Genomic DNA, 72089 nt, shown 5'->3' with positions numbered 1-72089 from the left:
AGAGGTTGGTCAATGGGTACAAAGTTATGGTTAGAAGGAATAAGTTCTGGTGTTCTATTGCAGAGTATAGTTAATAATCATGTATAATTTAAAATAGCTAGAAGAGAGGGTTTTGAATGGTCTCACTGCAAAGAAATGATAAATGTATGAGGTGATGGATATCCTAATTACTTTGATATATTACACAATGTATCCATGTATCAAAACAATACACTGTAATCCATAAACTTGTACAATTATTATATGTTAACTAAAAACAAAATAAAACTTTCAAAAATACATAGGTTTATGACATTACTTAGAACACCATATAGGTTACGTGGGGTGGGGGAAAGGGGGCAGGCAGTAAAACAAAATGTAAAAAAAAAATTATTATCACTGAAATTTAAAATTCGGTGAATAGATTACACAGCCAATTGCATACAACTAAGAAAGGAAGCAAGGTCTTGAAAATCAATCTAAATACTAACCCAGAAAACTAGAGACAAAAAGAGTTACATATAAATAAGAAGTTAATAGACTTGGAGGATAGTACATTATATCTAACTGAGATAAGAGAAACAGAATAGAATAAAGGGGCTTTATGAAAAAATATAACTGATAATTCAGATTGAAAAATCACAGTAAATAACAAGAAGAATAAAGAAAAAATCCACACCTAGACAAATCAGGGTGAAACTTCAGAATTGCAAGGACACAAAAGAGAGATTATTAAAGCCCAAAGGTATAACAAATTGACAACAATAGAAGCCTAAGGACCATAAAAACATCTTTATACTATTGAAATACAATAGCATAAAATTGCATAACCAGCCAAATTATGATTTAAAAACAAGGATAAAATAAACATTTCTTATTTAATCAACATCTCTAAAGATTTACTTTCAACAGATCTCCCTAAATTAAGTTGCAAACAAGTACTTCAGAAAAATTGAAAATGTTTTGAGACAGAATACTTGGGAAGCAAGAAGAAATAAAGCAAAGAAATTAATAATAGTAGATAAGATGGGAAATTGTTGACTATTTAAAACAATAATACATCACCTAATTGTGGAGTCTAAAAGAAAGTAGAATTAATACTCAAAACAAAAATGTATGCCAAACAATTGGGGCTCAACGAAGTTTAAGAGTTTAAATATCTTATACTGTCCATGAAGAAAGCAGGAAAAATTATTAACTTCAGATATTGTCAACATTTACATACATACTATTAAAAAATACAAGAATAAGCACTTTGATAGACCAATTACATAGTAGGTTCATTGACAGTTGTTAATTTCACATAACTCCTTGAATTCATTACTTCGATAATGTTCTCCCACACTTACTTTGTGCTTGCCATATTACTTTTTTTGGCCAGTAGGACAATGGCAAATTTGATGAAAATAGAGCCTTTTAAAAGTTACTTGAGTGTTTCTTATACTTCTTCTTGTCCCTTCTCCTCCCCCCGTTCTTCTTCCTCTTCCTCCTCCTTTCTTCCTCCTCCTCCTCTTCTTCCTCCTCCTCCTCCCTCCTCCTCCTTCCTTCCTCCTTCTCCCTCCTCCTCCTTCTCCTTGTCCTTCCTCCTCTCCTTCCTCCTCCTCCTCTTCCTCCTCCTCCTCCTCTTCTTCTTCTTCTCTTATCTCGCTCTCTTTCTTTCACTTCTCTGCAATTGCTATGAGAACGTGCATGAGTGAGCCTGAAAATATGCCTAGACTAGCTTGCTGGATATAAGATACATCGAGAAGAACAAATGTATTTCAGGTGAAATCCTACACCTGTCAGCTCCTTTCCTCTCTCTTCCAAACAATCTGCCTGTTGACCATAGAAGGATTAGCAAAACTAGCTGAGACTGGCTCAAATCAGCAAATCACTCTGCTTGCTAGAATCATAAAAAAAAATAATGTGTCAATAGTAACTTAATTGTATATTTTAAAATAACTTAAAGAAGGTAACTGGATTGTAACTCAAAGGATAAATGCTTGAGGGGATGGATATACTATTCTCCATGATGTGCTTATTTCACATTGCATGGCTGTATCGAAATATCTCATGTACTTCATAAATATATATACTTACTATATACCCACAGAAATTAAAAATAATAAATAATAATAAAAGTGTGTTACTTTCATCCACTAAAATTTGGTATAGTTTGTTATACAGCAAAAGCTAAGTGATACAACCACAAAAGAGAAAACACTTTCCAAACTAATAGAGAAAAAAAATTGCTCCTAAAATATCAATTTCTGTGAGACAATATCAGAAGTTGTAATGTACATGTAATCTAAAAGAAAAACATTGAAAGGGGTCAAAGAAATATTTGAAATCACAGTGACTGAGAACTTTTCAAAATTAATGACAGAAAACCACAGATCTGGGAAGCTCAGAGAACACCAAGCAGGATGAATACCAAAAATATCACAGCTAGTCATATCATATTCAAACTTCAGAAAATTTTAAAAAGAGAGAAAGAAAAGAAAAGGAAGGAAGGAAGGAAGGGAAAGAAAGAAAGAGAGAGAAAGAGAGAAAGAAAGAAAAAGAAAGAGAGAGAGAAAGAAGGAAGGAAGGAAGGAAGGAAGGAAGGAAGGAAGGAAGGAAGGGAAGGAAGGGAAGGAAGGGAAGGAAGGGAAGGAAGGGAAGGAAGGGAAGGAAGGGAAGGAAGGGAAGGAAGGGAAGGAAGGGAAGGAAGGAAAGGAATCATAAAAGCCAGAGCGGGGCCAGGAACGGTGCCTCACACCTGTATCCCAGCACTTTGGGAGGCCGAGGCAGGCGGATCACTTGAAGTCAGCAGTTTGAGACCAGCCTGTCCAACATGGTCTCTACTAAAAATACAAAAAAATAGCCAGGCGTGGTGGCGGGTACCTGTAATCCCAGCTCAGGAGGTTGAGGCAGGAGAATCGCTTGAACCTGGGAGGCGGAGGTTGCAGCGAGCCAAGATTGTGCCACTGCATTCCAGCCTGGGGGATAGAGCCAGACTCTGTCTAAAAATAAAAATAATAATAATAATAATAATAATAATAAATAAGAAAAGAAGAAGTCAGAGAGATTGAGGGTGCAGGGGGACACCAACTATCTATAGAAGAATACACGTAAGAATTATAGCAGCCTTTTTGTTAGCAATAATGCCATCAAAAAGAAAGTGGATTAAATTTTTTTGAAGTTGAAAGAGATAAAACATAAGCCTAGAGTTTCATATTTAAGAATTATTTTGGGCCGGGCACTGTGGCTCACACCTGTAATCCCAGCACTTTGGGAGGCCAAGTCGGGTGGATCACCTGAGATCAGGAGTTTGAGACCAGCCTGGCCAATGGCAAAACCCTGTCTCTACTAAAAATAACACAAGTCAGCTGGGTGTGGTGGTGCACACCAGTAATACCAGCTACTCAGGAGGCTGAGGCAGGAGAATCGCTCGAACCCAGGAGGCAGAGGTTACAGTGAGCCGAGATCATGCCATTGCACTCCAGCCTGGACAACAAGAGCGAAACTCCATCGCAAAAAAAAAAAAAAAAAAAAAAAAAAAAGTTATTTCTAGATATCTTAAATCTAAAAATCGTCTTTCAAATGTGGAGGAGAAACCAAGACTTTCTCAGACAAACAAAAATTGGGTGAATTTATTGCCATCAAATCTTCCCTGTGAGAAATGTTACAAGAAGTTCTTTAGGCAGAAGAAAAAATGATAGCGGTCAGAAACTTAAATCTACATAAAGAAAGAGGAAAAATAAACTATTCAACTTACAGAATCCATCAATTTTCTTATTCTAAATTGATCTAAAAGATAAATATTTGTTTAAAGTAATTACAGTAACAATGTATTAGGTCATTATTAGCATATGGATAAGTGAAATGTAAAAGAGCAATATTACAAGAAGTAGCAGGGAGGAATTGACACTGTTTAGTTATAAGATAGGTGCCCTATACATGAAGTAGTGTACTGTTATTTGAAGATAGACTTAGATTAGCTAAAAGTATATTATAAACTTTAGGACAAGCATCACTTTTTTTCAAAGAAGTATAATATTGTATAAATAGATAAAATTAATAAAGTACATAATAAAAAGAGATTAAAAGGAGGAAGATAAAAAAACAAGGAGTAAGTGAGTGAATAAAAAATAGTTACAAACATGTTTGATATAAACCCAAGCTAATAGCAATATATCATGCTAACAGTAATCAAAGAACGCTGGAATAGCTATACTAATTTAAGACAAAGCAAACTGTGGGCCAGGGAAGATTGTTGTAGATAAAGAAGGGTACCACATGATGATAAAGCAATCAATTCTCTAAGAAGAAATAAGAATCTTAATATGTATGCACCTACCAAGACAACAATAAAATACCTTAGGCAAAAACTGGTAGAACTAAAAAGAGAAATTAGACAAATCCACTAATATAGTTGGAGACTTCACATACCCTTGTCAGTTTTGACAGCTCAAGCAATTGAAATATCAGTAAGGATATAGAAGACCTGAATAGCACTATTAGATAATTTGATCTAAATATCACTTATAGAATATTCCATCCAAGAACAACAGAATACACATCATTTTCAAGTTCACAGAAAATATTTCCAAGACAGACCACATTCTTGGCCATAAAACACAACAAATTTAGAAGAAGAAAAATCACTCCAAATGCATTATCAGGCCACAATGAAATTAAATAATCAGTAACAGAAAAATAGAGGGAAATATCCAAATATTTGAAGATTAAACAAAATACTTTTAAATAATGTGTCAATGAAGAAATCTCAAGGAAAACTAAGAAACATTTTAAACTGAGAACATAAATTATAATAATTTGTTGAATACAGTGAAAGCCATGCTTTGTGGGAAATTTGCTCCATTAATTACAAAGCGAATGGTAGTGTTATTATTCAATCCAGCAATCATACTCTAAGGTGGATTTTTTTGTTTATGTTTGTTTTCAATATGCAGTCTTGCTCTGTCGCCCAGGCTGGAGTGCAGTGGTGGGATCTTGGCTCATTGCAACCTCCACCTCCCGGGTTCAAGCAATTCTCCTGCCTTAGCCTCCTGAGTAGCTGGGATTACAGGTGCACACCACCATGCCTAGCTAATTTTTGCATTTTTTAGCAGAGACAGGGTTTCACCATGTTGGCCAGGCTGGTCTCAAACTCCTGACCTTGTGATCCACCTGCATCAGCCTACCAAAGTGCTGGGATTACAGGTGTGAACCACCGTGCCCGGCCTACTCTAAAGTTTTTACCCAACTGATTTGAAAGCTTTGGTTGACACAAAAATTTGCATGGAGATGTGCATAAATGTTGTACTCATATGTAAATTATATCTAAATAAATTTAATTTTAAAAATTACTATAAAAAATTAACTTTATTCCTATACCAGGATCAACTGTCTTTCCAATGGACCTAAACAGAGAGACATACTATGTTCGTAGATTAATATATTCAATATTGTTAAAGTGTCCACAAGGTATCTATAATTCAAAAAAATGCAATATTAATACAATCTAAAAATGTGTGAAATATAGAAAAAATCTAACACAAGATGTGCCATATCTTAAGAAATAAATATAAAATTTTATTAAAAGAATTTAAATAAGACAAAGTAAATGATTTATCATGTTCATAGATATAAATATACAATATATTTAAATACCACTTTTCTCAAAATTAACCTATAACTATAATGCAAAAATCCCAACAGAGGTTATTTGAAATTCTGCAAGTTAATTTTAAAATATACCTGTAAGAACTGGGATCAATAGTCATAATATTTCTGGAGAAGAAATTGTTAGAGTATTAGCCCTTTCGGATACCAAACTTTATTATAAAACTAGAACAATTAAGATACAGCCATAATGACATATGGATGATCAAATCAATAGAACAGATGAAAAACCCAGAAACATTTATGCCTGTGTATAAAATTGCTCTCCCAATGCAAATTTGTGAAGAAAGGGTAAACCAGTCAATAAATGGAATCAGTATAATTGGTTCTGCTTAAAAAGTTAGATCTCAATGCCCTACCTTACACAAAGATAAATTCCAAAGGTATTAAAGAACTAGATGTGAAAAGTAAAATTTTAACATAAAATAAAGTCTTTTTGATCCTAGAGTAAGAAAGGAATTCTTTTAAAAACACAAAGATTGTGATCCATAAAGAAGATTAATTTGACTGTATTCAAATTTTAAAATGTCTGTTCATCAAATGACACCAAACAAATTGAAGAAATAAGCCATAATCATGAAGAACATATTTTAAATACATATAATAAGAAAATAACTTATATTCAGGACAAGAGAAAGACAACTTAAAATGATCTCGTAGTAGAAAAATGAACCAAGTGTAGCAGTAGGCAATCCACAGGAGAAGAAAGCAAATGGTATACATGTTTAAAAAGATGCCCTCAACCAGTGACAAGGGAAATATGAACAAAAACCACCCTGAGGATTCACTTCACATAGTAAGGTTTACAAAAATAAAGTTTAAAAGTTCAACGATACCAAGGGACATTGGAGAACAACAGGAACAATGCTGGTATGAATATATATCGATGTAAGCACTCAATAAATGCATTTGGATCTCCTAAATTTGAAGATGCACATCCCTTAACCAGTGGCCATTCCACTCCTAGGAAATGTTAAGATACATACAAAGAAAAAGTAGTTCCAAGCAGCATCCAATAAATGGAGTCGACAAAAAACATCTACCAATTCATGATCTACTTATCCATGGGTCATGGATAAATTACCTATGCCATACTCTTGCAATGGACTACAATATATAATTGTAAAGTAACTCTAGGATTAACATGAATAAATCTCACAAAAATAATGGAGCAAATTCCAGAAAGACATATATAATCTTTACATAAATTTGTAATGTATATACATTTTAAATATTTAATTCTAAGCAATCTAATAATATATTGTTAAGGAATAAGCTGACATATAGTGAATAAATATATAGGAAAAATACAAAATACTGAGTGACTTTCTGGTGGGAAAAGAGGATAATGTGATTGGGTATGAGATAAGAACACACAGGGCTTCAGTGATATTTGTAGTGTTTTTAATCTCTTAAGCTAGTATGTGAGTTTATGAGTATATACTATATTAGTTATGTCATTTTTTAAATATAAGATTTTTATAAAAATAAAGAGCATAGAATATAGAATCCATGTGTCAATCCCAGCTCCATCATTACTTAGTTACTTTCAACCAACTTATTAACCTGTCTAAGCCTCAGTGGTCCAATGTAAAATAGTTACAATAATACCTAACTTACAGAGTTGTAAGATTTAATGCACTATTGTTACCATATTTAAAGCACATAGCATAAAGCCAAATGCAGAAATCACTTAATAAATGGAAGCTATTATTACCTGCATGTGGCTCATTCCCTGGAGAGTTGTCTCTTGAACCTAATTATCACAGAATCATGTCTATATTGTAGTGCAGATAGGGTTTTCTCAAGAGGGTACACACTAGTTACCATATAACTACTGGGGCCTTTAACTCCTTGTCACTCATGTCTTTGGGGAAAAAAATGTACCACATCTAAGCAGTCTAGTGACATCGAGTTAATTTTTGAATATACAAGCAAAATTATCAAAGAAATTCCACTTCTTTGTTAATTGCAAAATAAGCAGCTCTCTAGTCAAGAACAAATTCTAAACTAGCATTTAAGCAAAGTAGGTAAATGAGCTATTCATGGAGCCTTAGAGGTTTTTAATAACTTTCCTCTTCTCCAATAAATTAATGTGTGGCTCTTGGGAGTACTTAAACTTTGCACTAACAGACAGCTTGTAGGTTTTTTTTTTAATTATTGTACCATATTTTCTAAAGAAAAGAGACAAATATACCCTCTAAAGATAAGTAAGTCAATAGAGAAAATTCTTTTTTGCTCTTTTGACCCAATCTAAATTTTTGAGAACCCAATCTGGTTCTCAAAAAAATATCTGATAGTATAAAAGGAGCAAGGTCCTTTCACATGCTTCATCAGTACTGCCAATTTATGATTTTTTTTTTTTTGGTACTTGATTTCATTTCTACTTAACAAAGAAAAAATCTTTTTTTAATATTAGCATGCCAACCACCATGATATTCTATTTGTTCTTGGTCTATCTAGTCTCAAACAAATATATAAAAATGGTTAAGAAAAAAAGTATTAAAAATGACCCCTAGACACATTACTGTTAATTCAAACTCCAAAAGCAAAAGCAAAGACACTCTTACTGGCCCATGAGCAAACTGTACATGTTCATCTTACCCCTTCCAAATCTACAGGAAATAATAAAAATCCTCAAAAGACCATAAATGTTAACCAGAAAATCGTAATTACTAGTTTCAGTTCCAATATTTTTTTCTTCCCTTCACTTTTCCAATGTTTTGCTCTTCTGAGAGAGAATGAGACTTTCTGTCCTGAAATTATGTAGTCTGGTTGGAACATGAATCCAAACCGACTAAGTTAGGAAAAAAAAAAAAAAAATACAACCTGCAGTTCTACTGGCCAAACTGGAAATAATGTCACCTCAGGTAAGGCCCTTCAGCATGAATATCCCAGAAGGAATGAGACATGAATCCATCCCACCTCACTTATCACGTTCTGCTCTTGAACCAGAGAATCTCTCATTTCAAGGCTGGCTGAGTTCCCTTACAGTCTAATGAGTCTGCCATTGCAGTAGGACAAAGACATAACAAACAAGTATGCACTTAGAAAAAAGCAGGCCAGGTGTGGTGGCTCACACCTGTAATCTCGGCACTTTAGGAGGCTGAGCCGGGTGGATTACTTGAGGTCAATAATTCGAGACCAGCCTCGACAAAATGATGAAACCCCGTCTCTACAAAAAAATATAAAAATTAGCCAGGCGCGGTGGCCCATGCCTGTAATCCCAGCTACTTGGGAGGCTGAGGCAATAGAATTGCTTGAGCACAGGAGGCAGGGTTTGCAGTGAGGAGAAATCACGCCACTGCAGTCTCAGCCTGGGTGACAGAGTTGAGACCCTGTCTCAAAAAGAAAAAAAAAAAAAGCAGGGATTATTACATTGATACTAGAAAGAATATAGACAAGTGTGCTAAATGTCAAAGGACACATTATAACGTTGAAGATTTTAGAGCTATACTATCTTACTTCGAGGGTTGTATTTGGTCTTTGGAAGGGTGTGTGTGTGTGTGTGTGTGTGTGTGTGTGTGTATGTATGATCACTGGAAAAATGAGTAGAGTAGCTTATATCTTTATCTCACTCTGGCAAAGACCTTGATAGAGACTAGGTGAATTACAGCACAGTCTACCAAAACTACTCAGCTGAAATACTCCTCACCCCCAAATTACTCATTCATTGAATAGCTATATGTGCCAGGCACAGTCCTAGGACCTGGAGATACAGTAGAGAACAAAAGAGATGCCACCTATCTAATGACATTGTTCTAATCTGCTTAAATTCAGACTTTGAGAAATATACTTCAGGAGTTTACTGCATCCACAGATTGCCTCATGGTAGGATGAGATCAGTTTCAGAGTAAGACCAATGCCTGTGGATAGTAGGAGAGGGCTTTTCTACAAAGGAGTAGGAATTCTGTTAAGACTTCAGCAAAGTCTTATGCAGATTAGCATAGTTTCATCAAGAAGTCAGCACTCCAAATTTGTTTTTCTAATTTAAAAAAATTAAAGATCTCCTTACAACACTAATGTTTTTCTGAATGTCGCTGTTTACTACATGCTGTAAGTTAGCTTGTATTTTGTACATATATCAAAAAAGAATAAGCCAATTCAAAATGTGTGAAGTCATTTCATATTCACATGCTATTGTAACAGCTTTCATTCCTTAGTAGAAGTCTTTCAGAACTCAAAATAACCTCTCTTTTTTGTTTGAAGAATTTTTTTTTTGTTAAACACATTGTTAATAGCCAAAGAGCTCAATATTTAATTCTCCATGCTGCTAATGTAATAAAGATGAACCTAAGCAACTTATTTGACTAACAAGGTATATAGAAAATATGTAGCCCTTTGTTAAGGTAACTCATCAGATGGAAGACTTCACGGATTTACTTAATAGCATTACTTTTCACATTGAAAAGAAACAAATGTATGAATTCTCTCTGGGGTACTGTTATTATGGTAAATCATAAGAAAAGATAAATAGAAACATATTTCCCTTTCAGGAGGAAACTGCTATGTCTATTCTGAATTGTTCCTAGGCTAAGTTTCAGATAGTGGTTGATTTCCACTCTCTCTTTCCTCTTCCTCTTTCCTGGCTATTTTGATATGTCAGATGTTATTCTAAAAAGGGGTAGGAGAAAAACAGGCTATTTTGCTACTTGATAGTTGTTCTTACACACACACACACACACACACACACATGCACACAAATCCTTTGGAGACAGGAAAATTGAACATACTGGAGAAAATACAGTTGATGGATTTATAACAGATTTAATGTTCCCTATCACCTCAGATATATTCCATATTTATGTTGATGTGAACTCAAATATTATTTTTACATACTTGATTATACTCAAGGATACATGATGACTGAATAAGTTCTTTATTGGTACTCTTTTTGTCTGTTTTTCCTGAACATCCATTATGTAGTAGTTGTGAATTATATACAGATAGATAGATGACAGATACATAGATAGATAAATAAATAAATAGTGTAAACCAAAAATAAAATTCTAAGGCCCTCCAACCCCCTGAATGGACTCCTTCCTTCCTCTTAGCCAGGGCACTCCAAAATTAACCTGAAAGACTGGTTCAGGCCATGACAGGAAATGGGTTCAGCCATGCCTCACTATGCCCTCCTCCCTTTTGGGATTCAGGATAAGCTCACCAGCATTTAACATCAGTGCAGACCTTAAGTCTAATAAGAAACATTTACAATCTATTCTGTCTGAAGTCTGCTACCTGGAGGCTTCATCCACATGATAAAACTTTGGTCTCCACAACTTCTTCTTATAACCCAGACATTCCTTTCTATTGATAATAACTCTTTCAACTAATTGCCAATCAGAAAATTTTCAAATCTACCCATAGCCTGGAAGGCCCCCCACCTTCAAGTTGTCCTACCTTTCTGGACAGAACCAATGTATATCTTAAATGTATTTGACTGACGTCTCACATCTCCCTAAAATGTATAAAACCAAGCTGTGCCCCGACCACCTTGAGCACATGTTCTTAGAATCTCCTGAGGGTTGTGTCATGGGCCATGGTCATTCATATTTGGCTCAGAATAAATCTCTTCAAATATTTTATAGAATATGACTCTTTTCAGTGATGATTAGATAGATAAACAAATAGAAGATAAATAGATTTGAATCGTGAAATCACCATTTTGTAGGTCAAAAAATAGTCAAATGTACATGGAAGTTATCTTATGATTGCTTTTATATGAAAATAAAGAGAAGTACAGAAGTTCCTTTAGAAACTAGCAAACAGTAAATTCCCAACATCTATTGAATAAATGAGAAACATAAATAATGGTGTAAACCCACTCAAATTTAGCAAATAAATCAAATAATGTTATCCTAAATTATTTTTAAGACACTAAGCTGAAGGCTATGTTACATAGACAATATACTTAAAATCACCTATATTTTCTACACTGTCCAGTTTGTATTTTCATTTTAGGACCCCAAAATTATTCTTCAAGTTTAGAAAGCAATAAATTTACTACTGCAAATTCCAAAAACATGATGATAGTAAAATGACTGCTCTTCTTTACTTGTTTCCAGTGGTAGTAATAAGAATAATATTTTTAATTGAAATTCTAAACTATGCCCCAAATTGGAAAATCAGTTTGCAAAACAAAACAACAACAGTCTACTATCTAATAATCCTGTGCTTTTTAACCTACTGATATGTCAGCCTGCATTGTTAAGCCAAAGTCGATTATTGTTCCCAAAGGTAACATATAGACCAGTGTCATATTAGTTTTATAAAGAAAACTTATAGTCAAAGGAGGAGAGTGACTTGTTTAAGGTCCTACTTGAATTCTCTACTAACAGTCAGGTTTATTCTCCCGCTTCCAAGAGATTATTTTTTTCACTATGCCACACGAGACGGACAGGCTTCTGCAAATGGACTAGAAAAAAATAATGAAGTTCTTCGCTTCTTCAGCTTGTAGAATAGGACGAGGAAATCTTAGCTTTTCCTCTAGATTTCCATTTTCAAGCTGATACATTGTATTTTTTCAGCCCTCTTTACCTGATTGTGGAATATTAGGCAACATTCATTATGAAAAGAAGCTCATAAGTCCTCATTCATCTACTTTGCCTGTTCTTTTCTTTGAAGCAGATGCTGTATGAAGCAGCAATTTGGGAATGTTTTTGAAAGTATTTTTTAAGGCAGTGAGATGAATTTTAAGAAAGGATAGATCTCGAGGCCACTTGTTTCATCTACTGTTACTACAAAACTCTTTTGGGTGAATGAAAAAGTGGCCATTGGACATAATTTATCTCTCCCACTCAGTAAGAAGCCCAGTCGAATATCCTATTGATTTCACTGACCTACCTACCACAAAGATATTTAATGAAGTTGGTAGTCAGAGAGGACAAGCCACAGGATGTGTGCCATAGACCAAATACCTCCAGTACAACATTGTGTCAGCTCTGCCTCCATCATGAGATGATCTATTTCAATCACATGTGAGAAACAATGGATCTTGCAGGTAATAGATAACTCCAAAGTAATAACATCCAACAAAAGCAGAACAGAAATCACTTGAGTACCAGCTTCTAGTCCCTGGGATTGAAAATGAGCTTTCATGGGAGCCTAAACCTAAAAAGGATACATTCTTGTTCTCCAGCATACTTATAAAACTACTATACTTTAAAATGTGTGTATGTTGATCAAAGACAGAAAAAGCAATGACATTTATTATATGTAAACTGTGGCAATGCTAACAGTATACCTGAGATTGATGGGCTAAGTCTCAAAATCCTAGATGTAATTTTCCAGCACGTTTGACTAGCTAAATACATATATATAAAGAGTTTTGGCAACAGTTTTCACTTCATTGTCAATGGTTTTTAAAATATCGACAGAAATAGAGAGGAAATCCTGAAAAGAATGAAATCATTACAGCAAGTTCTACTTGTATATTTTTAGACAATCAGAACAATTCTTTGAAGGCAGTTTGTGGTAATAATTTTACGCACGTTTCCTATATTGCCTGTGCCTGGAATCCACCCTGATCTGGCTTCCTGGCTGGCTGCCCTCCTGTAAACACTGTAAAAATGAAATGCTGCCACAAGAAATTGTCTTCAAGGCAGGTCACTCTACTAAAGTCCACGCCACAGTGGCAGTTTGAGTTAGGAAAACAAACTACTTCATCAGATTCTAGAAATTCAAGGAATTACTAGGAAATGAATGTTGAGCCTTTTTTTCCTTTAGGAATAGTAGAAATGACGAGGATGATGAGGATGACAATATATTGAGCACCTAATGTGAACATATTGATAAAAGCACTGAGTTACACATTGAATACATTTAACCCCTTCCTTGTAACAAGACTACAGGACGGCTTTATTCTCCCAAATTTGCAGGTAGAATTACAAAGTCTGATAGGGGTGAAGACGTTTGCCCAAACTTTGATGGCATGAGGCCTGTCCCCAGCCCAGCACATAACCAGCAGAGCTAAAATTCTAACTCATTCAGCAATCAGCTAGCTGACAGGCTCCTCAAGTCAGCAGCGGCAGTCAGTTGAGTCCTGAACAAAATAAAGCATGATAGAATAGTGCTTTCAACGGAGAATGAGTGATTTCTACTGTCATCTATCTTTCAAACCAGTTAGCATGCCTCCCAAGAAGTTGCCTAGGTCTCAACAAAAACTAGAGAAAGGATAATAAGAGAAAAGTGTGAAGTATGTTGACACGAAATCCAAAAAGAATATTTAAATGAACTTTGAAAAATAACCTTTAATCCTATCCAAGTAAATTATATCTATCCTTACTGAATGTGACTTTTGCTGTCCAATGATGAGAATAGAAAAACATGTGTATATATGTGTGTATATACATATATATATATGACAATTTGAAATAAAGTAAAATGTGACATGACCATCAGCCCATACAATCTTTGTTTTCAATACAGAATTACATAATTTTAATCAACACAAAATCAGTTTCTACCAAACACCGCCAGTTGAATGATATTTTTTAAATGTCAGTTGAGAGAAGTTCCAAATTATTTGGAAAGCAAATGACAGTTTCAATATCTTGCTTTAGCCATTTATTATGTACTCTTTCATTCTACAAAGAGTTATTGAACAGTATCATTATGCTAGCATCTCAGGATAAAATCATGGGCAAATAAGCATGAAACAAGATCTGTGCCTTTAAGGAGCTAAATGACCCGGTGATATCCATTTTTCTTACTTAAAAATGTATATAAAAAGTGTGAGCTGGGCGCCGTGGCTCACACCTGTAATCCCAACACTTTGGGAGGCTAAGGCAGAAGAACTGCTTGAGCACAGGAGTTCCAGACTAGCCTGGGCAACATGAAGAAACCCAATCTCTACAAGAAATACAAAATTTAGCTAGGCATAGTGGTGCGTCCCTGTAGTCCCAGCTACTCAGGAGGCTGAGGTGGGAGGATTACCTGAGCCTGGGAGGTGGAGGCTGAAGTGAGCTGTGATTGTGCCACCGTACTTCAGCCTGGGCAATGGAGTGAGACCCTGTCTCAAAAAAAAAAAAAAAAAAAAAGTGTGCATTAAGTTCTTTCTATGTGCAAAGTATTTTGTTTTATCCTTAGACCAGGAAGGGGACATATTCACAATGTATACTTGAAATTATGTCTGCTAAAGGCATAAAGAAGGAAATCCAGCTGCAGTGAATCAGGAAGAGAAGATGGAGCTGGTATGGAGTACAGATTAAAGAGAGGTGTAGACAGTTCAGAGATGGGTTGTGGGCAAGCAAGCCTGTTTGAGACTCTCTACTCTTCATTCTGTTAAACTAAATTTGGCCTGACACTGCCTCCTTACTTTGAGTTTCTATGTAGATAACTACAACCTAGTTTAAGAGTATAGTCTTGTAACAAGTAGTTGAGTCTCAGATGAGCTTCAGCCAATCACATGCTGCCAACTATCAGAACGTGTCCATATTAGGCAACTGCCAAGCTGTAACCAATGTAGCTGTTTCTGCACGTCACTTGCTGTTTCTGTCTATAGATACTCCCTGCTTGTATTGCTGGGTGGAGCTCTCTGAACCTCTGCTGGTTCTGAGTGTTGCCTGATTCATGAATTATTCTTTGCTCAAATAAATTCTGTGAAGTTTACTTTGTCTGAAGATTTTAACAATCCCAACCTACAATTGTGGTTGATGATGAGCAGCAAAACCATATTGTAGAAAAAATGTAAACGTTTGGTAAGGAAACCTGGGCTTTAGTCCCACTGCCTCTGCTAATGTACTGTGACATCCAGCACGAGTACTTTCTCCCCTTTGTGTTCAGTCTCAGACGAAAAGTGAGAGAACTTGGACTAGGTGATCTATAAGTTCCCTTCAATTAATTTAAGCAAGTAAAACTTTATGTTCCATTTTATTCTGAGGAGGAATTACGTATGTAAATACATTTTTACTTCTAATGTCAGCAACGTTACTGTCCTTAATAGAAAGATTTAGTAATCCATAAGTGTCATTATCATTTCCAAAACACCTTTTAATGCTTGTTTGCAAATGGCAAATGAGCTATGTGTGAATAGAGTGTAAATATTAATCAGGTAATCTCAGTCTGTATTATATTGAAAGATGAATGTGAAAGTAAAAGATTCAACTGACTATTCAGGTATTTTATAAATACCATGCCTTCCAGAAAGGGCTTTACTCATATGAGGTGACATTGGCAGTCACCTACTTACTGTGATTTGAGGGATCTCTATTTCTAAATTACATGCATCACTATATCTGAAATTCTACCATTGCTGCTTTATTTCTTCCTGTTAAGACTTTGAGATTTCTCATCCAAGATGCAAATGCCCCTTAGAGAGTTCACTGCAATAGGCCATAAGCAGAGAAAGACATTAATGGGAGAAAATATAAAGCATGTAAGTTTTCATTACCAGGAGAAAAAAAAAAAAAAGAAGATGTGAAGTGGGCTGCCTTGGAGACACTTTCTACAAAGAAAATCCTGGGCAATTGGAGGCCATATGAAAGCATCGGGTGTGTCAGAAGGGAGGTTTGGCTGTGTCGGGAAAAGAAATGCTGAGCAGGGTGGGAGGATGCAAAAGACAAATTTTGTCCTCTTTATCATTTTTCCAGGGGTTAGCCTTGGTGGCAGATGTTTGTCATCTAGTCAATAAAACTAGGGGTGACTGAACTCTTCATAGTTAATCCTGAGACATTTTAATTGTTTAGATATGTTCACAAACATGTCAAGAGTGGTTGAAATTAAATGAGATAATGCACATGAAATGATTTGTATCAACTAAAGTATGAAACAGATGTTATTGTTTTTATTTGATAAGGAAAGCAAGGGCAAGCGGCTTTAGAGGATAAAGGTTAAGGGAAGTAGCTATATAAATATGTAAAATTATGTCTGCCATCATAGGCTAATTTAGCCCAAAAAGTAATTTTGCCCTTTCTTAATCATAACATCAATCCCTCTCTTCTGAACCGAAACATTGGAACTTTTAGAGAAAACCTTTCCCTGCCTGAACACAGTAGAGAAGTAACACAGAAGACAAGGCTTTTATCAGGAAAAGAGGTTCTAGAAGCCGTTAACCCCCAGCATGCTCAGAAGACACTGGGGTTTCATAGGGGAGAATTTCCATTCTATTTCAAGTAGAAAAAAAAGTGATACAGATTAAGTTTCAAATATCAGCTAGAATTAACCCATTTACCCAGAATCCATTTAACCAATGATCTGTGAAGGACAGTCATTCTGAACTCACCTTTGAGCTTCCCATTTACGGACAATAAGTTGTATGTAAATTTCCATGTGTTTATCCAGCCACGGTGTCGGCAATAATTAGAGAATGATTATAAAACATTACTATTTTCCAAAATTGATCACAGGATTAATTTTGGCGTAGATGAGGACCAATTCTCTATTCTCAACTATGTGTGATGGTCAGCCTCTGAAGCCCCTTTGGATCATAAAAGCATAATAAACATAAAGTAGCTCCAACCTCAAATAGGAAAGAGACATCTTCTAATTTCTATATGAAAATCTGAATAGTTCTCTTCCACGATTTTCTGGTAATCTGAACTTATGCTCATGAAACTTGACTCCCCAACATAGTTTCAAGCATCAAATCATATTATTCTAGACTCAACTTCCCTGTTTTTCAAACTTGATTCTCTTTGTTCCTTCTTTTAACATTTTTTTCCTGTTGATATGTAGAAAGAACCAGGTGTTTGTCCTGATTTCAAAGAAAAAATAATAGCCAGAATATTGCACTCATGCATCTCCATAGAGTCAACACTTTCTACCTGAGGGTGTCTTTAGCAGAGAAAATAGCCTGGAGACAGAAGTACCCCTGGGAGCAGTTAAGTTACGGCTAGGGGAAGACAGAACACTGAGGTATGTTATAGAGAGATGCAAGCTCAAAGATCAGGCTTTCTGCATATTTCTGGCTGATTACTACCTAAGTCCCCAGAAAATTTCTGACCAGCCATGGACGTTTTATGAAGGTTGAGTTACTGGAGTGACACAGCCAAGCAAACATTGTTCCAATTTACGCAACCACATAGGATCTAGGTAATCTCTTACCACAACTTTTGTGCCATAATAACATAAACTAAGCTTTTGAAGGGATAGGGATCAGAGAAGAAGAATCTTCCCCCAACCGTATCCTTCTTTAATGGCCACAGAAGAATAAGAAATGAGAGCCTCGTGGAAATTAGAAACAGAGGCAGCTGGTTTAGCTATTGTCATTCCTCTGTCAAGGCTCTTGCTGATCATGCCTGGTAAAACCAATGCAATAGCATTTTATACCGTTAAACTGGCAAAAATTAGACAGCTGACAATGCCAAGTAAAGACAGTGATAGGGAGGTATAAGGATCCTTGTGCACTGCTTGGGAAGAGGTAAAATGGTTTGACATTTTTAGAGAGGATTTGGAGCACTTAATCAAAATACAAGTTCACATTCCTCAAGATCCACTGGCTCTGTGTGTGTGTGTGTGTGTGGGTGTGGGTGTGGGTGTGTGTGTGTGTGTGTGTGTGTATGTACATAAACTCTCACATAGGTCCCGAAAAAGGCCTGTAATGAGGATGTTTATCTCCAAGGCAACTTGAGTATCCATTATCGGTAGAGTGAATAGGAAGAAGATAGTGGATGCCCACATTGATTTAAGCAACAGATTATATGTACACGTAGTAACATAAATGGATCTTATACATCTAGTTGGGAAAAAATAAGAAACAGAATAAAATAAATATTGCAATACCTTATGCATAACTCTAAGATACAGCTACACAAAACCACAATATATATTTAGAAACAAAAATTGCAAATAGAAAGATTCACATTAAAACACTCTAGAACAAGGGTCCCCAGCCCCCAGGCCATGGACCAGTACTGTTAGGAACCAAGCCACACAGAAGGAGGTAGTGGCAGATGAGCAAGTGAAGCTTCATTTGTATTTACAGCCACCCCTCCATCATTTGCATTACCCCCGAGCTCCGCCTCCTGTTAGATCAGCAGAGGCATTAGATTCTCACAGGAGCACAAACCCTATTGTGAACATGCGAGGGATCTAGGTTGCATGCTCCTTATGAGAATCTAATGCCTGATGATCCGTCACTGTCTTCCATCACCCCCCAGATTGGACTGTCAAGTTGCAAGAAAACAAGCTGAGGGCTCCCACTGATTCTACATTACAGTGAGTTGTATAATTCTTTCATTATATATAACGGTGTGATAATAATAGAAATAAAGTACACAATAAATGTAATGTGCTTGAATCATCCTGAAACCATCCCCTGATGCCCTGCCTGGTCTGTGGAAAAACTGTCTTCCACAAAGCCAGTCCCTGGTGCCAAAAAGGACTGCTGCCTGTGGGGGAAGGGAAGAGAATAAAAGTAAGAAATGGGGATAAAAGAGAAAAAGGAAGAAATGATAATTCTAGAATCATGATAATTTTCCTTGAACTTGGAAATATGTTTAATATAATCATCTGTATCTGAGTCCAAACAACATTTCATCTATGGAGTTTGACTCGTATAGTTCTTCTCATTCTTTGTTCTCTTCCTTTATATCAACAGTCTTTTTCTGACATGATATAAAATCATGTGCTTATGACATGCATTAAAAAGGAGAAGTGCTGGATCCAATATCCTTGGTCTAATGGATCCCCTTGCAGAGATACAGGGCTCCCTACACACACTGGGATGTCTAGGTACAAGCCCAAAGTTCATATACAGACTTTCTAAAATCATTGTATTTAAAAGCAGAAAAGTGCCGGGCACAGTGGCTCACATCTGTAATCCCAATACTTTGGGAGGCTGAGGTGGGTGAATCACCTGAGGTCACGAGCTCAAGACCAGCCTGGCCAACATGGTGAAACCCCGTCTCTACTAAAAACATGAAAAACAGCCAGGCATGGTGGCAGGTGCCTGTAATCCCAGCTACTCAGGAGGCCAAGGCAGGAGAATCACTTGAACCTGGGAGGTGGAGGTTGCAGTGAGCCGCGATTGCGCCATTGTACTCCAGCCTGGGTGACAAGAGCAAAACTCTGTCTCAAAAGAATAAAAAATAAAAATAAATAAATAAAAGACTGTAGATATCAATCAAAACCCTCACATCTTATAAATGAAGTGGCTAGAACAAGATAACAAGTGACACAGAGAGAATGCATAGCACTTAACCCAGTTAGGAGATTCTCCACTATATACTTGTACAACACATTACATATTTGAATTACTACTGTCTTGTATAATTTGCCACTATTTCATCCTATGTTTTTCAGTGCAGTAGCAATTTTTTTTTACCTCTCTCACTGTGTCCAACTCAACAAAAATGTTTATCAATGAATAGAAGCTAATTCATTGTACAATATTGATTAAGCTACCCTGCTATTGGTAAAGGTATAGGGTCAATAACTGCAAGAACTAACTACTTCCTTCTGGAAATGTATCTACTGGTCATTGTGGGATCTGGATTCACAGCAGACCTTTATGAAAATTAGGTGAGTCTTGATTACATCAGTGAGTTGGTATCATAATGAAGAAACAAATTATCTAAGAGGATTCTTGTTTCACCTCAATTCTCACCCCAAACACAGCAAATTAATTAAACCACAACTCAAGATAGAGTTCAGTACTTTCTACTTGTTAAATCCTTTAATCTAATATGGAATTAACCTCATTGGAACCTTGTCACATTGATTTCTCTGCAACTAACGTGTCACAATATGACATGCAGGAGGTAGCAAACAAAACTCTTACATACACTCTAGTTATAACAGCATTTGTCATATTCCTGCACACCATGTTGGTCCACACCTCTGTGCCTTTGCCATGTTACCCAGCAGCCAGGAGGTTCCCAAGGCCTGGTTAATTTTTACTTATCTTTTAAGACTCAACTCAAGTATCATTCACCCAGGAAATCTCCTTGAGCCTGCATTAAATATTCAAGAAGTAATCTGAGGCCAAGCGTGGTGGCTCAGGCCTGTAATCCTAGTACATTGGGAGGCAGAGGCAGGTGAATTGCCTGAGCTCAGGAGTTCGAGGTCAGCCTGGCAAACGTGGTGAAACCCCATCTCTACTAAAATACTAAAAAATTAGCCCGGCATGGTGGCCCGTGCCTGTAGTCCCGGCTACTCGGGAGGCTGAAGCATAAGAATTGCCTGGACCTGGGAGGCTGATGTTGCAGCGAGCTGAGATCGCGCCACTGTACTCCAGCCTGGGCGACAGAGGGAGACTCAGTCTCAACAAAAACAACAACAAAAAGTAATCTGTGTGTTTGTCTCTTATGCTCAGCCCAGTCAAAGCTACCAGAATGCAGGAACTGAGTTTTTTTCTATATTCCCTATATTCATCTACCCAATTCCTAACTTATAATAGGGGCTCAATAATTGAACAGAACAGATATAAGAGAACTAAGAAAGCCAAGATCAGGGACCCAATTAGATTTTTCAGATATATCAATCCAGAGGTTACAGTCCAGCCTGGTCCAAGTGGAATGGAGTTTACAACTAATTAATCACAGCCAGTTACGGATTTATGTTTTTCCCTCTCCACTGATATGGTTTGGATCTGTGCCCCCACCAAATCTCATGTCGAATTATGATCCCTAGTGTTGGAGACGGGCCTGGTGGGAGATGATTGCATCATGGGGGTGGCGTTTTCATGAAGAGGTTAGCACCATCCCCTCAGTGCTGTTCTCGTGATAGTGAGTGAGTGAGTGAATTACCATATCTGGTTGTTTAAAAGTGTATAGCACCTCCCCCTCTCTCTCTTCCTCCTGCTCGTACCATGTAGGATGCCTGCTCCTGCTTTGCTTTCTGCCATGAGTAAAAGCTTCCCGAGGCCTCCCCAGAAGCAGAAGCTGCCATGCTTCCCGTACAGCCTGTAGAACTATGAGCCAATTAAACCTCTTTTCTTTATAAATTACCCAGTCTCAGGTATTTCTTAATAGCAGTGCAAGGATGAATTAATACAACCACTCCCACAGCTTTACTTAATTAGTCTTAAAAAAAAAAAGGTTACAGTCTAAGGGATAGGGTAGTACCATAGGTTCAGACAGGCAAAAACAGCTCAGTTAGGTCAGTGTAGGGTAGAAGGTAAGCTGTTCTCTCAGGTCAGAATCTGGCAAACGGTTCACGGTTCACGAGTGTAAGTTTCAAGCAAGAGGAAGCAGTTACTCAGGTTCTGAACCTAGGCAACAAAGTGTCAAAGACTCAGGCAGGATACCAGATAATAAAGGATCAGAATACCAGGAAATTAGAACTGGCTACAAAGCCAATAACTCTAGCCAGGGCTCTCTATAAACTTCAGGTCAAGTACAGTCTGGTCTCAGAATATAGGCCAACCCAAGATCCAAGTTGGCAATAAATCAAAATAGGTCGCTAGTAAGAACAGCAAAGAGATCAAGAACAAACCAGCTTTTAAATAGCTTCCATGTCAATCAACATGAATTCGTAGGACAAGGCTACATCCTAATATCTCTATCTAAAATGCCTAAGATTGGAGCTCTTATAGTAATACAACATAAGCAGAGTATATTCTTATAAAATCTCCCAGCTTGGTTTCAATGAATATTCTTATGTATGAAAGTAATGCTATCATTCCAAAACAACTGTATTCACAATCTAGAGAGGGGCCAGGCACGGTGGCTCATGCCTGTAATCGCAGCACTTTGGGAGACCAAGGCTGGTGGATCACCTGAGGTCAGAAGTTCCAGACCAGCCTGGCCAACATGGTAAAAACCTCATCTCTACTAAAAATACAAAAATTAGCCAGGCGTGGAGGCTGGCACCCGTAGTCCCAGCTATTCAGAAGGCTGAGGCAGGAGAATCGCTTGAACTCAGGAAGTGGAGATTGCAGTGAGCCGAGATCGTGCCACTGCACTCCAGCCTGGGCGACAAGAGTGAAACTCTGTCTCAAAAAACAAAAACAAACAAAGATTTAGAGAGGGCTTTAAGTGCTCCCACTACCAACAACAATGGCAAAAATGTAAAGTAACTCATATGTTAAGTAGTTTGATTTAGCCACTCTACAATGTACATATTTTAAAACAACATGTTGTGCACAATAAGTTTACATGACTTTTGTCAGTTAAATAAATATATAAATGAGATCTACAGAGGAAAAATGTTAAATACTTCAGAAGTAGTATTGTCTTATATAAGCCTTCTGATAGATTTCTAGGAAATAGAATTTTAATTCTCATATGAGAATACTGCTTATTTGACTAAAATGTCAACCTAAAATTTTAAAATGTATAGTTATTGTTATGTGTTAACATATGACTTTAAATCTTTAGATTTAAAGCTGCAGGTTTATTTATCAGAAAATCAATCTCAAAAGTAAAATTATAGCTTCCAAAGATGCTATCTAATAGCCTGAAAAGTTGTTATTTTTGCAAAGTCGGCTTTCTCCACAGTCACCTCAGTTTGAAACTTTGTTGGAGGATCGGCCCTTTCATCAAAGCCCCATACGGGGAAGCTTCTCAGGCAGATGTCAAATGACAGCTTTTCCGGGATGCCAAGGAGTTATATCCTTCCCCGAAAATATTTTAGGAGAAAAAAATTACCTCAGTATCAGTGGATAATGTAGTAGCAATGACAAAAAATGATTTAAAAATTTTTCCAGACTGGGTTTTTTAAAATAAACTTCCAGAAGCCATTACCAAACTTCCTTCCCCAATAAAAGCATTCTGATATAAAAGAACTAGCATGGGTATCTCAGGCTTTGTTTCATAGAGGAATGATTGCCCTGTTAGAGCAATCCACTGATACTTCAGCAAGAACATTCTTGAAGACTTTAGATTACAGAGGGTGGGTGATTGGAAAAGAATTTAAGATGTTAGAATGTTTACTGGGTTATCAGAGATGGGAGAAGTGGGATAGGATTTAGGGCAGAGAGTCAGTCAAGTGTGCAGCTTCTTCCTCACTTTTACTTAACTGAATAAAATGAGGAAAGCCAGAGAAAGGCTTTAAAATTAACTAACAAATAGTAGCAGAACTGGTTTCTTCCAAGGCACCCTTTGACAGTAGCAAGCATTCTTTTCTCTCCTTTGACATGGATTTGGGATTCTTGTTTTGGCATTACATACACACAGTGCATTCTTCATGGGAAGTAGACATTTAGTCCCAATTCTAAAATTTTGTTCTAATAGAAACTTTGTCAACATGCAATGTGGTGTCCTAGACGAAATCATGGAAGAGAAAAAAAAAAAGACATTTGTGGAAAAACTAGAGAAATTTGAGTAAAATCTGAAGTTTAGTCAATAGTAATGTGCAAATGTTGATTTCTTAGTTTTTCTAAATATACGAGGGCGATATGTGATGTTAACAAGGAAAATTGGGCTATACAGAAACCCTCTGTAAAATCTCTGTAAACTTTGTATATATAAAATTACTTCATAATAACAGGGGTTTTGTTTTTAACTCTACGCTATGTTTGTCAATAAGAAGAGGATAGCAAATTTACCACTCTGTACAAAACTTATTTCACCCATGCTGCCTTTGAAATGCACATAAAATACATTAAATCTCCTAATAGCTAAACTAATAATTCTAACTTGTTTCAGAAGAACAGATGTATAAATGCATCTGGAACTGCTGTAAACTCATTATAAATCAAGTTATAGATGAAAAAGTATTCAAAAAATATAAAAATGTGAAGATATAAATTCATATGGCTCTTGAAAGTATAATAAATTCAATTAATGAGCATTGCGAATTTCACATTTTTGTAGGAAAGTAACTTCTATAAAAGCAATGGAAAAGCTAAGTTATATAGTAAGTCAGTCTGTAGGAATTAGGATTAAAAATGTTGGAAATGGTTAGCATAGGATAAACAAATTGAATAATTATTATTTTTTTTTGAGACTGGTAGTATCATTACTCCGTTGCCAAAGTGAATGCAGTGGTGTGATCACAGCTTAAATATTTTGATGAATGAGATTCACTGATATTATGTCTATGCATTTCTGTACATGCATACTAAAAGGCACATGTCTAATTATTCACTGTTGTATAATAAAATACGCTGAAATACAGATGATCTTCAAATTACAATGAGGTTATCCCCCAATAAACCTGCTGTAAATTGAAAAAAAAAGCAATGAAAACTTCTTTTCACTATTACTTGCTAAAAAGAGCAAATTATTAATTAATTTCAATTTAATAAAATTTTATTAATGGTCGGTGACCCACTGCTCTGATATATTGGGGTAGGGGTGAGAGATACTGAATAAACATAAAAACATGATACTGAATATTTGTTGATTCACAAAATCTGCAAGAGCTTTTCCTGAATATATGTCTGTGGCTTGAGCCACTGAAAGAACAAACTTGGTAAGTAAAAATAAATAGCTATATAAAAAATTAATGTGGAAAAGGAAAATCCAATTTTACTTTATAAATCTGCCACTTAAATATTCCTTAAAATGAATTCCTATTCAGTCTAAAGGCAAGAAATAAATGTGGTAAGATCTAACAGAGTGATGATTAGAGATGCAACAAAAATACAGTAATAGGTATTGACAGATGCCACAGGAAACAGCGTCCTCATAGAGATTCCCCAGGAACCACCGTTACGATCCATCCTCCTGTTTGCACTGGGCTAATCTATAATCACCATAGATAATTAATCCTGTTCCTATTTTTAAAAGGTATACAGAAAGGACACTCACACGGACTCCCTCAGTTGTACATTGCAACATTTAGCAAATCTCATTGCTGAAGTTTTTCCTTACTTTAGTTTCCAAATCACTATGTAATTCTATGAAAGAAAAACAGAGAGGATATTAGTACATTAGGATCTCTAGCAATCTTTTCTGTGTTGCTATAGAGTTATCAATCCCTCAGAGATTGATGGCTTCTAGATGAATGAATAAAGTAAAGCTTCTGATACTTTGCCCCAGGATATTGACAAACCAACTTCCCCAATGTGACTCCCATTCTGACTCACCCCAACATATCCCAAACTGGAATAGCAGACCTATGAAACTGATGCTGAAACAGCCACTGTACTCTTCTTAATGTCACAGTGCTCTCTAATACAATATACATACTTACAAAATATATAGAAACATCATCAATAAGGTTGGATATGGCTGCCTTTTTGAGATTTGGATTAGAATAGGAATACATTAAGAAAATAAAATCTCTTTGTGAGATCTAATATGATATAAACTTTACATTAGTAAAGTTCCACAGTAATACCCCAAAGCAGGTAGCTCATTAAGAAAATATTGTCCCATAAACAATTTATCCATATAACTTATTATTTTTATGTAAGTTTCATATGATTTCTTTAAAATATATTTTTCATACTAAGGAAGTTGAGAAATTTACTCAGACACTAAAATTAACAAATTACCCTGGATTTGCAATTCAATTAATTGTCCTTTCTTTGTGTTTCTTGGCAGGCCCAGAATACTTTGTAAAATTTAGCTCTAACTAATGTTGACAAAATATTTTAGGCCACTGGAAATGTCAGTAATGTCATTTTCCAGGCCAGTTTCAAATTGAAAACATGTTCATACTTTGCACACAGTTTTGTCACACAACTTCTCCTCAGTGAACTCACGGCAATTTAAATATTTTTAAATACAGTTATTTGTGGATACTATATGGCAATTTTTGATCAACCAAGTGAAAATAGATTTATTCGAAAATGTTTATTTCTTTGTATTAAAAATGTTTAAAGCATTAATATTAACTTTATAAGGCAAACTATATAATTTTTTTAGACATTACCAAATTATCCTCACAGTACCCAGGCCAGCCAGTATTTTCTCCATTGTATCCAGAGTTAATAAAAAGCAGAATGGAAAAGTGATCTTGTGCCTTAAATTCTAGCTTAGTGTTATGCCCATAAGATCCTTTTTCATAAGAATAATGTGAATTTTTCATTATAGTGAAACTTGTAGATAGATTGAGCTACCTATAGCTTGAGCCACTTTCTTAAAGAATGAACTTGGCAAGTAAATATAAAGTAAATAACTGTATAAAAATCAATACAGCAAGGAAAAATCAGGTTTCGTTTAATGAATTTGCCTTTTAAATCTTTACCCAAACAAATTCTTCTTCTATCTAAAGGCAAGAAAAAAAATGTATTGAGATCTAATAGAGTGATTTGGAGGAACAACAGTGAAATAGTGGTAATAGGGATAGGATGGAAGAATGAATTTAGGAATACTTTGCCCCTTGGAAAACCTGAGTCTTCTTGTTAGATAATATGATTCCAAAACTCTGCCTCCGGGTAACAGTTTCTTCCACTCACTCTTTAGTTTTAGTTCTACCTGTGAGAATGACTGAGAAGTTTTTCCTAAAATCAAGTACAGCAGCCCCTCCTTATCAGCAGGGGATACGTTCCAAGACCCCTAGTGGATGTCTGAAAGCTCAGATAGTATCAAACCCAATTGCCATCAATAAGAACATGTTTCTGTCCATGCCTTTCACCCACAAATTTGATGCCTTTTCCATGTTAACTAATCACTTACCATGTACTGTGGCTGAAACGCACAGTTTGAGGTGCAACAGCAAAATTAGCATGAAACTCTTTTTCCTTCTTCAAAATATCACAGATGGAAGCTCTGTTCTTACCCACAGATGTTAGCAACCTCAGCATGCCATTTTTTCCTTTCCTTATGAAGCCAAGAACTTTCAGCTTTTCACTCAAAAGAAGTATTTCACAGCTTCTCTTTGGCATATCCAAACTGCCAGCATCACCACTCTTGCATGTTGGGGCCATTATTAAGTAAAATAAGGGTTATACGAATACAAGTGTTTCCATACCGAGAGAGTGGATCTGATAGCCAAGATGGCTATTAAGTGACTAAGGGCAGGGTAAAAGAAAAGAATGTACAGGTAATGTGTAGACAAAAAGATAAACATGGGGTTGGCCTTACAGAGACATGGAAGGCTGGATTTCAGTGGAAGACAACAGACTGAAAGGATTAGCAAGCACAGAATTGGGCCTGGTCTGGAATGTCCTGGGGGACTAGGCAGGTTATCAAAGTGGGGAAACAAGGAGAGGCGTAAAAAAAACTCACTCTCTAAGTGCTATTCAGTGGAAACAGAGTTTCAGTTATACACGTTGAATAAGCTCTAGAGATCTGCTGTATGATATCATGCCTGTAGTAAACAATACTGTATTGTTATGCCTAAAATTTTGTTCAGATGATAGATTACATGTTAAACATTCTTACCACAGCTAAAATAATAATTCATTCACTGGACAGGACAGAGGGGTCTTCATCACTGAGCAAGGCAAGGAAGGCCCTGCCATTAGAATCAAGATATAAATTCAGAGCACTGAAACATCATCAATTAATGTTGAATAGAAAGAATCAGTGGTCCAGCAAAGGATCTGTAGTTTCACCTTTATGCTTCTTTTTTTCTTTCTAATGTAATCTACTCTCCCATCTCCTTATCAAAACAGAAACAAATCTGTTATCATTCATACTCATACTTTATGTGTAAATGTTTCAGATATATTCCATTTAAATTTTTGTTTCTGATTATAGAAGGAAAGTCTTTGAATACTGTTAGTGAACAGCTCTCACAAATGGATAAGTCAGTTTTCTAACTCAGGAAAGACTCAGCTGATTCCAAAGATTCACCTGGCTTGCCATATCAGACTTCTTTATTTTAAGGCAGAGTCTTGCTCTGTTGCCCAGGCTGTAGTGCAGTGGTACAATCATAGCTCACTGCAGTCTTGGGCTCCTGGGCTCAAGCAATCTTCCCGCCTCAGTCTCCTAAGTAGGTAGGACTAGAAGCGCATGTCATCGTGGCTCACTAACTTGGTGTGTGTGTGTTTTAAATTTGTAGAGACAAAGTCTCACTATGTTGTCCAAGCTGATCTTGAACTCCTGGCCTCAAGTGATCTTCTGGCCTTGACCTCACCAGACATCTTTGATATGAGAAGTCAGCTGTTGCATCATTGTGGAGTTTAGGAAGCCTGAGAAGATCCCCACCTCTCTTGTCTCTTCATTTTTTTCACTGAAGCCCTTTCATCATTCCTCCTTTTCAAATCTCTTTACTTTTCAATATCCTTGATATATCAGTTTAAATTTCATTCCTAGCAACTTTTTCTTGCCCCTGCATTCATTTGTTGCTTTTGTGATACCTAAAATTCCTTTACTATCATCATGCTATGTTAAAATTTCCTGTTTACTTGTCTATTCTCCATTAGACTACAAATTTAAAGAAAGAAGTGGCCAGGCTTATTTATGTACAATTGCAGCCTCAGCACCTGGACTAGTGTTCACCATTTAAAAATAAGCATTCAAGACATATTTGTTGGAGAAAAGAATAACCACATAAGCCAGGGATCCAAGTTCTGCTCTCTCCTTTTACCTGTAACTCTAAGTCTCTCCTGCAATTTTATCTTTACTTCCACTCACTTCAAAGCATAGTGTGTAATCCAGCAACCCCATAGCATTATAGTTTAAAATGTCTACTGCCTCAAAGACTGGCAGGACTGTTCAATTTCTTTATCGACACTGCCATCATCCCAAAGCAGGCCACAGTCTCCCCTTTCCTGAATCATTGTAGTAGTAAGCCAAGGTCTCCTTGCCATCACTTTTGCTCATCTTCAGACTATTCTCCCTGGAGGAATGAGGGTCTTTTGAAATCGTAAATCACATCCTTTCTCATTTCCTTAACACTCTGGAATGGCTTACCAAGAGTTATCTGTGTATAGAACAGATTCTCAGGATTTCATCTGGGTGGTAGGGGAAGAGATATTGATCTTTAAATAATCAGAGGAAGTTCTTCATCTCTCTGATGCCAAGTTCTGCCCAGCCACCCTACTGCACTCAGTGTTTCTGATCAGCTCAGCCTCTCTTTGTTGATCTCATTCACCTGATTGTTCACCGGGCACTGGTAAGGCAACATTCTAAACCTACTAATTCAATGCACAACTTGATGTTTGAAGAGTCTCTGTTCTATTTTCTCTACTAAGAACTCTCCCACTGACTAAAGCCTACTAATATTTGAAGATTCCATTCAGTTGTCCTCTTATCTAGGAACCTTCACCTGAGCCCCCAGAATAGATCAGATGCCCCCTTTGTGCTCCCTCAGCACCTGATACATAGCTCTTTCAGAATTCATTGCAATATAGTGCAATCATCTTTATTTTTGTCTACGTCCTTTACTAGACTGTTTCTTCATTCATTTCACATGTACCCACCAAGCATCTATTATGTTCCAGAATTGTTCTGGGTTCTTGGAATGTCTTGGTGAACAAAATATCACAGCTCCCTGACCTAGAGGAACTTACACTCTAGCAAGAAGAGATAAATGTCAATCCACTTTAAAAATAATTAAAATATACATTATGATATAGTTTGGATGTTTGTCACCTCAAATCTCATATTAAAATGTGATCCTCAATGTTGGAGGTGGGGCCTAGTGGGAGGTGTTTGGGTCACAGGGATGGCTTGGTGCCCTCTGTACAGCAATGAGTGAGTTTTTACCCTTGGTTCACAGGAGAGTTGATTGTTTAAAAGAGCCTGGCATCTCTCTTGCTATGTGATACAGCAGATCTCCTTTTCTTCTGCCATGAGTAGAAGCTTTTTGAGGCCTCACTATAAGCCTAACAGATGCTGGATGCCTTTCTTGTACAGCCTGTAGAACCATGAGTTAAATAAACCTCTTTTCTTTGTAAATTACCCATCCTCAGGTATTCCTTCATAGCAGCACAAAACAGACTTAACACACATTATCATAAGAGAAAGTGAGAGCAAATAGAGCAGGGAAGGGAATCAGGCACATGTGCAGGAGGTAGGGGTGAAGACAGGGAGCAGTATTGGATAGTGTGGTCAATGTCAGACATTGACAGGGTTATGGGAGAGCAAGGACATGAGGATATGCGAGAGTAGCCCCAGAGCAAGAGCATTCCAAGTGAAGAGAGTAGTTAATGCAAAGCTGTTAAGTAGGAGCTGCCTGATGTTTTCAAGGAACAACAAGTTGGCCAGGGTACTTGAAGTAAAGGGAGTAAGGGGAGAGTGGTAGGGAAAGGAAATCATGGAAGTGTAATGGGTTTGAAATAATGTGAGGTCTTATAGGTTATTACAAGATTTGTGCTTTTACCCTGAATGAAACAGGCAGCCATCTCAGGATTTTCAGCAGAAACAATGACATAGTAATTTACTTTTTAAAAAATGTGTTCTGGCACCTGATTTGAGGTTAAAGTAACAGGATGGAGACAGGAAGCCCTGTTAGAAGACTATTTTAGTAAGAAAAGAGATGACGGTGACTCAGACCAAGAGTGGTGAGAAGTGGGCAGGTTATACTTTAAGACTTTAAAGACAGAACAGACAGCATTTCCTAACAGATTGATGGGCAGAGGGAGGAAAAGATAGGAGTCAAGTATAATTGCAAGATTTTTGGATCAAGTAACTGAAGAAAATAAAATGAAATTGGCATCAACTGAGATGAGCTCACCAAGAGAGTCCATGTAAATAAAGAGGTAGGTCAAGGTCTGAGCCCTGCAGCCCTTCAACACAAAATAGCAGGGGAAAAGAGTAGGAACTGAGGAAAGACATCAAGAAAGAATGCCAGGAAGACAAAAGGAAAAGCAAGCATGTCTGGCCTGCAAAAGCCTTAAAAGTATACTGCAGAAGTTCTTCCTGTTGTGTGTATCATAAGAACATTAATATGACATAGCAAGAGATTTGAAGTGGAGTTGGGAAGGGGGAATGCTTTAGTCTGAATGTTTATGTCCCTTCAGAATTCATTTGTTAAAACCTGACCCCCAATGTGATAGTATTAAGAGATGAGTCCAGCCAGATGGGGTGGCTCACACCTGTAATCCCAATGCTTTGGAAGGCCAAGGTGAGCGGATTGCTTGAGTCCAGGGGTTTGAGACCAGCCTAGGCAACATGATGAAACCTTGTCTCTAAAAAATACAAACATTAGCAGAGTGTGGTGGTGCATGCCTTTGGTCTCAGCTGCTAGGGAGGCTGAGGTGGAAGAATCACCTGAGCCCAGGCAGTAACAGCTGCAGAGAGCTGTGATTGCGTCACTGCACTCCAGCCTGGGTGACAGGAGGGAGACCCTGTCTAAAAAAAAAAGAGTCCTTTGGGAGATGACTAGGTCATGAGGGTGGAACTCCCATGAATGGGATTAGCATTCTTATAAAAGAGGCCCCAAAGAGCTGCCTCGGTCCTTACACCTTGTGAGGACATGGTGAGAAGGTACCATCAATGATAAATAGGCCCTTGCCTGACACCAAATCTCTGGCACCCTGATCTTGAACTTCCCAGTTTCCAGAAATGTGAGAAATAAGTGTCTGTTGTTTTTAAGTTACCCAGTTTGTGGTACTTTGGTATACCCGCCTGAATGAACGAACAAAGGAGGAATAGATGACTTCTATAACATGATAAGCTTCCTAGCCTTCTATTTTTCAGCTATTTAATTAATATTTGTGCGTATGCCTGTGCCACATCTAAATGGTCATAATTAGTATAAGGGCAATTTATTTATGTACTTTACTTTTTTTTTTTTTTTTGACACAGGGTCTCACTCTGTCACCCAGGCTAGAGTACAGTGGCACAATCACTGCTCACTGCAGCCTTCAACAATCGGGCTCAGCCTCCCAGGTAGCTGCAACTACTGGCGCATGCCTCCACACCTGGCTAATTTTTTGTATTTTTTGTAGAGACAGAGTTTTGCCATGTTTCCCAGTCTGGTCTCAAGTAATCCTCCCAAAGTGCTGGGATTACAGGCATGAGCCATCACATCTGGCTGTACTTTACTTTTAGGTTGGCCATAAAACCTTACTAAATATCTCCCTTATTGCTTTTGTAGAGGTCTCCTTAACCTTCACAGATATAATTTCCCTGTCCTTATTCCTTTTCAGGTTCTCCAAAAGGAATGAGTTCATTATGTGAAAAATATAGTAAGGCCTTGAACAAAGGGGACGAATGAAAAACTAGAAAGAACAGTGAAATTCTAAAATATTAAACTTAACAGATACTCATAGATTTTTAAGTTAGAAAAAAAGTAATACTGTATCAGTAAATAACTCAGTACAGGCAATGTACTGAGTTTTGGTAGGACATTTGAAACACTGCACTATAAAGCCCTCCAAGAAAATGTTTTCAAATTGATTTGGTTACGCAACCTGTCACTGAGACTGAAATAGCAAATAATAAAAAAATGGCAACACCCTGAATTGACAGAAGATATTCAATGGGATGGCAAAAAGGCCAGGAGCAAGTCTTGTTTTATGTAGCATCTTAATTAATTATTTGAAAGGAGGAGTGAACATTTACAGATTATATTTGGAGATGGCACTGACTTTGATGATGCTACAAAAATGATTAAGGAGGAAAATAAAATGCAACAGGGCTTGGAAAATTTGGAAATATTAGAAAGCAAAAGAAAAAAGTAGAAGTGAATCAAAAATAAATTTTAGAAACGTTTGAAGAATAAAACTTTGAAAGCAATAATCCTAGGCATTTTTAACATCTATAGAAGCTAACATAGTTTTCTCAGTATAATAAATGTGATGAATACAGAGCTCAGCAGCTCTTGTTTGACACATTCGAAGACAAAATGGTTATAATTCCTCTTTGGATAAAATAGAATTTAGAAAAAAAGGTTAAAAATTTGCAACACTTTCAACCTTAAACTGATATGTACTTACTAATGTAATAATAGAACTTGGCATGGATTGTAAGTACCATGTCAGGTAAAACAAACAGAGAAGTAATGAAATTATCATGATCATCATGGTGGATGGGAGGCAGGACTAGATTGCAGCTCCAACACAGATGGACAGAGTAGCATGTGGAGGTTCACATCATGAATGTTAGCTCCAAAATGACTACAAGAACAAACCAGGAATTCCGAGAGGACCCACAGACCCTCTGAAGGAAGCGGACTGCTCCTACAGGACCCAGAACATACACCAAACACAGTGCTGGTATCCTCGGCTGAGAGACCCATAGATGGTTCACATCACAGGACTCTGTTCAGACAACCCCCAGTATCAGCCTGGAGCCAGGCAGACTCCCTGGATGGCTAGACACAGAAGAGAGATAACAATCACTGCAGCTCTGCTCACAGGAAGCCACATCCATAGAAAAAGGGGGAGAGTACTACATCAAGGAAACACCCCGTGAGACAAAAGAACCTGAACAACAGCCTTCAGCCCTAAACCTTCCCTCTGACAGGGCCTACCCAAACGAGAAGGAACCAGAAAACCAACCCTGGTAATAAGATAAAACAAGGCTCTTCAACACCTCCAAAAAGTCATACTAGTTCACCAGCAATGGATCCAAATCAAGAAAAAATCCCTGATTTGCCTGAAAAAGAATTCAGGAGGTTAGTTATTAAGCTAATCAGGGAGGGACCAGAGAAGGGCAAAGCCCAGTGCAAGGAAATCCAAAAAACGATACAAGAAGTGAAGGGAGAAATATTCAAGGAAATAGATAGCATAAAGAAAAAACAATCAAAACTTCAGGAAACACTGGACACACTTATAGAAAAGCAATATGCAGCAAACCACCATGGCACGTGTATATCTATGTAACAAACCTGCACGTTCTGCATGTGTGTCCCAGAACTTAAAGTATTAAAAAAAAAAAAAAAAAAAAGAAATGCAATATGCTCTGGAAAGTCTCAGCAATAGAATTGAACAAGTAGAAGACAGAAATTCAGAGCCCAAAGTCAAGGTCTTTGAATTAATCCAACAAAGACAAAGAAAAAAGAATAAGAAAATACGAACAAAGCCTCCAAGAAGTCTGAGATTATGTTAAATGACCAAACCCAATAATCAGTGTTCCTGAGGAAGAAGAGAAATCTAAAGGTATGGAAAACATATTTGGGGGAGTAATTGAGGAAGACTTCCCCAGCCTTGCTAGAGACCTAGACATCCAAATACGAGAAGCATAAAGAACACCTGGGAAGTTCATCGCAAAAAGATTGGCACATTGTCATCAGGTTATCCAACATTAAGATGAAGGGAAGAAACTTAAGAGCTGTGAGACAGAAGCGCCAGGTAACCTGTAAAGGAAAACCTGTCAGATTAACAGTAGACTTCTCAGCAGAAACCCTACAAGCTAGAAGGAATTGAGACCCTATCTTCAGCTTCCTCAAACAAAACAATTATTAGCCAAGAATTTTGTATCCAGTGAAGCTAAGAATCGTATACGAAGGAAAGGTACAGTTGTTTTCAGACAAACAAATGCGAAGGGAATTCACCATTACCAAACCACTGCTACAAGAACTGCTAAAAGGAGCTCTAAATCTTGAAACAAATCCTGGAAACACATCATAACAGAACCTCTTTGAAGCACAAATCACACAGGACCTACCTATAAAACAAAAATACAAGTTAAAAAGCAAAAACAAAAAACAAACAAAAAAAGCACACAGGCAACAAAGAGCATGATGGAATGCAACACTACCTCACATCTCAATACTAACATTGAATGTAAATAGCCTAAATGCTCCACTTAAAAGATACAGAACCACAGAATGGATAAGAACTCACCAACCAACTACCCACTGCCTTCAGGAGACTCACCTAACACATAAGGACTCACGTAAACTGAAAGTAAAGTGGTAGAAAAAGGCATTTCATGCAAATGGACACCAAAAGTGAGCAGACATAGCTATTCTCCAAAGTTCTGAGACAAAAGTAACTTTCTATCTAGATTTCTTATACCTAGTTAAATAAGAATTCAAGAAAAAGAGCAAAGTTAAGATATTTTCAGATTAAGATATTTGTATATATGTATATAGATATATACGTATATATGTATATACGTATATATCTGTGTATGTATATATGTATATATATGATATATATACACATATAGATATATATATATCTCATATATATATGATGGAATACTACCCAGCCATACAAAGGAATGAATAACGGCATTTGCAGTGACTTGGATGAGATTGGAGACTATTATTCTAAGTGAAGTAACTCAGGAATGGAAAACCAAACATTGTATGTTCTCATGGCTATGTGGGAGCTCAGCTATGAACATGAAAAGAATGATACAATGGACTTTGGGGACTTGCGGGAAAGGGTGGGAGGGGGGTGAGGGATAAAAGACTACAAATATGGTGCAGTTTATACTGATCAGGTGATGCGTGCACCAAAACCTCACAAATCACCACTAAAGAACTTACTCATGTAACCAAATACCACCTGTACCCCAGTAACTTATGGGAATAAAAGTAATGAAAGTAAATCTTAAACAACAACAAAAAACCCTTTATGGTGAAATTCCCAAATCTTAAACAACAACAAAAAACCCTTTATGGTGAAATTCCCCTAGCACTGGAGTTATCAAGAAAGAGAAGTTGGTTAAGGGTACAAAGATATGGTTAGATAGAAGAAATAATTTCTAGTATTCAATAATACAGTAGGAAAATTACAGTTTACAATAACTTATAGATTTCAGAATACCCAAAAGAACTGTAATGTCCCCAACACACAAAAGAAAAGATAAATGTTTGAGATGATGGATGTAAAAATACTATAATTTGACCACTACATGCTGTATACATGTATAAAAATATCAGATGAACCTCAAAAATATGTACAACTATGATATATCAATTTAAAAATTGAAAGCACACTTTATTATAAAATAGGCTTTGTGCTAGATTATTATTTTGCCCAACTATGGTTAATGTAAGTGTTCAGAGCATGTTTAAGGTATATTAGGCTAAGTTATGATGTCTGATAGGTTGGTGTATTATGTGTTAAATACATTTTTAACATACAACATTTTCTCCCTCCTCCCACCCCCCACCAGGCCCCAGTATGTGTTGTTTCCTCCAAGTGTCCATGTGTGCTCATCATTCAGCTCCCACTTACAAATGAGAACATATGGTATTCGGTTTTCTGTTCCTGCATTAGTTTGCTGAGGAAAATTGCTTCCAGCTCCATCCATTTCCTGCAAAGGACATTAATCTCATTCCTTTTTATGGCTGTATAGTATTCCATGGCATATATGTACCACATTTTCTTTATCCAGTCTATTATTGAAGGGCTTTTAGGTTGATTGCATATCTTTGCTATTGTGAATAGTGCTGCAGTGAACATACACATGCATGTATCTTTATAACGAGTGATTTATATTCCTTTGAGTATATACTCAGCAATGGGATTGCTGGGTCAAATGGTATGTCTTGCCTCTAGGTCTTTGAGGGATAATCACATTGTCTTCCACAATAACTAATGGATGATGGGCTTAATACCTAGGTGATAGGATGATCTGTGCAGCAAATCACCATGGTACACATTTACCTATGTAACAAACCTGCACATGTTGCACATGTACACCTGAACTTAAAAGTTGGAAATAAAAAAGACATACAATATTTTCAACTTACAGTGGGTTTATTAGGGTGTAACTGCAGTGAAAGTCAAAGGGCAACTATACAGTCACATTCTGAAGTACTGGACGTTAAGACTTCAACACATGAATGCGGGGAGAGGCAGAAACACAATTCAGCCTATAACAATGATTACACAGCTAAAGGATAAAAGAACAAGACACCATAGAAGAAGAAATAGCAATGTAAAAAAGAACTAAATACACTCACGGAAATGAAAATACAGTCAATGAAATTTTAAAAACTGAAATGGAATAGCCATTTAGATACAAAGGAAAAGAAAATTGATGAATTAGAAGACAAACTTGGAAAAATTACCTGGAATGCAGCTAGAGATATTTAGAGGACGAACAGATAAAAAATGAGATTGAGACATCAATGACTGAAGAAGAAATTCTACTATATGTATCAGTTAAATTTCAGGTAGAGTGAATTAAGATAATACAAAGAAATAACAGTTGAAGACATACTGGCTCGGAATTTTTCAAAAATCGATGAACAACAGAAATACTAAGAGTGATGAAGTTCAATAGGAACAGAGAAAGAAAAATGAAAAAAAGTGAACAACTCACAACAGAAATATTGAAGTGAAATGAAACAAAGCAATCATGAAGAAAAACAATCTTAAAATAACCAGCAGAAAAAGACAGATTACCTGCAAAGAAAGAAAAATTCACCTTTTACCTATTAGATTTCCCAAAGGCAATAATGGAAGCCACTTTAAAAAAAAAAAAAAGTCTATCTCCAAAGTTCTGAGACAAAAGTAACTTTCTATCTAGATTTCTTATACCTAGTTAAATAAGAATTCAAGAGCAAGAGCAAAGTTAAGATATTTTCAGACTAAGATAGCATTTCTCACACGCAGACTATTAAAAACTATTAAAAGCTGTACATTAGAAGGAAAATTAATTACTAGAGTATAAAGAAACAAAATTAGCAAAGAAATGACTAACTCAAAATGGACTAAAGACTCAAATGTAAGATGTGTAACTATGAAACTACTAGAATAAAACACTGAGAAAATGCTATAAGACGTTGGTCTGAGCAAAGATTTTTAGGGTAAGACCTCAAAAGCATAGGCAACAAAAGCAAAAGTAGACAAATGGGATTTATTTCAAGCTAAAAAGCTTCTGCAGAGCAAAGGAAACAATCAGCAACAAAGGGAAAAGACAACCCACAGAATGGGAGAAAATATTTGTAAACTATGCATCCAAGAAGGAACTAGTAACCAGAACGTATTAGAAACTCCTACAATTCAGTAGCAAAAAAGCAAATAATCTGATTTTAAAATGGGCAAAAGATCTGAGTAGACATTTTTCAAAAGAAGACATACAAATGCCCAACGAGTGTATGAAAAAGTCCTCAATATCATTAATAATAGTGGAAAGGAAAATAAAAATTACATTGAGATATCATCTCACCCAAGTTAAAATAGCTGCTATCAAAAAGACAAAAAATAACAAATACTGGTGAGGATGTAGAGGAAAGGGAATGCTATTGATGAGAATGTTAAGCAGGACAGCCATTATGGAAAACAGTATGGAGGTTCCTCAAAAAACTAAAAATAGAACTATCATATAATCCAGCAATCCCACTGCCATGTATATATATACACAAGAAAGGAAATTAGTATACTGCAGAGATATATATGCACTCCCATGTTTATTGCAGCACTATTCACAAAAGCCAATATATGGAATCAACCTGTGTCCATCAATGGATAAGTAGATAAAGAAAATGTGGTATATATACACAATAGAATATTATTTAGCTATACAAAAGAATGGAATCTTGTCATTTGCAGCAACATGGATGGCAATGGAGGTCATTATGTTAAGTAAAATAATCCAGACACAAAGACAAATATCACATGCTCTCACTCATATGTGGGAGTTAAAAAGTGGATCTCATGAAGATAGAGAGCAGTATGGTGCTTACCAGAGGCTGGGAAGGGAGCAGGGGAGACGAAGAGAAATTGGTTAATAAATAGAAAAATACAGTTAGATAGAAGGAATAAGTTCTGATATTTGATAGTAGAGTAGAAAAATTATAGTTAACAATAATTCATTGCTAATTCAATAGCTAGAAAAGGCTGGCAAGATGGCTGAATAGAAATAGCTCTGATCTGCAGCTCCCAGTGAGATCAACGCAGAAGGTGGGTGATTTCTGCATTTCCAACTAAGGTACCCAGCTCATCTTACTGGGACTGGTTAGATAGTGGGTGCAGGCTACCGAGAGTGAGCTGAAGCAGGGTGGGGCATCGCCTAACCCAAGAAGTGCAAGGGGTTGGAGAAATCCCTCCTCTAGCCAAAAGAAGCCCTGAGGGACTGTGCCCTGAGGAACAGTGCATTCTGGGCCAGATACTATGATTTTCCCACAGACTTTGCAACCCACAGACCAGGAGATTCCCCAGGGTGCCTACACCATCAGGGCCCTGGGTTTCAAGTACAGAACTGGGTGGTCGTTTGGACAGACACCAAGCTGGCTGCAGGAGTTTTTTGTGTGTTTTTTGTTGTTGTTGTTGTTGTTTGTTTGTTTTCATACCCCTTGCTTGGAATGCCAGCAAGATAAAACTGTTCACTCCCCCAGAAAGGGTGCTGAAGCCAGGGAGCCAAGTGGTCCAGCTCAGTGGATCCCAACCCCAGGGAGCCCAGCAAGCTAAGATCCACTGGCTTGAAATTCTTGTTGCCAGCACAGCAGTCTGAAGTCAACCTGAGATGCTCAAGCTTGGTGGGGGGAAGGGCGTCCACCATTACTGAGGCTTGAGTAGGAAGTTTTCCCCCTCACAATGAAAACAAAGCCTCCCAGAAGTTTGAATGGGTGAAGCCCACCATGGCTCAGCAAAGCTGCTGTAGCCAGACTGCCTCTCTAGATTCCTCCTCTCTGGGCAGGGTATCTCTGAAAGAAAGGCAGCAGCTCCAGTCAGGGGCTTATAGATAAAACTCCCATCTCCCTGGGACAGAGCACCTGTAGGAAGGGGCAGCTGTGGGCCCAGCTTGAGCAGACCTAAACGTTCACGCCTGCTGGCTCTGAAGAGAGCAGTAAATCTCCCAGCACAGTGCTCAAGTTCTGCTAAGGAACAGACTGCCTCCTCAAGTGGGTCCCTGACCCCCATGCCTCCTGACTGGGAGATACCTCCCAGCAGGGGTCAACAGGCACTTCATACAGGAGAGCTCCAATTGGCATCTGATGGGTGCCCCTCTGGGACAACGCTTCCAGAATAAGAAACAGGCAGCAATCTTTGCTGTTTCGCAGCCTCTGCTAGTGATACCCAGGCAAACAGGGTCTGGAGTGGACCTCCAGCAAACTCTAGCAGACCTGCAAAAGAGGGGGCCTGACTATTAGAAGGAAAACTAACAAACAGAAAGAAATAGCATCAACATCAATGAAAAGGACTCCACACAGAAACCCCATCCAAAGGTCACCAACATCAAAGACCAAAGTTAGATAAATCCACGAAGATGAGGAAAACCCAGAGCAAAAAGGCTAAAAATACCAAAAACCAGAACGCTTCTTCTCCTCCAAAGGATCACAACTCCTCACCAGCAAGGACACAAAACTAGATGGAGAATGAGTTTCACAAACTGACAGAAGTAGGCTTCAGAAGGTGGCTAATAACAAACTCCTCTGAGCTAAAGGAGCCTGTTCTAACCCAATGCAAGGAAGCTAAGAACCTTGAAAAAAGGTTAGAGGAATTGCTAACTAGAATAACCAGTTTAGAGAACATAAATGACATGATGCAGCTGAAACACACAGCACAAGAACTTTGTGAAGCCATACACAAGTATCAATAGCCAAATCAATCAAGCAGAAGGATATAAAGATTGAAGATCAACTTAATGAAATAAAGCATGAAGACAAGATTATAAAAAAAGAATGAAAAGAAAAGAACAAAACCTCCAAGAAATATGGCACTATGTAAAAAGACCAAACCTACATTTGATTGGTGTGCCTGAAAATGACGAGGAGAAGGGAACCAAACTGGAAAACACACTCCAGGTTATTATCCAGCAGAACTTCCCCAACCTAGCAAGACAGGCCAACATTCAAATTCAGGAAATATATAGGACACCACAAAGATACTCCCTGAGAAGAGCAACCCCGAGACACATAATCATCAGATTCACCAAGATTGAAATGAAGGAAAAAATGTGAAGGGCAGCCAGAGAGAAAGGTTGGGTTACACATAAAGGGAAGCTCATCAGACTAACAGCAGATCTCTCTGCAGAAACCCTACAAGCTAGAAGAGAGTGGGGCCAATATTCAACATTCTTAAAGAAAAGAATTTTCAACCCAGAATTTCATATCCAGGCAAACTAAGCTTCATAAGCGAAGAAGAAATAAAACCCTTTAAAGACAAGCAAATGCTGAGAGATTTTGTCACCACCAGGCCTGCCTTACAAGAGTTCCTGAAGGAAGCACTAAATATGGAAAGGAAAAACCAGTACCAACCACTGCAAAAACATACCAAATTGTAAAGAACATTGACATGATGAAGAAACTGCATCAACTAACAGGCAAAATAACCAGCTAGCATCATAATGACAGGATCAAATTCACACATAACAATATTAACCTTAAATGAAACAGACTAAATGCCCCAGTTAAAAGACACAGACTAGCATATTGGATAAAGAGTGAAGATCCATCGGTGTGCTGTATTCAGGAGACCCATCTCATGTGCAAAGACACACATAGGCTCAAAATAAAGGAATGGAGGAAGATTACCAAGCAAATGGAAAGCAAAAAAAAGGAGGGGTTGCAATACTAGTCTCTGATGAAACAGACTTTCAACCATCAAAAGGACAAAGAAGGGCATTACATAATGGTAAACGGGTCAAGGCAACAAGAAGAGCTAACTATCCTAAATATATATGCACCCAATATGAGCACCCAGATTCATAAAGCAAGTTCATAGAGACCTACAAAGAGACTTAGACTCCCACACAGTAATAACTGTAGACTTTAAAACTTTATAACTGTAGTAATAACTGGAGACTTTAAAATTCCACTGTCAATATTAGAAAGATCAATGAGACAGAAAATTAACATGGACATTCAGAACTTGAACTCAGTGCTGGACCAAGTGGACCTAATAGCCATCTACAGAACTCTTCACCCCAAATCAACAGAACATATTTATTCTTCTCAGCACTACATCAAACTTACTCTAAAATTGACCACACAATTGGAAGTAAAACAATCTTCAGCAAATGCAAAAGAATGGAAATCATAACAGTCTCTCAGACCACAGTGCAATCCAATTAGAACTCAGGATTAAGAAACTCACTCAAAAACGCACAACTACATGGAAACTGAACAACCTGATCCTGAATGACTACTGGGTAAATAACGAAATTAAGGAAGAAATAAGTAAGTTCTTTGAAACCAATGAGAACAAAGACACAAAGTACCAGAATCTCTGGGAGACAGCTAAAGCAGCGTTTAGAGGGAAATTTATAGCACTAAATGCCCACAGGAGAAAGCAGGAAAGATCTAAATAGACACCTTAACATCACAATCAAAAGAACTAGAGAAGCAAGAACAAACAAATTCAAAAGCTAGCAGAAGACAAGAAATAACTAAGATCAGAACAGAACTGAAGGAGATAGAGACATGAAAAAGCCATCAAAAAATCAGTGAATCCTGAAGTTGGTTTTTTGAAAAGATTAACAAAATAGGCTGCTAGCCAGACTAATAAAGAAGAAAAGAAAGAAGAATCAAATAGACACAATAAAACATGATAAAGGGAATATCACCACCAATCCCACAGAAATACAAACTACCATCAGAGAATACTATAAACACGTCTACACAAATAAACTAGAATATCTAGAAAAATTGATAAATTCCTGGACACCTACATCCTCCCAAGGCTAAAACAGGAAGAAGCTGAATCCTTGAATAGACCAATAACAAGTTCTGAAATTGGGGCAGTAATTAATAGCCTACCAACCAAAACAAAGCCCGGGACCAGATGGATTCACAGCCGAATTCTACCAGAGGTACAAAGAGGAGATGGTACCATTCTTTCTGAAACTATTCCAAAAAACAGAAAAAGAGGGACTACCCTCTAACTCTTTTTATGAGGCCAGCATCATCCTGATATCAAAACCTGGCTGAGACACAACAAAAAAAGAAAATTTCAGGCCAACTTCCCTGATGAACATCGATGCAAAAATCCTCAATAAAATACTGGCAAACCAAATCCAGCAGCACATCAAAAAATGTATCCACCACCATCAAGTCAGCTTCATCCTTGGGATTCAAGGCTGGTTCAACAAACACAAATCAATAAACATAACCCATCACATAAACAGAACCAATGACAAAAACCACATGATTATCTCAATAGATGCAGAAAAGGCCTTTGATAAAATTCAACACCCCTTCATGTTAAAAACTCTAAATAAACTAGTTATTGATGGAACATATATCAAAATAATAAGAGCTATTTATGCCAAATCCGCAACCAATATCATACTGTATGGGCAAAAGCTGGAAGCATTCCCTTTGAAAACCAACACAAGACAAGGAAGTCCTCTCTCTCCACTCCTATTCAACATAGTATTGGAAGTTCTGGCCAGGGCAATCAGGCAAGAGAAAGAAATAAAGGGCATTCAAATAGCAAGGGACGAAGTCAAACTGTCTCTGTTTGCAGATGACCTGACTCTATATTTAGAAAACCCATCATCTCAGCCCAAAATCTCCTTAAATTGATAAGCAATTTCAGCAAAGTCTCAGGATACAAAATCAATCTGCAAAAATCCCAAGCATTCCTAAACAGCAATAACAGACAAACAGAGAGGCAAATCATGAGTGAACTCCTATTCACAATTGCTACAAGAGAGTAAAATACCTAGAAATCCAACTTACAAGGGATGTGAAGGACCTCTTCAAGGACCTCTACAAACCACTACTCAAAGAAATAAGAGAGGACACAAACAAGTGGAAAAACATTCCATGCTGATGGATAGGAAGAATCAATATCATGAAAATGGCCATACTGCCCAAAGTAATTTATAGATACAAGGCTATCCCCATCAAATTACCATTGACTTTCTTCACAGAATTAGAAAACCTGACATTAAATTTCATATGGAACCAAAAAAGAACCTGTATAGCCAAGAGAATCCTAAGCAAAAAGAACAACCCTGGAAACAGCATGCTACCTGAATTCAAACTATACTACAAGGCTACAATAACCAAAAAAAAAAATGGTACTGGTACCAAAACACATATATAGACCAATGGAAAAGAACGCAGGCCTCAGAAATGATGCCACACATCTACAACCATCTGATCTTTGACAAATCTGACAAAAACAAGCAATGGGGAAAGGATTCACTATTTAATAAATGTTGTTGGGAAAACTGGCTAGCCATATGCAGAAAACTGAAACTGGACTCCTTCCTTACATGTTATTCAAAAATTAACTCAAGATAGGTTAAAGACTTAAACATAAGACCTAAAACCATAAAAACCCTAGAAGAAAACTTAGGCAATGCCATTCTGGACATAGGCATGGGCAAAGACTTCATGACTAAAACACCAAAAGCAATGGCAACAAGAGCCAAAATTGACAAATGGCATCTAATTAAACTAAAGAGCTTCTGCACAGCAAAAGAAACAATTATTAGAGTGAACAGACAACCTACACAATGAGCGAAAATTTTTGCAATCTATTCATCTGACAAAGGGTTAATATCCAGAATCTACAGAAGGCAAGAAATGACTAAGATCAGAGCAGAACTGAAGGAGATAGAGACACAAAAAACCCTTCAAAAAATCAATGAATCCAGGAGCTGCTTTTTGGAAAACATCAACAAAATTGATAGACCGCTAGCAATACTAATAAAGAAGAAAAGAGAGAAGAACCAAATAGACGCAATAAAAAATGATAAAGGGGATATCACCATCGATCACAAGGATACAAACTACCATTAGAGAATACTATAAAGTCCTCTATGCAAATAAACTAGAAAATCAAGAAGAAATGGATAAATTCCTGGACACATACACCCTCCCAAGACTAAACCAGGAAGAAGTTGAATCTCTGAATAGACCAATAACAGGCTCTGAAATTGAGGCAATAATTAATAGCCTACCAACCAAAAAAAGTCCAGCACCAGATGGATTCACAGCCGAATTCTACCAGAGGTACAAGGAGGAGCTGGTACCATTCTTTCTGAAACTATTTCAATCAGTAGAAAAAGAGGGAATCCTCCCTAACTCATTTATGAGGCCAGCATCATCCTGATACCAAAGCCTGGCAGAGACACACCAAAAAAAGAGAATTTTAGACCAATATCCCTGATGAACATTGCTGCAAAAATCCTCAGTAAAATACTGGCAAACCAAATCCAGCAGCAATTCAAAAATCTTATCCATCATGATCAAGTGGGCTTCATCCCTGGGATGCAAGGCTGGTTCAACATACATAAATCAATAAATGTAATCCATCATATAAACAGAACCAAAGACAAGAAACACATGATTATCTCAAAAGATGCAGAAAAGGTCTTTGACAAAATTCAACAGCCCTTCGTGCTAAAAATTCTCAATAAATTAGGTACTGATGGGACATATCTCAAAATAATAAGAGCTATTTATAACAAACCCACAGCCAATATCATACTGAATGGGCAAAAACTGAAGCATTCCCTTGGAAAACTGGCACAAGACAGGGATGCCCTCTCTCACCACTCCTATTCAACATAGTGTTGGAAGTTCTGGCCAGGGCAATTAGGCAGGAGAAAGAAATAAAAGGTATCCAATTAGGAAAAGTGGAAGTCAAATCGTTCCTGTTTGCAGATGACATGATTGTATATCTAGAAAACCCCATCATCTCAGCCCAAAATCTCCTTAAGCTGATAAGCAAATTCAGCAAAGTCTCAGGATACAAAATCAATGTGCAAAAATCACAAGCATTCTTATACACCAATAACAGACAAACAGAGAGCCAAATCATGAGTGAACTCCCATTCACAGTTGCTTCAAAGAGAATAAAATACCTAGGAATCCAACTTACAGAGGATGTGAAGGACCCTTCAAGGATAACTACAAACCACTGCTCAACAAAATAAAAGAGGACACAAACAAATGGAAGAACATTCCATGTTCATGGATAGGAAATCAATATCATGAAAATGGCCATACTGCCCAAGATAATTTATAGATTCAATGCCATCCCCATCAAGCTACTACTGACTTTCTTCACAGAATTGGAAAAAACTACTTTAAAGTTCATATGGAACCAAAAAAGAGCTCGCATTGCCAAGATAATCCTAAGCCAAAAGAACAAAGCTGGAGGCATCACGCTACCTGATTCAAACTATACTACAAGGCTACAGTAACCAAAACAGCATGGTACTGGTACCAAAACAGAGATATAGACAAATGGAACAGAACAGAGCCCTCAGAAATAATACCACACATCTACAAGCATCTGATCTTTGACAAACCTGACAAAAACAAGAAATGGGGAAAGGATTCCCTATTTAATAAATGGTGCTGGGAAAACTGGCTAGCCATATGTGGAAAGCTGAAACTGGATCTCTACCTTACACCTTATACAAAAATTAATTCAAGATGCATTAAAGAATTAAATGTTAGACTTAAAACCATAAAAACCCTAGAAGAAAATCTAGGCAATACCATTCAGGACATAGGCATGGGCAAGGACTTCATGTCTAAAACACCAAAAGCAATGGCAACGAAAGCCAAAACTGACAAATGGGATCTAATTAAACTAAAGAGCTTCTGCACAGCAAAAGAAACTACCATCAGAGTGAACAGGCAACCTACAGAATGGGACAAAATTTTTGCAAGCTGCTCATCTGACAAAGGGCTAATATCCAGAATCTACAATGAACTCAAACAAATTTACAAGAAAAAAACAAACAACCCCATAAAAAGTGGCAAAGGATATGAACAGACACTTCTCAAAAGAAGACATTTATGCAGCCAACAGACACATGAAAAAAATGCTCATCATCACTGGCCATCAGAGAAATGCAAATCAAAACCACAATGAGATACCATCTCACACCAGTTGGAATGGCAATCATTAAAAAGTCAGGAAACAACAGGTGTTGGAGAGGATATGGAGAAATAGGAACACATTTACACTGTTGGTGGGACTGTAAACTAGTTCAACCATTGTGGAAGACAGTGTGGCGATTCCTCAAGGATGTAGAACTAGAATTACCATTTGACCCAGTGATCCCATTACTGGGTATATACCCAAAGGATTATAAATCATGCTGCTATAAAGACACATGCACACATATGTTTATTGCGGCACTATTCACAATAGCAAAGACTTGGAACCAATCCAAATGTCCATCAATGATAGACTGGATTAAGAAAATGTGGCACATATACACCATGGAATACTATGCAGCCATAAAAAAGGATGAGTTCATGTCCTTTGTAGGAACATGGATGAAGCTGGAAACCATCATTCTCAGCAAACTATTGCAAGAAAGAAAAACCAAACACCACATGTTCTTACTCATAGGTGGGTATTGAACAATGAGAACACTTGGACACAGGAAGGGGAACATCATACACTGGCACCTGTTGTGGGGTGGGGGGAGGGGGGAGGGAAAGCATTAGGAGATATACTTAATGTAAATGATGAGTTAATGGGTGCAGCACACCAACATGGCACATGTATACATATGTAACAAACCTGCACATTGTGCACATGTACCCTAGAACTTAAAGTATAATAAAAAAGTAATAAAAAAATAAAAATTAAAATTAAAAAAACTTCTTCCAAAAAACAAGTTTCCAAAATGAATCTTTGTATGGCAAAATAAACTGTCTGAAAATCATTTTTATAATGCCGTCACATTAAATGAAAATTTGGTTAGATATAAAATTATAGGAATAATATAGGGTTTTTTTCTTTCCTCATGGCTTTAAAAATATTATTCCTTTTTCTTCTTTCTTTCAATGTTGTTAAGAAATTTGAAGTTAATGTTACTCTTGTTCCATTGTTCATGATCAGTTATTTCTCTTCTGAACTTAATAGAAGTTTCTTAGTGTAATTAGTGTTTTTAAATTTCATTATAATGTGACGAAGTTTGGATTTCTCTTTACCCTCTCTAAAGCTTTAAAATATCTGAAGCCATAGTCATTCATTTTTTTTCTTTCTTTTTTTTTTGGTGAACTTTTAAGTTGAAGTATAACATATATAATATAAACAAACTGTAAGTATACAGCTTGATGATATTTTTACATCGTAAACATACCCATGTAATCATCACCCATATCAAGACATAGACTATTCCCAATAACACAGAAGAAAACTTTTTTTTAATTTTTACCATCATTTATTATTGGTCTGTTCTTTATAGAAATGGAACCACACAATATATACCCTTTTGGGTCTGTCATTTTTCACTCACCATTATTTTATTTCTGAGCAATTTAATTTCTCTTGTGAGTACAACAATAGTTTATTATTTTCATTGCTGTTTAACACTTCATTGTATGAATATACTACAATTCATTATACTTTCTTCTTTGATAGAAGTTTGGTACTTTCCAGTTTTAAACTGTTATGAATATCATTATAAGAATTTTTGTACTTATGTGCTAATGCACATATGTGTACATTGTTATGGAGTATGTACCTAGGAGTGGAATTGCTAGGTTGATAGGCTTTACTAAATACTGCCAAATATTTACCAAAATGGCTGTATATGTTTACGCTCCCACCAACCATATATAGCAATTCAATTATAGCAAAATGTTAATATCTGCTAATTCTGCATGGTGGATACATAGATGTCTATTAAATTATTATCCAATACTTGATGTTTGAAAGACTTCACAATTTTAAAAATATGTAAAAACATAAAATTTAAAAGCAATTTCATGAAGAATGTTCAACAGAATAGGGCAATATTATTTTATCCTTGCCCCTCCTCCCCCATTCTGGGCCAGGACATATATAAATGTTAGGGAATAGAAAGAGGTACTAACTAAAAAGACTTAGGATTCCTTAACACAATAAGATTCAGGGAATATGTGAAAAGAGTTCAATTTTGACAGAAGGATGAGGTAAAATTTTCTTGTAGATATTCTATCAGTGGGATTTGGAGCTCATCCCTCAACATCCCACTTTTACCCCAAAGACTAGAGTCTCTTGCAAGAGGCATAGGATAAAAACCAAAGGGATTCTGGGAGCAACCAGGAAACACAGGGTTAAGGAACCATGCATGGAGATAAGATGAAAAAAATTCAAAAGGAAGGGTGTTTTTTTTAACCCACTGAACACTCAATGAGTGGTTATGAGGAGCTGCCCTAAGGAGCTGATACAAAGATTACAGTGAGGGGTTGAATAAATTAAACTACTATCTAAACCCATTTACCTCTGTGGATCTACAAAAGGAGTACCTTTGCCTCACAGCTAGAGTAAAGCCCTTTTTTGTTTATATTGTTCTCACAGGAAGCTTGTTTACAATGGACTCTTCATTTTTCTGAAGTGGAGTCAAATGGCTACTCCTGAGTCAGCACTTCAGGGGGTAAACCCTGGAAATTTGTTCCATAAACAAGCTTCCTTCATGATGCCGGTATGCAACCAAGTTTTGGAACCACTAACATGAAATCTTTTGTATCACTGAGTTGGCTCATAGATTTAAATAACTGAAAGTCACTAAACCATGGATATTCCTGGTTCTTTCTTATATATAAAAGAAAAGTTCGTTCGGGGGATATGGCTTCCTTTGGACCTGAAAACAAAAGGTGATTTTACTGTATTTACAGTGAGAGAGTGCGAGGGTATTCAGCCCCAGCTTGAGAAAAATAAGCTGGTCAGCCTGAACAACAGAAGACAGCGCTGCTAAGGCCCTTCAACTACAGAGCACAAGATTTAATTGTTAATCAGAAAAGCTGCATCAAAAGGCTGCATCTTTTCTGCAGTTTTGTCTTCTGTTGACCACGTTATTTTCATATTTCCTGGAAAGCTGAAGAGAACATTGAATTTTAAAAATTGACTCTAAAGTGGAATGGCTGATTTGTAAAACTGGATACACATTATTTAATATTTCAGAGCATTTGATCTAGTATGGTAAACATTTCCTTCAGTTCCAAAGGTAGGCATTTTATTCCATGTGTTCTCTTTGTTAGGAAATCGTTTTCTTTGAGATAAAATTAATTTTTCCCTCAAATCAAATCATAATCTCTCTCCCTTCCACAAACTATATTTTTTCTCTTTTCCTCTATTTGTTAAGGATTTAGAAACTACTTTTTTATATTTCAAGACATCAGGCTTAGATGCAAATAGTATTTTATGCATACCTTCCCTATATGAAGATATTGTATTAGATACTTATTTTGACATATAGTAAAGGATTTAGAAAAAACTAGACGTGTTAAGGGTCATAATCCATATTTTACTGATGAAAAAATGAAGATCCAATGAGATTCCATCACATGGCCAAACTCATACAGCTAGTGAAAGAGTCAGGATTCCCAGGCAGGTCTTAGGATGTTCTATCTCTTGCCATTTTTACAACATGAGTGTTTTTCAAATTGTGTCCTACAGAACCTTAGTATTCCAACAACATGTTTCAAGGATTCTGCAAATCTTAGATACAAATTTCATATTTAAGTGTTATACATCAAATTTTAACATACCAAAGACTACCACCTATTGACATGTGCAGTTAGATTCACTCATTTTGTGCCCTACCTAAAATAAAACTTACCCTCATCAGCTCTATGCTTACATTTAAATTTTTTATAAATGTGGTAATAATTAGAAATTTTTTGATACTGGTATTTCATAAATCCCATAAATAGCACACATGTGCTATATTCAACTAAATGCTAAGCAAAGCTCAGGAACTTCAGCTACATGCATTAGCCTATCATGATATGTAGTCTATTGTGAAATAACAAGTGAATATAGAGCAAGTCTTGGGGTAACTATATAATATTACAAACATCAAGGTTTGCCAATTATAAGTTTATTCTAAATGTCTCTTATTAAAAGAAATTCAATCAGTGGTTAGATATTATTAGTGACTCTTTTTGAGAATTTTGACTGATTTTTTAATACTAAAAGTATCCTATGTCCTTTTCGACCATTCTAAGATTATAAACTGATATGTTAAGAAATTATCCTATGCAGCTACTTCTCTGTATGATTCACAGTTTTCTTAATATAGTTTAACCAAAACAAAACGCAGGAATCAACAGAATGGTGATTCTGATTTTAGGGAATCACTGCTATCCCGAGCTCCTGAATTCAGCTTGTGTGCTCACAAAAAAACTTACTGATTTTTTATTAAATAAATGTTATTCATTTGAACTCCTAAAAAAACATTTATCCATAATAAATAGCATTGTTGATACCAAAGCCGGGCAGAGACACAACCAAAAAAGAGAATTTTAGACCAATATCCTTGATGAGCACTGATGCAAAAATCCTCAATAAAATACTGGCAAACTGAATCCAGAAGCACATCAAAAAGCTTATCCACCATGATCAAGTGGGCTTCAGCCCTGGGATGCAAGGCTGGTTCAATATACACAAATCAATCAATGTAATCCAGCATATAAACAGAAGCAAAGACAAAAACCACATGATTATCTCAATAGATGCAGAAAAGGCCTTTGACATAATTCAACAATGCTTCATGCTAAAAACTCTCAATAAATTAGGTATTGATGAGACATATCTCAAAATAATAAGAGCTATCTATGACAAACCCACAGCCAATCTCATACTGAATGGGCAAAAACTGGAAGCATTCCCTTTGAAAACTGGCACAAGACAGGGATGACCTCTCTCACCAATCCTATTCAACATAGTGTTGGAAGTTCTGGCCAGGGCAATTAGGCAGGAGAAAGAAATAAAGAGTATTCAATTAGGAAAAGAGGAAGTCAAATTGTTCCTGTTTGCAGATGACATGATTGTGTATCTAGAAAATCCCATTGTCTCAGCCCAAAATCTCCTTAAGCTGATAAGCAAATTCAGCAAAGTCTCAGGATACAAAATCAATGTACAAAAATCACAAGCATTCTTATACACCAATAGCAGACAAACAGAGAGCCAAATCATGAGTGAACTCCCATTCACGATTGCTTCAAAGAGAATAAAATACTTAGGAATCCAACTTACAAGGGACATGAAGGACCTCTTCAAGGAGAACTACAAACCACTGCTCAATGAAGTAAAAGAGGATACAAACAAATGGAAGAACATTCCATGCTCATGGGTAGGAAGAATCAATATCGTGAAAATGGCCATACTGCCCAAGGTAATTTATAGATTCAATGCCATCCCCATCAAGCTACCAATGACTTTCTTCACAGAATTGGAAAAAACTACTTTAAAGTTCATATGGAACCAAAAAAGAGCCTGCATTGCCAAGTCAATCCTAAGCCAAAAGAACAAAGCTGGAGGCATCACGCTACCTGATTCAAACTATACTACAAGGCTACAGTAACCAAAACAGCATGGTACTGGTACCAAAACAGAGATATAGATCAATGGAACAGAACAGAGCCCTCAGAAATAACACCGCATATCTACAACTATCTGATCTTTGACAAATCTGACAAAAACAAGCAATGGGGAAAGGATTCCCTATTTAATAAATGGTGCTGGGCAAACTGGCTAGCCATATGTGGAAAGCTGAAACTGGATCCCTTCCTTACACCTTATACAAAAATTAATTCAAGATGGATTAAAGACTTAAACGTTAGACCTAAAACCATAAAAACCCTAGAAGAAAACCTAGGCAATACCATTCAGGACATAGGCATGGGCAAGGACTTCATGTCTGAAACACCAAAAGCAATGGCAACAAAAGCCAAAATTGACAAATGGGATCTAATTAAACTAAAGAGCTTCTGCACAGCAAAAGAAACTACCATCAGAGTGAACAGGCAACCTACAAAATGGGACAAAATTTTTGCAAGCTGCTCATCTGACAAAGGGCTAATATCCAGAATCTACAATGAACTCAAACAAATTTACAAGAAAAAAACAAACAACCCCATCAAAAAGTGGGCAAAGGATATGAACAGACACTTCTCAAAAGAAGACATTTATGCAGCCAAAAGACACATGAAAAAATGCTCATCATCACTGGCCATCAGAGAAATGCAAATCAAAACCACAATGAGATACCATCTCACACCAGTTAGAATGGCAATCGTTAAAAAGTCAGGAAACAACAGGTGCTGGAGAGGATGTGGAGAAATAGGAACACTTTTACACTGTTGGTGGGACTGTAAACTAGTTCAACCATGGTGGAAGTCAGTGTGGCGATTCCTCAGGGATCTAGAACTAGAAATACCATTTGACCCAGCCATCCCATTACTGGGTATATACCCAAAGGACTATAAGTCATGCTACTATAAAGACACATGCACACGTATGTTTATTGCGGCATTATTCACAATAGCAAAGACTTGGAACCAATCCAAATGTCCAACAATGATAGACTGGATTAAGAAAATGTGTGGCACATATACACCATGGAATACTATGCAGCCATAAAAAATGATGAGTTCATGTCCTTTGTAGGGACATGGATGAAATTGGAAATCATCATTCTCAGTAAACTATCACAAGGACAAAAAGCCAAACACCACATGTTCTCACTCACAGATGGGAATTGTACAATGAGAACACATGGACACAGGAAAGGGAACATCACACTCTGGGGACTGTTGTGGGGTGCGGGGAGGGGGGAGGGATAGCATTAGGAGATATACCTAATGCTAAATGATGAGTTAATGGGTGCAGCACACCAGCATGGCACATGTATACATATGTAACTCACCTGCACATTGTGCACATGTACCCTAAAACTTTAAGTATAATAATAATAATAATAATAATAATAAATAACTAGGATAACAGAAAAAAAGAAATAGCATTGTTATCTGTTCTGTATATAATAAAGTTTCAGTCAGAGTTTTCTTTTAAAAACGGCTTCTGCTGCTTTGAAGATTTAAAGATCAGTCTATTATACAAAGGTGCCATTTGGCAAATAGAACAGTACCCTACCATGAAAAAAAAATCAACACTTATTGAATAAACAGACTACCTTGTAATTTTCAGATGTAAAAAAACTGAAGTAAAAATGCATTTTATTTGGTTCCATTATTCTCCAAAGCAAAGTCTTAACAGAAGTAGTATATTCTCAAAGGCCATTTTATCTATAGCATCCTGAAGAGAAAGAGGTAAGAATTTAATTAAAATGAGGATGAATTTATAAAATTGGATCACCTTAGCCAATATAGCTTTGCATCTTTCATTGTCCACTGCTATTATTTTTCATAGTCAGATATAAAGAAGCTGCTGTAATCACCTATGGTGATGCATTCGAGAACAAGGCAGTCAATCCTACCAATGTCCAGAAAATTATTTAGAAATATCTTCTTCCTAAATAAAATATGGTATACTGTATTTTCTGTATAATGAATAACACAAAATCGACTTATTTCTCAAAGCTCAATCACGGCAGACAAGTCTCATTTTCTTTACCTGTCAAATATATATGATAGTTCCTCTACAGTCAATCTCTTCAATTGTACCCAAATTTCATCCCGCCACTTATCTCAAGGACATCAGACATCACTCGTACGATTCTTCATATCCTATACTATGACAGTAATTCCTCCTCTGTACTGGATCTTTCTCATCAGGACATAAACATCCTTTTATATTTGTGCTATATTTTTTAAAGACTTTTCTCTAATCTTCACTTCGTCCACTCACTGTCTAGCTGTCACTTCACATTTCTTTTTCCCCTTTATAGCAAAACTCCTTGAAAGGGCTGTCTGTATATGCTGTCTTGAAGGGGCTGTTTGTACCTGCTGTGAACAGCCATCACTCTTATCAAAGTCGCCATATACCTCCACATCTCAAAATCCCAGTGGTCCATTCTCAGTCATTTCCTGGATTTAGCAACATCATTTGATACAGCTGATCATCCCTTCTTTCTACACTTGGTTTCCAGGACACTACAGTTACCTGGATTTCTCCTGTCTCAATGCTTGTTACTCTTCAGTTTGCTTTGCTAGTTCTTCCTTCCTCTCCTTCCTTACTATGTACTGTCAGAGTGCCACAGAAATCTCTACTTTGTCTTCTTTTCTCTATAATCACTCTATTGGAGATCTCGTTCAGTCATGGCTCTCATAACAGTCAGAATGGCTATTAATAAAAAGTCAAAAAAAAAAAAAACAGATGCTGGCAAAGCTGCAGGGAAATGAGAATGTTTATGCACCCTTATCGGGAATGTAAATTAGTTCAGCCCCTGTGAAAAGCAGCTTGGAGATTTCTCAAAGAACTTAAAACAGGGCTACCATTCAATCCAGTAATCCCACTACTGGTTATACATCGAAAGGAAAATAAATTTCAACTAAAAAGACACATGCACTTGCATGTTCAATACAATACTATTCACAATAGCATATACATGGAATCAACCTAGGTACTCATCAATGGATTGGATAAAGAAAATGTGGTACACCATGGAATACTATGCAGCCATAAAAAAGAATGCCATCATTCCTTTGTAGCAACATGGATGCAGCTGGAGGCCATTATCCTGAGCAAATCCACACAGGAACAGAAAACCAAATACTGCATGTTCTCTCTTACAAATGAGAACTAAACATTAAATACACATGGACATAAAGATGGGAACAACAGACACTGGGGACTACTACAGGAGGGAGAGAAGGATGGGAATACGGATTGAAAAACTACCTACTGGGTGCTATGCTCACTACCTGAGTAAGGGGATCTATACCCCAAACCTCAGCATCACACAATATACCCATTTAACAAACCTGCACACGTACCCCCTGGATCTAAAATAAAAGTTGAGAATATAAATAATAATGCAAATAATAAAAAGATTAAAAATAAAAAAACTAAACACCAATAACTCCCAAATTCATCTCTCCAGCCCTGACCTCCCAAACACAAGACTTAGTTATCCTACTATCTATCTGAAATTTCCATTTGCTTGTTCAATAAACATTTCAACACATCACTCAAGAAACCTACCCCACCTACTATTTTCTTCATTTGCCATGATGGCAACTCCACTGTTTTCATTTGCTTGCACTAAAAATCTTAGCATCATCTTCGACTTCTCTGTTTCTCTCATATTCTATATCCAATTCTCAGGAAATCATATTGTGTTTCCTTCAAAATACATCCAAAATTCAACCCATTCTTACCACTTCTGGTACTTTTTACCTGACCCAAATTACCATCATCTGTCTCCTGAATTACTGCAATAGACTCCTGACAGGTCTCTTTGACTGTATCCAATGCCACTTCCTCTCCTGACCTGCAACAGACTAGTCTCAGTAGAAGAGCCAGAATGATTATATTTAAAGATATATTAGGTTATGTCATTCCTATGCTACCAGGCCCTATGTGTTGTGGCCCCATGACCCCTTTGACTTCCCCTCCTACCTCCTTTTATTCACTCAGTTTCAGCCACTGTGGTTTAATGATCATTTCCATTGTTCTTTCATCAAGAATTATGTTGTTAAGCCTATTGCAAGTAGAGCCTATTTTGTTACTGAATATTTATTGAGCACCTATTTTGAGTCAGGAACTATTTTTGAGGTAGTTCTTGCTGTTCCTCTGAAGGCCAGACATGCTCCTCTCTTATAGCCTTTGCATTGGCTGTTTCCTCCTCCTGAAATGCTCTTCCTAGGCTATCACCAATTTCGTCTTTGTCCAAATGTCACTACCTTACTTAAACCTTCTCTTACCTACTCTATTAAAAATTGCAATCAGTAACCCCTCCCTGCCATCCTTCTTATCTAATTTATATAAATACTTTTTTCTTCAGTACTTACCATCTTCTAACATAAACTATAAATACTGAGACTCAATTGTTGTGCTTATGTATTGTCTCTTTATTCTCATTACTGTGTAGGCTCCACAAGGATCATTTTCATCTTGTTTGTTCAATACTGCATGGTAAGCACCTAAGACACTGTCTGATAGGCTGGGTGTGATGGCTCACACCTATAATCCCAGTGCACTGAGAGGCCAACATGGAAGGATGGCCAGGAGGTTGAGGCCAGCCTAGGCATCATAAGGAGACCACATTTCAAAAGGCCGGGTGTGGTGGCTCACACCTATAATTCTCAGCACCTTGGGAGGCTGAAGCAGTAGGATCATTTGAGGTCAGGAGTTCGAGACCACCCCAGCCAACATGGTGAAACCCTGTTTCTACTAAAAAATACAAAAATTACCTGGGTAGTAGTGGCACATACCTGTAATCTTAGCTACTCAGGAGGCTAAGGCAGGGGAATTGCTTGAGCCTGGGAGGCGGAGGTTGCAGTGAGCCAAGATACACCACTACACTCCAGTCTGGGCAACAGAGTGAGACCCTGTGTCAAAAATTTAAAAAAAAAAAATTAGCCAGGCTTGCTAGAATGTACTCATAGTGCTGGCTACTCTGGAGACTGAGGCAGGAGAATTGCTTGAGCGCAGGAGTTCAAGGTTGCAGTGAGCCATGATCATTCCACTGCACTCCAGCCAGGGTAACAGAGCGAGACTCTATCTCAAAAATAGTTCCTGACTCAAAATAGGTGCTCAATAAATATTCAGTAACAAAATAGGCTCTACTTGCAATAGGCTTAACAACATAATGCTTGATGAACTGAAAGAACAATGGAAATGATCATTAAACCACAGTAAGCAAAGTGGTTCTCAACCAAGAATGATTTTGCCACTCCACTCCTCCCTCTGCCCCTTGTATGGAACATTTGAAAGTGTCTGAGGCTTTTTTGATTGTCACTCCTCAGAGGCTGCTGCCTAGTGAACGTAGGTCAGGGATACTGCTAAACATCCACAATGCACAGAACAGCCCCCACACAACCAAGAATCATTTGGTTCAAAATGTCAATAGTACTGAAGTTGAGAAACCCTGGTTTACATTGAAATTTTGAGAGATCCAAAAAGCAGGAACAGAATATTCAGGAACTAAATATTGTAGAACTACTCTGATTAGATATTTTTTGTGCCTAAAGTTTTATTTTAGTGACTCCTTCCTTATATTCTAAGTTATAATAGGATCACACACAGTATTGTTCAATCCTGCGATTTGGAGGGTAAACTGCTCAGTTTAACAAGATTACCTGAGTTCCACAGAAATTTGATATATTCACACAGCCAGTTAGCAGAAAAACCATGATAATGTTTTAAAACCTGAATACAAAAAAAACTTAAATTTTAAGATCTAAAGATAAAATAAGAAAATAATGCTAACAAATAAGATGCCCTACAGCTGGTATGTAGTGAATATGAGGATGCTGTTTAACAGCTCATTTTCTACAAATTGATCCTAGACTGTAAAACTTTTCCAACATGCTTGCTAGTGGTTTTCAAAGACATTTAAAAGTGAGCATGGCCCCAATCTAATTCAACAGTGAACCAAAAAAAAAGCAATAAAACAGCTGCCAAAAAAACAAACTCCCCTCTATCTCTACCAACTACCCTTTTCCCTTCTCCCCACCAAGACTAAGACACTTACATATGACCCACGAATTGTGTACATATGGGAAAAGAATACTCCAAATTTAATAAAAGTATTAACCTAATATATTGTTGGAATAAAAGCAATGATATACTGGAAATGGCTTATGCAACTAGCAAGAACCAATTGAGCATATTTCTTCCCAAGCTGTGTTCATGGATGGTAAATTTGTAGCTTGCAGTCAGCCATCACAGGAGGATTTATACCATGAAAATTGGCAAATTCTATAAATCAAGGCTTTTTCTCCTCCCAAAGAACTATGAAACATTTGATAGTATACCACTAATTATATTTGATATGATACCATTAGGTTTGCTGAAGCTTTGCTCTCCCAAATTGTAATTTTGAAGAATTCTCTTTAGTCCTGAAGATCACCATTACAAGTAGGGGTATTTTTACTTCAGGGATTCAACTTGGATTTCAAAGTTAGATGGTCAGGATTTGAATTCAAGCCTTGAGTAAATTATTTGCTTTCTCTTAGTCCTATTCTCCTCATTTGTAACATGAAGATATTAATATACCCAACAGAGAATTACTTGTGAACATTAAATGAAATAGCTTCATGAAATTCTGAGTTCAGAGGCTGGCAGGTACCTGACGTTCAACTAAATACCTCAGCCTCTGTCAAAAGGTGAGAAAGATTGCTGGGGTGTTGATACATGCTGATGGCCAACACCATTCATTTCCTTCTCTGTCTGTCTCTAAACCAATAAAATGCAAAAGATGTGGGAGACCAAAGAAAAAGTAAATTGTTAAACATAATTGGTGAAATGTTTCAGAATACTAAGGAAACAGTCGTTCACACCAAGGACCAAGTGATTCATCTGAACCACAAATGTTACCTCCAGGGCTGGCTACCGAATTTGTCCAGGGCAAAATGAAAGTGTAGGCCCTATTGTTCAAAAATTATTAAGAATGTTGAGAGAGTTGCAGTGCAGCATTCAGAATGCAGGGCACTGTGGGACTGCACAGCTTGCATGCTCCTAAAGCTAGCCCTGGTTACTTGGTTTCTCATCCTTCTTTCACTGCCCTCGCCTCTTCCATCACTTTGCACACACACCCACACTCATACTTCCTCATTTTTTGTTTTCTGATGCATGATAAAGATTTTGCAATCTTTTTGCAGCACAGATAGCTTGATATGGCTGTCAATGCCAGGGGAAAAGGACATTCGCTTCTGGTTTGTGGTCCTCTCTTCCTTTGTGTTCCTTTTTTTATGTTCACCTAGAAACAGTCTTCCAATTGTAAAAGTTCTTACCATCTACTTAACAATATTTTGGCCTATGAAGGTAATTTTGAAAACATTTGACATAGCCCATATACAATTTTTGAACGGTGCTTTTAAAATTCATCATTACATATCATGACTTTAACTCAAAAGCAGCATCTATTTCTTTTTTCACTTTTTTTGACTTTTAGATTCAAGGGCACATGGGCAGGTTTGCTATATAGGTAAATTGCATGTCTCAAGAGTTTAGTCTACAGATTATTTCATCATCCAGGTGATAAACATAGTACTTGATGGGTGGTTTTTTGATCCTCTCCCTCCTCTCACTCTCCACCCTCAAGCAGACCCCAGGGTCTGTCGTCCCTTCTTTGTCTCCATGTGTACTCAATGTTGAGCTCCCACTCATAAGTGAGGACATGCAGTATTTGGTTTTCTGTTCCTATGTGAGTTTGCTTAGGATTATGCCCTCCAGCTCCATCCATACTGCCGTAAAGGCCATGATCTCATTCATTTTTATGGTTGTGTAGTAGTCCATGGGGTATATGTACCACATTTTCTTTATCCAGTCTACTGTTGATGGGTATTTAGGTTGATTCCCTGACTCTTCTGCTGTGAACAATGCTGTGATGTACATACACGTGAATGTGTCTTTATGGTAGAATGATTTATATTCCTTTGAGTATATAGCCAATAATGGAATTTCTGGGTTGAATAGTACTTCAAATGCAGCATATATTTCAAGAAAAAATATAAGCTGTGGAGAAAGACAAACTGAGGCTTTGCCAACTATTAGCTGGATGGCAATAATTATAAATTATATTTAAATTACATATAATTTGTTCAAAAATTATAAAGAACTTTAAGACAATGACAGCAGAGCATTAACACAAGCATGGAACATATTACAACACACAAAAAATTTATAAACTACTTGACAATCTGTTTTGTCATTTGTAAAAGTTATGAAAGCTTAGGACATAAAGTTTTTAAAAGTGCCTGGCACATATTTTTTCAAAATTACCTATCACAATAGGTATATAGTCACATTGTTACAACTTAAGGTAACTTTCAATATTCTAGCTTGGGGTCCCATTGTTTGCAAATAACACTAAAACAACAAGAAATAACACTTTGACTCCTTTAGCATATTTGGAAAGGTGAAAATGCTTTCATCTGTGAAACTCTAGCTGTTAATTAAAGAGCAAAAGACAAGGACAAAATGTATGTAATAAACATATGTAACTAAAGTAACTAAAAATTAGTAAGGCTATAAACAGAGCAGCACAATCAGAACTCCACATCATTTATCTAAGTAAACAACTTATTGTACCCCTCTGCCTTATTTTCTTCATCTATGCAAGTGAGAAAATTGGACTAAAAAGCTTAAAGCTTTTGCTTTCCCTCAAGGAGCCATACTGAAGAGGGAGAGAACTCAGAAAGGGTATCCCAAATGGGTACTATTAGGTTGGTGCAAAAGTAATTGTGGTTTTTGCCTTTAAAAAAAATGGCAAAACCACAATTACTTTTGCACTATCCTAATACTTCAGTGGAGTTACTGGGTTCCAGGTTCCGGTCCTCATGTTTTTATAATCAGAAACTCTTTTATGAGTATATCCTACCAATTAACCTCAAAGAGATTTATTCAGGCAAACTAAAATCGAGGAATCTAGTTTTATAAACTAGAACACCAATTATTAAATTACAATAAAATAAGTAATGCCAGATTAACAGTCTTTGATCATTTGCTCAGAGTGTTTCTTCCTGGTAGATCAGTTTACCCAGAGCCTAAATTATAGGTGAGAAGTTTGCTTGAAGAGCCCAGAATCACAATATAAGAGTTCAATTGTCATTAACAAAGCTTAGCTACGTGAATTGGATTGCTTCTCTTCACACCGGGAATATTTTTCCCCAATAATCAATATTAGCTTTTTGGAACTAGAAGGACATCTCTTCTGTACTTCCCTGAACTCTATTTACTATCCTATACATAGCTTTTTCTTTTAACCTCTGCATAGAATGTCGTCCTTCTATTAATAACCCTTTTATCATTCAGTTACGTTGTAATGTAATTGATTAAGTCATCTTCTTGTTACATCTCAGGCAGTGAACTATACTCCAGTCACAGGGGTTGACGTGGGCATTTTAATCCCCAAATTTACAGATCGTCTTTTGGAGAAAGATAGTGTCATAGAGATGTACAGAAATTCAGAACACTTATGTTGGGATCAAACAGAATTGGCTTAATACCTAAGCAAATTGAGGCAAGTTAAGTAACCTCTCCAAAGCTCAAAATCCTCATCTGAGGCCGGGCACGGTGGCTCACGACTATAATCCCAGCATTTTGAGAGGCCAAGGCGGGTGGATCAACTGAGGTCAGGAGTTCGAAACCAGCCTGATCAACATGGAGAAACCCCGTCTCTACTAAAAAATACAAAAACTAGACAGGCGTGGTGGCAGGCGCCTGTAATCCCAGCTACTCAGGAAGCTGAGGCAGGAGAATCGCTTGAACCTGGGAGGCGGAGATTGTGGTAAGCTGAGACAATGCCACTGCACTCCAGCCTGGGCAACAAGGGCAAAACTCTATCTCAAAAAAAAAAAAAAAATCCTCATCTGTAAAATAGAAATAATAACACCTACTTTTTGGGTTTGTCGAGAGGATAAATGAGATTATATATATAAAAGTTCAATGTTTGGCCCAAAGTAAGAGCTCAACAATGAATATATATAGCCATCAATACTTTCAAACATTATACACTGTGTTTTAGCCAACATCCATCTTCCAAGTTGGCCTTTATATTCTTTTACCTCAAAACTGGGGGGAGGGGGGCACCTATACACCCTTTATATCTGGAGCACATTTCAGTGTTCACTTTCTTCAAGTCAACATATACAAAGGCAAAGGCAGGTGAACTTTCAAAGGCAATATACTCTTCATAAACTGAGAACCAATGAACTATAAACTCACAAGCTAATAACTAATTATAGCTTTTTGTTTTGCCCATTCTGGCAATGTATTTTGCTATTTCCTCACACTGCAAATGTTACCCTATTGAACCCATCAGTTCACAAAAACAAGTTCAGCATCCCCTTGTCATATTTAATATAAATCAACTGTACCATGAAATTTTGTTTTGTTTAAGCTCATGATAGTTACCAGTGTAGACCATGCAAACTTTGGCCTTTTAACTCCAAGACCATTTTTCATTCTATTTCTTTGTTAGGAGGATCTGTTTGTGTATAATTAAATGTGGCTTTCTTAAACTTTTACAGTTGGTAGCTTAATGTATTTTTGTTTTATTTCGAGTACAAAGGCTACATAATGCTTTTGTTGGCATCAATTCTAGTTAATATGCCAGCTACATAATTTTGTTCTCTGCAATATGTCAGCATTTGAGTGCCTTGGGCTCAACAGGTGGTGCTAGATAAGGTTCTGGCAAATCAAATAACTAATGTGGTTATTTCTTTTGTCAAATTATAATTAAAAACAGAGTCTTTGTAAAATGAGACTTACATTTTCCTGTTTTTAAAAGGGCTCAACATCCAGCACAAATCATTTTCTATAACAAAGACCCATTAGTAAGGAAGCATATTGTCTGCATAAATATGCAACACCTTCTGATCTGCAGTTTCATTGGTCTCTGTAAAGTTTATTTTGAAAATCTGATGTGTAAGCATTGCTTCATAAGGTACTGACTTTTCCGCTCTTCTGTAATTCAGGAGTATGAACTTAAGCCCATGCCAAAAATTTAAGAGGAAATTTAAACATTCTTATCTACTAAGGTATAGAATATTAAGAAACTCTGTGAACATTTTTACTTAAATCATTTGCTTAAAAAACTTTTCTTTGTGTACTGCGGTATCCTAGTCCTTGATTATAAGAGAGCAGGGGCCAGTGCTTCCATAATCAAAAAACTATACAGATCCTTAGCCAAAGAGTTAGGTTCCTCTCCCATAATTTAATATCCAGCGCTGCCAGATAGCTGAGCACTGCCCTATAGTGTGATGGGATATAAGAGACTCATATGCCTGATTATGTCTCTGAAAGTTCTCCCTGTGAAAGTTGTTCCTGCAGGGCAGGCATATGTGCTGCTTGGCCACTTGCTCCTGTGCGCTCAACACCATTTCAGAAGACACAAACCAGCGTAGGGCAAAATGTCCCTTATAGTAATAAGTTAAAGCATACCCTGAATGTGTATGCTTTGGAAGATGGACCTGAATGTGTATTCTGAGCTATGGAATCCAGCAGTGGCCAACACAGAGACTCATTTCTTGTCTATGAGGAACATCCGAGTCCCTAGCCCATTCCATGGAACACAGGCTGTACAGGGTATTGAGGCCTTCAGTCTTGGGTTAAATGAAGGTTGCCAGGTGGAAGTCATTAAGGGAAGAGTGTTTAGTGAAAACGTTGTATAAACGGCATGTTATCTGCAAGCAGTTGCAGTTTTCCTGCCCAGCCCATCACCACTGGACTATAGGTAAGGCAGATATCTTGTCCAGCTCACTGCCATTGGAACTCTCTCCCCTGTATGTAGCCACCTAATAAAACCCCATGTTTCATTTGCTAGCTCTGGGTCTCTTCTTCCCCCTATTGAACCTGATGCCTTCCATATTGAGGGTAATAGGGGTTTGGCACAACACCAGACTGTTGTCATATGCCTCCTCTGTTCCCAAAAAGAGGCCAGCATTGCCTTTCTGCAAACCAGAGTACGTTAATATTCTGGTTTGAGTTTTATTGTGCCAAAATCAAGAAATTTTAGCAAAGGAATCCATTATGTAGTTCTTTTATTTCAAAAACATTCTGATCCATTAATTTTTCTGTCCCCATATAACAGTTATCTGAAGAAAAATCAAAGCAGACCAAAAGTATTCATCATGATACGTGGGAACACCAGGTTGTTTGGCGTAAAGAAGATTGAATAAAACTTCTCCAGGTGGTCAGACTTCAACATGAAGTATCTATTTCTCTACTTTCAACTGAATTTTCCTTTATGCCCTGAAGTTAGAGCTACCTCAGTCAAATACATTTTTATTTTTTCCTAAAGATATAAGTTTCCCAATGTCTTCATATAACTAAGACTCATGAACTATTGTGTATAAATGTTCCTTAGTTCTAAGATAAAGACTTGCAGATTTGGCAGACGAAACAGCATCTATATTTTGTGTCTACATTTGGCTTTATTTATAAAAAATATGGTGTATGTCTGATTACAGATCAACAGAAAAAAAGGTTTCCAGACTGAAAGGCAAGATAATTAAATGTTGCATAGATTTTTAAATTAAAGTTCAAGCAAATTGAATGCATATCACATATGAAACATGAAATCATGCTTCTAGTCTCGAGACTACTGTTGTCAAGCTGGGCAAATGGGAAAATCATTTCTCTGTTGCTTTATTGGTTTCTTCATCTGTAAGAATGAGGACCTGAACTAGAACTAGAGTTGTCCAAACATTTAAAAGCAATATCTCTCTTTCTTCAAGCTAAAAACAGCAAACCATAAACCTAATCTACACAGAAAAATGGGCAAGTTCCCCCGCACTTTTACTTCTCCTCCTGCTTGGGCCCCCAACACCACCCCTGGCCTAGAAAATACCTAAGATTCCAAGGACTGTGAACCAGCTTAATCTCTTGAGTTGCTGGCCCAGTTCTACAACTCCCTAACTGTAGCATTGCAAAATACCATGTGTTTTATAAACACTTTACAGAGTACACCGCTTCACTTTGCATTCCTCTCAATCTTCTGAAGTAAGGAGGATGGCTATCCTTATTTCTATTTCAGATGTTGAGAAAGCGGGACCTCCGAGAGATTAAGGTAATCTCTAGATAGGCAGTGAATAAGGGCTGAAACTAAAGTTGCAAGCCAAAACCTCTCTGTACTCTGTTTCCCACTTAATACCCTTTCCTATATAGCACAGTCATAGGTTTTATTGCTTTTGATTTTTGCATGTTTCAAATAAGCCGCTCAAATTTTGACCATAAGAACAAAGACAAAACTTTACTGAGGGTAAGAAAGAAACAACAAATAAATTACCAAATTCAATAGGCTGAATGTGGTCATTGAACCTTTCACCATTCAATGTTATGCTAAAAAATAATTGCTAGGATTATTGACTATAATCCTCATAGAGTTTTAATTCTGATATTTGCGCTTTAGCTATTTCATATTGAAAGTGTCTAACACCACATTAACACTACTCCATTAAGGTGTCCAATGGGCCAAAATCCTTGTTCCACTTTCTAAGACATTGGGGTAATATCAAAGAGAGAAATCTACCATTGTAAAGATGTCAATTCTCTCCATATTTCTTTATAAACATACCATTCCAATTAAAATTCTAACAGGATGTCTTTTACTCTTAAAATTATTCTAAATTTGAACTGAAAAATAACGTGAAAATAGCTACAAAACTCTGAGAAAAAGAAAAGAATAAGGACATTTTAGTATCGAGTGTTAAACATAGTGTAAACATGCACTAATTAAAACAGTGAAATACTAGTACAGGAAGTAGATAGATGAATAGAAGAAGTGAGTAGAAAAACCTATAAGTAAACTAAAGCAGTTCTCAACATGTGGTCCAAGCACCCCCAGAGGCTCCTGAGACCCTCTCAGATGTCTGCAGGGTCCTCCCTTAGTCAATTATATATCACCTGCGTGATACCTGATTTTTTTAAAGGAAAACAAAATATCACAGCAGATTGAAGTAGCAGATATGAGAATCCAGCTGTCTGCTCCTATGAGACCAGACATTAAAAGATTTGCAAAAACACTGAAATAATGCCACTTTTCTCAGGAGTTTTCTTTGTAGAAAAATAAGGTTACTTTTCATAAAACTACGCTATTATGTTAACATGTAATAGGTTTGTTATTGCTCTTTTTAATGAATTGATAAAATTTTAAGTATTTCTTAGTTTTAATTTCTAAAGTGATAAATATCAATAGCTATAACTCACACAAACTAAAGCTCTGTGAGATGCTCAGAAAATATTAAGAGTTCAAAAGCATTTGCAGCCAAAAAGTTGAAGAACTACTGGACTAAACAATATATCAAAGCTTAATATTTGGTAAAGGCAACACTTCAAACTAGTGGGAAAAGGATGAAGTATTTAATATTGTTGAAACAAGAACCCAGTTGTCTGGGAGAAATGTGCCTCTGCATCTAAGCAGAGCCAAAACAACTTTCTGAAAAGAATCTCCTCAATTTCAGACAAATTTCTAGCCCCAAAGAGCTTATAAGAAATTTAATCTTAATCCCAATTGGGGCTTCCTATTTTTTTCCCATGATTATGGCAATATCCAGCAGCATTAGTGCCAAAGTATCATCTTTTCACACCGGGTACCATGGTGACAACCACTGTCTCAACCCACAAGGTCCCTTCAAGGTCAGTGCCTTTAGACTGTACCAATTGCCCAGGGACCTTTGTAGAGGCTGGGAACCACCAACCATTCCTCTCTGATTTTCAGTCACCTTCCCAGGATGCTGCCAGTACAGAGGGTACCTACACCTCACCAGGACCTACAAGTCTGTAGGACCCTTTTCCCTGACCTAGCCCAGGTGTTTATTTTCTGTACTTGACCATTTGGTATCCTTCCATAGGCCACACTCTTAACTGCTGCCCTTGCTTACCACTCTGGGCCTAGCTGTGTCACTTCCCTTTTATAGGGGTGTGCAGTTTATAGTGTACAATGACCAAGTACATTTAAACACATCTGTATCTTATGCCTACAACAAGGCAAAACATTTTTCCCTACTTCTCGCTGTAACTGCAATAAAGACTTTAGCTCCTAGTTCCTTCTTCTTCCCATTCACTTGGCCTTGGTGTTGCTCATGGGGCCCTGTGTGGATGCCATGACTCCCCACCTCTCTAGGGAACTGTGAGTATAAATAACTTCTTCCTTCATGACAATCACTTTTGTGTCTGTGTGTCTTACCACACCTAACTAAAATAAATCCCAGATACCATGTAAAAACACCTTTTTTTTTTCCTTTTAGTCTAGATGTCTTTCCTCTAGCTTCCTGGTCCCTTTTAATGCATCCAAATGGTTTTTGCCATGGGTCTTGTACTGCTGCGAAGCCAGATTTTGATAACTCGCTTCTTCGTCATTCCTGAGCCTGAATCCAGTGATTCTACTTCCATCTTTTCTGCTTTCATCTTTGGTTTTTGGTATCTTGCCTGGAACCTTGCACCTTTCCCAGCTTTAGGTACGGTCTTATTTTTCAGCTCCCTCATCCATCTAATGGGGTCTTATTACTCGAGAATAAAACCTCCCTTACGTCCCGTTGTTCATGTTAGCTGGTTTGCTCTTCAGCTTCACCTTGATTGACGCATCAAGAAATATCTATTGAGCACATATTAATTCCAGGTATTGTGCCAGGCATTGAGTATCAGTGAAACAAAGAGACATGGGCCATGATCTGTAGTAAGATCATGAATTCCGAATTCTTCACTCTCTGCTAGACTCTACCTCTGTCTTCAACCCTACTCTTCACCCTGTGACACTCCGTGGTTATTTGCCTGAGCCTGAAGGGATGGTGTAAACGTGTGTTTGGGGCTGCCCTTTCATGTTTTCCTACCCATGTAGGTAATTATAGTTTCAGGTCTTGATGTCTTCTGCCTCCCCTCTCCTGAAGATCACTGAGTTGGCCTAGCAGACGCCTGAAGGCAGGAAGAGGTGACATTTTGTATTTGAGGAAAGCGAGAAAGGTTTGGAGCAACTAGTTTCAAGAATGAAATTAATTACTTTAAAATAGGAAATTAACTGGCTCAGCTCAGGTTAATTAATAGCTCAGTTGGGGTTGCAAATATACACGTTATTAATGTAATTTTCAATAGAATGTTATTTATTCATCTCAGCCTGTTTGTGGCTTAACACAAATTGGGGATAGGGATGAGGAGGTGTGGAGGGGAGAAAATGAAAGGAAAACTAACATGTACTTCACTCCAGTTATATTACAAAATATTTATTTCATTTAATATATCACTCCTATGAGATGGTTACTACTATCAACAATTCATATAAGTAAACATAAAAATTAAATAATTTACCCAGGATCACACAGGGAGTAACTGATAGTCTTAGGACTAACCTAAGTCTGTATGGTACCAAATGAATAGCTTTTAGGATACTTTGTAGCATTTTAAAATATATGAGTATTTATATGTGAAATGCTACATTCCTTATCTATACATTTTCAGATGTGATGACACGATGACATGCAAGCTCCTGCAGCTGAGTGTCTCTCAAACTATAATCACTATATGAATCACCTGAGGATTTTATTTAAATGCAGATTCTAATTCAGTAAGCCCAGAGTGAGAGCAAAGAATCTGCATTTCTAACAAGCTCCCAGGTGATACTAACACTGCTGGTTTATGGAACACACTTTGAGTAGCAACACCTTAGTCCACTCCCCTAGATTTTAAAGAGAAGAAAACCAAGGCTCACATAAGATGAGGAGACTCTGATAGCAAATTAATTAGTGACAGAGCCAAACAAGACCAAAAAGTCCAGTGTTCCTTTCATTATGTTCTTTACATTACATAAAATATTACTTAGGATTACAAAACACATCAAATATATTCAGTTGCTCTGTTTTTGCACTTGACAATAAATTTAAAAACTAGAAACAATGTGTATTAACGATAAAACTTGCTGCTTTATCCTTTTAAGAATAAAAAATGTTAAGTGTAATTTTAAAAACCATAGATACACATCTTCTGGAGAACATATTTATCATGTATTGAATATGGAAAGTAAAATTGCTATTAAGCATATAATTTACTACAGAGCTTGCAAACAAATTACACTTATTTTATGGAAATGCTTCAGTTTTTATTTTGTTTTGTTTTTACTTAAGACGCTATTTCACATGTAAAGGGCTTTTTGCAATGGTCTAAATCTTTCTCTCAACAATAAAACCTTATGTGATTTTTAAAAAATAATTCTCCAAGTCTCAAATACAGCATGCGTAATGTTAGAAAATGCAGTAAACCAATATAAATATGCATAAACAAATATGTAAATGTAATTGTTTCCCAGCTTTCATGAATGTTACATATTAGAGAATAACAGCTCCATGTTTCTCTTGGCCCCCAGGGGTAATTTTTTTTAATTATACATGTACATGTCAGAACTGAATACACCAGCTGATGTTCATGAGGAATTTAAAAATTTGAAAAGAAAGAAAAGTTGTGGAGATTTTTCCACTATTTATATTCAAGTGTGTAAGTAAAGGCATCACCTTAATTAGGGTAGTCACCACATTAAGGTATGATTTTTAGACTAAAATTATTTGAAATGATGCACAGTTCAAGCAATTGTGGGATATAATCAAGGCAAAACCTTTTTTATGAAAAAATATAATTAGCTATATCATCAAAGACTAAATAGAAAGAGAATACATTGATTTTATTGTTTTTTGTTTCTTTTTGGAAATGTTAATTATATTTGTCTTTTAGCAGTATGATAACAAGTATCTTGAATACACTTAAATTGCCAGTTGGCCAATATTTTAGTATATCAGTTCTCCAAACCTGACCCCACTCCCCTTACCTCTCTTTTTTTTTTTTTTGGAGATGGAGTCTCATTCTGTCACCCAGGCTAGAGCGCAGTGGCGCGATCTCGACTCACTGCAACCTCTGACTCCCGGGTTCAGGCAATTCTCCTGCCTTAGCCTCACAAGTAGCTGGGATTACAGGTGCTCACCATCAAACCCAGCTAATTTTTGTATTTTAGTAGAGAAAGGGTTTCACCATGTTGGCCAGGCTCGTCTCAAACTCCTGACCTCAAGTGATCCGCCTGCTTCGGCCTCCCAAAGTGCTGGGATTACACGCATGAGCCACCACGCCTGGCCTCCCCTTACCTCTCTTGAAAAGTTTCATGGCATGTTCCTATTAATTGATTTTGTTGTTCTTTTGATATTAATTTTTATTTTTTATTTGTTTTTGGTGAAGATCTGTTTGAGGAGTACTTCAAAAGAAGTTGCTAAACCATTGCCTGAAAACATCTCTGGCTGTCAGTTACAATGGTGGACTACAATAATGGTTAAGAGCACACATTCTAAAACCAAATGGCTAGGGTTTGAATCCTGGCACTACCAAGGAGCTCTGAGTCCTTGGGCAAATTGGAACTCTTTATGCCTCAATATCTTTATCTATGAAATGGGGTTAATAATAATACTTACCTAATGTAGTTATTTGGAGGATTAATCTTGATAAATACCAGTAAACCAATTGCCCATTGAAAGCAATTAATAAATGATGATGATCATGATCATGATCATGAAGAAAAGGAGAAGAAGAGAAGAACAAAGAAGATAAGAAAATGAAGAGAAAGATGAAGTAAAGGTGAAAAATGAGGAAGAGAAGAGTAGAAAGAGAAGGAGAAGAAATGAAAAAGTTGTTTCCAGGCCAGGCGTGGTGGCTCACGCCTGTAATCCCAGCACTTTGGGAGGCTGAGGCAGGTTGATCACAAGGTCAGGAGTTCAAGACCAGCCTGGCCAAGATGGTGAAACCCCGTCTCTACTAAAAATACAAAAATTACAGCACGCCTGTAATCCCAGCTACTTGGGAGGCTGAGGCAGGAGAATCGCTAGAACCTGGGGGGCAGAGGTTGCAGTGAGCCAAGATCATGCCACTGCACTCCAGCTTGAGCAACAGAAAGAGACTCCATCTCAAACAAAAAAAAAAGAAAAAGTTGATTCCTAATTAAAATAACATACTTTCTGAGAAAAGAAAGCTTAAATTTTAGCTTTAGCTCTGCCACTTTGTAATCTTAAGCAATTTTTTCTCTACTTAATTTTTCTCTTGATAATTAAATTTTTTTCATTTTTATCTTGAGAAAATGTAACCAGCTCCTTGACGCTCAGTTTTCTCATCTATAACATTTGCCTCATATTTAAAGGTGTTGTGAGGATAAGATGAAATAATATACGTAAAAGTGTATTTCAAAAATTTTAATACTATACATTATATTATGATGTATTATATATAGTATGTATACTATAATATGGTATATTTTATATATATATATACCATATTTTCTGTATAATTATACAATAGTTTAAAAACTTGGACTTGAGACTTCTTGCCTTTAGCTATTTATATTAAAATTTCCAGTTAATCTTTGGGATAACTTTTTTCAAATAAAAGGATTGGAATAGGAATGACATCTTACTGTCTGCTATCTAAAGCAGTAACAAGTGCATACTGGGAACCAAAGACTTGAAAAGAAAATGATGTGGGAAAAATAAACCTTGTCAAGATACATTGGTTGTGTCCTCAGTGCTATCAAACTAACAAATTATTTACTAGCAATTAGTTGGCCAAGAAAAAAGCATGTGATGTCCAAAAAAATGAAAAATGG

The sequence above is a fragment of the Pan troglodytes genome, chromosome 1, assembly GCF_028858775.2.
Source record: "Pan troglodytes isolate AG18354 chromosome 1, NHGRI_mPanTro3-v2.0_pri, whole genome shotgun sequence".
Taxonomy (NCBI): Eukaryota; Metazoa; Chordata; class Mammalia; order Primates; family Hominidae; genus Pan; species Pan troglodytes.
Note: the sequence above shows the minus strand (reverse complement) of the source record.